The sequence below is a fragment of the Cryptomeria japonica genome, chromosome 4 (genome assembly GCF_030272615.1).
Source record: "Cryptomeria japonica chromosome 4, Sugi_1.0, whole genome shotgun sequence".
NCBI classification, from domain to species: Eukaryota; Viridiplantae; Streptophyta; class Pinopsida; order Cupressales; family Cupressaceae; genus Cryptomeria; species Cryptomeria japonica.
In genome coordinates, this window is record NC_081408.1 from 685,491,320 (window position 1) to 685,563,408 (window position 72,089).

The following is a 72,089-nucleotide window of genomic DNA, read 5'->3' on the forward strand; positions in this document are numbered from 1 at the left end:
CTAGGCTACAACCACAATATATCTAGATTATAATGATCCATATAGATTTTGCCCTTCTAGACTCAATCAAAAGGCCAAATTTGGACCAAGGTGTACCTTTAAAAAGAGGATGAAATAATCTCTCTAAAATCAAGAAGGAGCTTGCAATAATTATAGCTTTGACACCCTCTTGAAGTCACACAAAGGACTCACAAGAGTAGGGATCTATCTGCAACACCAAATAACCTTCCGCACACAAGAGAGATACAAAAAATAATGTTATATTACCGATAATAATACAAGATGCGAGATATAAGATATAAGATGTCTAATATATACAATAGAAAACTTGTTTATAAAGGCAAGGTGAGAGCTACGATAATATAAGATTATGATAACTATCATAACCACGTGACTTGAGACATGAAGAGATAAGTATCCTAAGTATACCCTAAAAATTTCCTAAGTAAACTTAACAACCTAGGTGTGTATGGGTCCTAAAAGAGAATTGATTAGGAAAATAGCCTTGTTCACACCAACATAATAATGTATGTTATTATTTATAGGAGAAATTTGAATGGATTACCATCACACAAAAATTTACTTGGCAAGTAAGGTTGTTGACTATATTTGAGTCTCATTATATCATTTTAAAATTTTGAGTTAACTTATCATTTTCGTAATTTCATGTTGTTTTCCATTTCAAAATCCAATTCCTTCTATTTAAAACTCATATATATACTAAAGAATTAGTAAAGTAACTATGATGATGAGTTAATTTGGAATCTAGAAATTATTCTATAATAAATTTAAATAAAAATTTAATTTGAGACGTGTCATTGTATGTGATGACACCATCTTTCATAAGTATTACATTATTTTACAAGAAATATCACATATTTTAAGGATCTAATAAAGTGATATTTCGATGTTTGGATTTCCCTTAATGAGCCTCAATATTCAATTGCATGTCCCTCCTTCTTACTTCTTCTTGGAATGGTGATGTTGTTACATTCTAAAAATTCATAAAGGCTTGAGTGCTAAGAGTTACTACCAATCCTTAAAAGGATTATCGAAAGCTCCCAATAAGTGTTGTCATTGTATCTACTTCTAAAATTATTGATTCACATGGTTCCACCTATTTTTTGAGAGACTTAAATTGATTCATGTGGTCTACAATACTTTGTAATTCTTAAATTTTTAATTTAAATAATATTTTGAAGATACAATCTAGTATAGACTTCTTTTGATTCATACATTTTAGTCAACTAATATCAAGCTTCCTAAGTTATATTTAATTGTCACTTTAATTTTAAAGTATCCCAAAGTGATTCTTGCCATACGTTGTCTCTCACTTGTTAATAACATTCACCCCTTGTGTATAATTGACCTCTATTCCAATAACTAACCCATGTAGGTTTTTTTTAACAAAAACATCCTCATTTTAGGCTTCCAAATGTTAAACCCTCCACTATTGAATTGATTTACAAGCCTTTGTGATTATCTTGTGTTATCTACAATAACCACAAACATATAATCTCAACAATAACCAATCATGAAAGTATGAACCACAACAAACATATGAACACCAAATTTACATGGAAATCCAATCAGGGAAAAACCACGATGAGAATCAAATTCATAATATAAATATAATCTGTTACAATGTTGCTTCTGGAACAGCCTACTCTTAAGAGGATTTCCAAAACTAAGGTGCACAACCTCGGGGCAAGATACAACTGACTTGCAAGGCTGAAACTCATTGTTTCAAGGAAAGATACAAAAATCTACCAAGAGACTGACTATCTTTTGATAGTAAAAGGAAAAGTTGAATTAGAATGAAGAAGATCTCCTAATCATGAGATTAACCTTCAACCACTGTGTCAAGTCATCAATATCATAACAAATTCTTCTGATTCCAAAAAACAATCTTTGAACACCATCACATCAAGAATATCATCATCAAAGCTTTTCACAACAATCTTTCGAACATCTCCAATACCAAATTTGCTTGTAGGTATTTCACACCTTCGACAAATAAATCCACACCCCTTCCACACACTCACTATTACATCTACACTCCTTTATATACAAGATTAATCATCAACACCCTTAACTAGGTCGACCATAAATAAAATATACATTATTACATAAATTTGACCACTCGAACCTAAAATATCAAATGCAATCCACTCCAAGAGATAAAGAGGACCCAAAAATATTACAATACAATATTTCCAAATGATTCTAATGAACCGCACGCACTAGCACAAGGTCCAAGGTCAACATCAAATGAAGCGTGTATATGAACAATGAAGCATGCCAACCAACTGACCTAAAAACATTATCTAATGCATGAAACTCAATGCAGAACTACACACTCCATAGTGAGACCCATATCAACATCCAAACTCAACCACCAAGGCATATCTAGACCAAAAGAATGTGATCCAAGTAGAATGCAATATCACAGTCAACATGAGACCAAAATAGTTGACAAGCGCAATTTAGATTATTATAACTCTACTTACTGATCAAGTTGCCTCCTAAAAACAAAATTGGAACACTACATAGATCACATGAACAAATCCTCCAAACCACAACACCTGAAACTACATATTTGGAAGCCACTCTATTCCAATAACTAACCCATGTATAGGTTTTTTAAAACAAAACATCTTCATTTTGGGCTTCTAAATGTTAAACCCTTCACTATTGAATTGATTTACAATCCTTTGTGATTATCTCGTGTCATCTACTTCCAATATATTTATACCCGTAGCTTCAAAATCTATGTAATAATGCTTGCTAATAAAAATGAAACCTAAAACTTTGATACAATATAAAAATATGTTGCAGAGTTAGTTTATGTAATGTAAAATAAATTCACATAAAATAAATAATAATAAAACACTTTGCTCAAACTTGCAAGTGTATTATATCTTGATTTTTTATTCGATATATATAATATATTTGTACAAGAATTGGATGAGTTGTGACTTCATATACAACATGAAAAAATGACAAAACTTAACTCTAACAACATATCCATGCATTCATGCATATTTTATTCTTATTCAAACAATAGTAATTGCATGTGATTTGTGCAACTTCTTGGAAATTGATTACATGTTTTATTTCTATGTTTGGATTTATTGGAACGAATAAGAGAACATTGGCTAATTGACATTTTTCATAATTGGTACAAACAAGAAATAAAATTATATGGAAACTTTAAAAAAAGTATTTCTAGATATGCAGTAAATCAACCTGCCAATGGTTCAACTACATTATCATAATTTATGCTTTGTAAAAAATGGTTCTACTTATGAAAGTTAAGTTTGTTGTTTGCATTTATTTGTAGGTCTTGGTTGTTTTAATATTGTCTTGAATTGAGTAAAATTGTGAGAAACACTAGAGATCATCATATCACATTTTTTTATTTTTTTATTTTTTATGGTTTGGTACATACCTCTAGACATGTTTGTGTATTTCTTATAAAAATAAAGAATATTGTTTGCATTTGGATATCAAGGTGCCCAACCTTCCATTCAACTCCTATTGTTGTGCAAATTGTATATTTGGTGTGATTTATAATATTAAATTATTTGACTTGTTCGATGTAAGTGCCTTAGAAAAAAATTCTAGATGAATTTGGTTTCAAAAGTTTAAAAAATTGCCTTCATTTACAAAATATTCTATTACAAAAAAAAGAGGGTATTTTTTGTTGTGTCCTCCCTCTAAAAACAAGGAAGGCACAACACCCCATGAGGGACTTGACCAACCTTATACTAGAGGGAACTTCACTAAATCATAAGAGTAGAAAAACACTCCCACAAAAAAAAACATAAGTGTTGATTAGCAACATAGTCATTTTCATATTAAAAAAACTAAGATTAAGGTATAATGATAAGAATGAGTTTCAACAAGGTGTTGACCCCATAGTGCAATGACAAGTTGCAAGCAATGTTAATGCTATGGTATTGGTTCGAATCTCACCCAGTTGAGCTTGGTGGAGGCAAGTAGGATGGAGGCACTATGATGCATGAGTTGGAGAGCCCACACATGACGAAGGGAAGGGCGTGATGTCAAAACAAAGATCAGAAGATAGAAGGCAGTCGGGTGGAACTTAGAAGCCAAATAGACAAATTAGAGTAGGTGACATGCTAAGGAGGTGTTAAGGCCTCAATTCTATCAACATGGCTAGCATGGCAAGCAGAGGATAATGCCATCACTGATAGTGTACAAAGATCCATACGAGGGGTATTTAGAGTAGGTTGCCTAGGAGAGATAAGGAGGTTGGAGTAATAAGGAGGATAGGAGTGACAAGGAGGTTGGAGAGATAAGGAGGAGAGGAGAAATTAGGAGAAGGAGTGATAAAGAGGAGAAGGAGTGATAAGGAGGAGAAGGAGTAATAAGGAGGAAGGATTGATAAGGAGAGGAGAAATAAGGAGGAAAGGAGTGATAAGGAGAGGAGGAATAAGGAGGAAGGAGTGATAAGGAGAGGAGGAAATTAAGGAGAAGGAAAATAGTCAAAAGAATTGGCTTGGGGTTAATCTCGACACTTGAGAATGAGGTCCCTCAAAATTGTAGCCTCACTGGTTCATAGCTCTAGTCAAAAGTGTCCACTGATAAAAAAATAACGAGTTTCAACAAACTAGCCCCATTGAATGAGCAACTAATTGCCATAGACACAACAAAAAATAACAAATATCAAGCTAACGACTAGCTAATACATAAAACTACTAGTCACAAACATAACAACTAGACAATTTGGCAAAGTATTAACTATCCTCGTGAGTGAAAAAAAACATTAAAAAAAAGGATTCTTGGCACTTCTCCATTAAATATAGTGGAGAAGAGTGCTATTGAATTCATCGAGAGATTTTCTCTTGAGTTGGTTACACCTCAAAATATGTGTATTAAAATTATTTCTATAACTACTTATAAGGGAATAAATATGCTTACACAAATATCTCAGGGAAAATAATTAAACAAAATGAAAACCATAGGATTTAGAACTAAGTTTTATTACATGTATATTAATGTTAATAGACTATCATGATCTCCTGTCGATCCTAATTGGATATCATCTACTTGTTAGTGAATCATTAGTGTGAATTTTCCTTCATGGTTTTTATTTTGTCATCAAGAACAACTTTGTTCTTTGATTCTCTATTTTTGCAACCCTTGTCACTTATTTTCATTCTTTATTACTTCACTTTGTATTAATAAAATAAAATTAATTTTCTTCATTTTTTATTTTATTTTTCTAAAATAATAATACTAGTACAGATATCTTATTTAAAGTTATTTTATGAATATTATTTTATTTTATTATGTACATAAATACATAAATTTTATTGTATCTACATTGTTTAATTATATAATTATTTAAAATTTCTATCTTTTTTTTAAGACTACAAGAATCAGGTATAACACCCCCCCTATAAATTGCAGTGCACCAGGTAAAATTTTTAACATGACTGATGACGTTGGTGTGACACATCCTCCGATAGCATGTGGACTTAGCGAGACTAGACCTCGTGACCTCATGCTTCACCATTGGAATCTCTCACCAATTGAGCTAGGCCCCCAACCCTTAAAAATTATATCTTCACTCAACTTGAGACCATCTAATTTTTTACTACAGAATGGGACCTCAAAACCTTCATGGTCGATTCACAACATAATCACTTCTGCTATTGATATTATTAGAACCTTTAAAAAATGCCATATCTCCCATATCTATCGAGAGGCCAACTATTCTGCTGATTGGGCTGCCAATGTGGCGGTTAAAAGTGAGACAATTACCACGTGGATGGGTGAGAGAAGACTCCCCGAAGATGTCAGACAAATCATAAGTGATGAGCGATGTAGGAGTACCCCAAAGACTCTTGATTGACAGGGTAATAATGAAAAGTATTGATGTGAGCACTTCAAGTTACTTCTATAATGAGAAAATCACTCATTATAACATCAATGCCATCGACTCCCACGCTTGCTAGGTAATTGTTTTAGCTCTGAAATGCTCTTTGTTTAACCAGCTCTACAAGTTTCAAAATTTGGTTGTGAAAAGCGACATCATGGGCAGAAATAGGAGACGTTATGAGCCAAGTAGTTGCAAAGAGTGGAAACAGAAGGAAGAGGTGTGGGGTATTTTGCAGAAGGGCGATCTCTCGAACTTCATAGAGAGACTCCACGGCCGTGATGGAATGGTAACTAGCCTTTTCTGCAAAAACTAGAAGAAGGGCATGTTAAAAATGGGTGACTAGATGGTGGAAATTGATGAAGATTTAATTGCTAAAGCTACAGGTCTCAACAGGGAAGGCTGCAACTTCTACAGAGACAGGAAGGTCAGCAGGGAAGCCATTGAAAGGTACTCAGTTACTGAGAAAGAGAAAAAATGACTGGTAAAGTTGAGCAAAACCTACTACCTGCCCAGGGCTTTTGCCAGACCCTGGCGGGAAATTCTTTTTGTTTTAATGCGGTATATAACTCTAGATGGTAGGTTTACGAAAGTCTATGGGTATCATTTTGTTTTGTTAAACCATTTTAGGCATAATGATAAGGTGAATTTTCCTTATTTCTTGCTTTGCTCAATGAATGCTTCCCTTAAAGCCTACAAAGAGAATCCTCTGGGCGATACAACAATGCACCAAGGCCTAATGGTCTTAATTTATGATCATTTAAAGGCCGGTCAAATTAACCGGATGCAGCCCTCTGTGGAATCTGAGGAAGAGATGTCTGATTCTACTTTTTCGGAGGAGGAATCCGACAATAATTCCTCGTCTGATACTGAGGATAGCTCTGATGATTCAGAGTATGAGAGTAGTAAGAAGAGGAAAACAAGACCCTCATCTTCCAAGGGCAAAAAACTTCAAACCAAACCCTTGATCAACATCTCTTCGGAAGAAGAGGATTCATATTATTCTGAGGAGAAGAAGAACCCTAAAGGGTTGTTGAAGAAGAAAATCAAAAACCAAGCCCAGACCTGGAAAAAGCATAAGAAAAAAGAGGAGACTGGCAAGGAACCAGAAGCAAAAAAGCAAGCTAGGACCCTAGAAGCCAAGCACAGCCTAGAAAAGGAGGCAATGGAAGAGACTCTTAGGGCTGCCGACACTATCTCTGCCCTCCATATCCCTAAAGATGAACAGGTAACCCCTGGAAAAGTGACTCCCCCTGAAGGCCCCCCTCCCGAGGGTTTGCATGGTTTTAAGAAAACTATGGAATGGCTCATTAATGGTTACAAGAAAGCTGTGGATGAGTATTAAAAACTATGCAACAGAGTCCTGATTCTGGAGACCATTAATATAGGGGAGGGGAATACAATGGCTGACTACATTGAGGATCTGAAAAACACTATTGCTAAAGCGAAAGACATCAGAGATGCTTTCAACCCCAGGTTTGAGAAGATTGAAAAGGAGATGCTGGACAGAAAAATCCTTGTGGAAACTAGTGAAAAAACACTCTCGGATACTGTCACTAGAGTGGGAAAAGTTGAGGAGTGCCTTAAGAATATCACGGAGCAGAGCCTTAGTATCCTAAAAGTCTCGACCAATAATACTCATACCCTCATCAGTAAGCTTGATGATGACAAGGAAATCCAGGAAATTGACCTGGATGCTGAAGGTACAGGGGAAGCTCAAGGTCCCAGAACCCGCACCAGAAGCAAGAGGAAGGAAAAGAAAATGAACAAGGACCTGGAAGAGCTGAAAGCTGTAGGGGCTACCTATGATGAGTTGGTGATAAAGGCAGAGGACCTGCTAAAGAAAATTGCTGAGTAGCGTTTCCTCGGTTTCTTTGCTGTGTTTTGTTGTTTTGTTGCTTTGTTGTTCTTTCTATTCGCTGGTCTTCTGGCCAGTCATTATGTATGTGGACTTTTAATCCTTTTGTTGCTCTTTATCTTCCTATGATGTAAAGGTTTCGGGTCCTTAAAACCTGTTTTTTAATCAATCAGAACAAATCAAAATACTTTCTCTCTTGATTTAATTTTTAAAAATGATTAATGTAGACACTTAAATTTGTCTAATCAATTTAGTCAAATTTATTTCCTCTAGTCATTTAACTAATTAAATATCTTAATTAATTATCCCATTCCTTGAATTAATTAATCTAATTAATTAATTCTCCTCTTCCGATCCCTTTGAATTAATTAATCCCCCTTTCATCATATCCCATTAGTTAATTTCTAATTAATTAATGATCTCTTTTCCATCCCCTTAATTAATTAATTTCCCTCAACTCATTTAAATTATTAAATAATTATTAAATATGTCACATGTCTCCTAACTTCTAACTACCTAACTAACCCCTCTTCTAACCTAACCTCTAATCTAACCCATGGGTTCTAACCAACTGTATCCCCCCAAACTTCGTCAGGGCTATGATTGTTATTGCCACATCAAAGGGATGGAAGATTCACCAAATGGATGTGAAGACTACTTTTTTTAATGGCATAATAGAAGAGGAAGTGTACTTAGAGAAACCTAAGGAATTTGTGGTACATGAAAATGGTTCTCATGTTTGCAAATTAAAGAAGGCTATATATGGTCTTAAACAAGCTCCTCGAGCTTGCTATGAGAGGATATGCAACTATCTTTCAGGATTAGGTTTCTCCAAGAATGATGCAAATCTGAACCTTTACTTCAAGGTAATAAATGGTGACATGTTGATTCTCATTCTTTATGTTGATGACTTGTTGATTATAGGAGAAGACCATCTCATCACCAAGTGTAAACAAGACCTAGCATCTAAATTTGACATGAAGGACTTGGGTCTTCTACACTATTTTCTTGGTTTAGAAGTATGGCAACAGGCTGATGGTATTATCCAAAATCAAGGAAAATACACTATTGACATTTTGAAAAGGTTCAAAATGATGGGTTGTAAACCAATGTATACACCCATGGAGACAAATCTACATAAGTTAAAAGAAGCAACAACAAACTCTGAATTAGCAGATTCCACTCTCTACAGGTAGATGATTGGGTCCTTGATGTACTTGGTCAACACCAGACCAGATATTTGTTATGCAAGAAATGCACTCAGTCAGTTTATGTGTGAACCAAGACAGTTACACTTAGTTGCAACAAAACATATTTTGAGAAACCTGCATGGCACGATTGAATATGGATTAAGATATAATAATGTAGATCTAAATCTGCATGGATATACTGACTCAGATTGAGCTGGAAGTGTAGTTGATCATAAGAGTACTTCAGGCTGTTGCTTCAACTGAGGATCAACCATGATTTCTTGGTTTAGCAGGAAGCAATCTTCAGTTGCATAGAGTTCCGCCAAATCCGAGTACATTGCAACATCTATGGGAGCTCGAGAAGTTGTGTGGTTAAGAAAACTTCTTGTAGGATTGTTTGGACAATACTTGGATCCCACGATAATCCACTGTGATAACCAGAGTTGTATAAAGCTTTCAGTGAATCCAGTGTTCCATGACAGATCAAAGCACATTGAGATCCCTTACCATTATGTTAGAAACATGGTGGAGAGAAACGTTATTTAGTTGAGATATATTAGTACAAATGAATAAACAACAGACATTCTCACCAAACCTCTCTCCAAAACTAAGGTGGAATACTTTAGAGGTAAGCTTGGTATGGTCGAAATGTAAACTTATCTGAGATTGAGTCTCAACCATATAAATTTATTGTGCTAACATATTTGAAAGATGTTTAATGTGTAAACTCTTTTGTCATGTGTGTGATTACATGACTTCACGGGCCCTTGTGAACATCTTGAAAGGTGACGATCTTTCAATGATGTACACTTGTTCTTATGGTTACTGTTGTAAGGTGACGACTTTATAATAGTTAAACCTTACTATCATGATGGATATCATGTGACTTGATATCCGTGGACATGTCATGATATTTCATATCTCTTAAGTGATATTAACTGAGTAGTGAGTAACTACAATGAGTTATATTACTGAGATATTTCATGGTGGATATTATGTTACGTAATATCTGTGGATATGCCATGAGAAGATATTCTTTTGGTAGGCATCATGTGACTTGATGCTAGTGCACATACCAGAAAGGATATTGTGAGTGTGGTGAATATCACGTGACTTGATATTCGTGGACATGTCATTACTCCTGATGTCACCATGCAGTGACATCATTTATGGTGGATATCATTAGACTTGATATTTGTGGATGCCATAACTCTTGATATCACATTGAGGTGATATCCCTCCCACACAATATATGGATCTATTGTGTTTACACGAGGATAGTAATCATCCTCCCTAGCTAAGAGGGAGTGTTAATTAATTGTAGCTTCGATCAGATTATTCCTATCGATGAAATCAAATGCATAAGTGGCCTACTGACCTTGAGCATTTGATCTCTATCCTTCTTTTGTATTCTTCTATGATTATTGGTTATCATATACATGATTGAAATATAACTATTATTAATCGTGCTAATGATATTAATCATGTTGTTAATACTAATCACATTGTTGATATTAATTTAGACATACACACTCAATATCCACATTGTTGATGTCGATGTCATGCTATGATATCAATGATAGCATACTATGATACCGATATCATATATATTAATGTTGCATTGATGTCATTACGGTTCGATAATGAGTATCGACCTTGGTTAAAATTACAATATGAATCGATATTAGTATAGATGATAATTAACAACCAACACACGTTGATTAACATTAGTTTGTGTTCAGTGGACAGACATGTCCCTACAAAGACATGTCTCCACTCATTAATATTTATATTTGATTCAATATGAATTGGGAGGTACTGAAATCTATAAGTGCCAAACAAGTCTCAACAATATATATAAATTTTGGAATAGTTGGATCAAGGATATATCAACAACATTATATACAATTTTGATCTGCATTGCAATCTCATTGTATTGAAGCATCTCTTTATTAATATTGATATTAAGAATTTTGCAGATTGATATATATTCATATTAGATTGATATTAATACATATCCAAGAAGAAATTATAGAGACATTATGATCAACATATTATATAGAAAAAATTAAAAATACTATAACCTCTAAATCTGATCAAACTTTAACAATATCATCATTCAAACTCAATCCAATTCACCCCCCATCCTTCCATCCACTTCATCTACCCTAGTCGATGAACTTTCCATCCCTCCATCCACTTCATCTATCCTAGTTGAAAAAAATCTCACCCTTACATCCACTTCATCTATCCCAACTGAAAAACCTCTCATCCCTCCATCTACTCCATCTATCCCAGGTGTAGAACTTCTCATCCCTCCATCTATCCCAGTTGAGGAACTCCCCATCCTTCCATCCAATCAATCTATCCCGATTGAAGAATCTCTCATCCTTCCATGCTATTCCTTCTACCCTATTAGATGAGCCTCCTCATGCCAAACTCTTGTTCCAAAGCATGTTGAAAGAATTATTGATCCAAATCAAGATCCTATCATTCCATCTCCTCCATCTCAAGATCCTTTATCATCCCCTCTTCCAAGTCAAGATCCTACCATTCCATCTCCTCCATCTCAAGATTCCCTATCATTTCCTCTACTGAGTCCACATCCTCCCATCCCATATACTCCACCTCTTGATCCTCCATCTCCTCCTATTCAAACCATCTCGCCACCTTCACTCTATCCCCTTGGTTCACTTACATTCATCCATGGCAGTTCACTTGCAACAAACACACATCTCATATAAACCACCCATTCTCCTCCATCCAACAATGGACTCACATCTTGTTATCCAGAGAACAAGTATCCTACTTTAAAAAAAATGCTCAAAAAAATGAACTATAAAGGTAAAGGCTTAGGCCTACACGAGCAAGGTATTTTGGAGCCCATCCATGTCAAAGCACATCCAGGATCTCATGGTCTCAGTTACATATCCCAAGGTGGTTTGAATAAAAATGTTGGTACAACTAATTCAAAATCCAAGTATGCTTCCAAGCCTACTATCCCATCTTCCCATTGTTCCTCCAAATCATTTATTGCCATTCCCCCTCCTTCATCATATAAAGCTAAAACAACCATCCATCTTCCTCCCTCATCCTTTAAATCCATTTTGGGTTCCTATATCCCAAAGTCTACCTTCATATATCCCCCACATGCTAAATCCATTTTGGGCCCTTATATCCAAAATCCCATCCTCCATCTTTTCCTACTCGTCCTTCCATATGCAGATCCCATATCCCTGTTACCCACCATAAACCTTCTTCTCCTTTCATTCCTAATTAGGATCAACAAAGGCACATATCCTCACATTCCATCCACCATCCTACATCCATCATTTCATCTGTATTTCCTCCATCTCCTACGCCTTCGCACACTCCTCCCAAAGCTACTAGCAAAAATTTGGATGCCAAGTCAAAAATTCATAAAGCTACATATCCACGACAATATAAAAATGACCATGTCCACTCAAAAAGACATGTTCCAACAATGAAAAATCTGATACAAAAATGTAATGAATCCCAAATACCACGAAGGCCCACTAAAGCAAAAGCAAAAATAATGTGGATCCCAAAGCAAAAAGAAGAAGTGGATCCAAAAGAAGAACTTGCAATGGCATCCAAAACTGCTAGTCCACCAGCTACAAATTCTCCCCCTCAATCTCCTAAGTCTAATTTGGGTACCTATGTCCCAAATCTCCCTATCATAATTCCTCCATCATATCCACATGCTACATCCATCTCCACTCCCCTCATCCTACATCCCTGCTACAACACGTGCCAATGTTGGTCTTGACAACATCCCTCAATCATGCTCACTTTCCCTCATTCTATCCAAACACTTTCCACTACCATACCCCTTCCACCACATGCATTCCCCATCAAAACCATCTAATCCAAGTCTTTGCATAATCCACTAATTCCTAATAAAGTTGTACCAAAATCTAGTGATCACTCCAAATGGGCTTCTATTACCTTGATATGGAACTTGATGCTTGAGTCCTCCATCCATCTCCCTTGTCACCTATCCTCCAAATCCATTTTTCCTCGTCCACCTCCATCCATAAATTTCCTCCCCAAAAAACAAAAAAAAAAATCCCCCAAAAAAAGGAGTAAAGAGATTTTTTTTTATCCAATGGTGAAAACTTAGCAAACAGGCGCCTTGGACAAGTACCATGATGAAAACTTGGTAAATAGGCGTCATGCGTAATTCCTCTCATCCTTTCATTGTTTGCACCTGGGGGCAATTTCTTCTGGCCATCTAGCCATTTCCTCCTCCATTCCATCTACCTATCATATTCATCATATCCAATCCATTTCACTTCCTCCATCCTCCCATGGATCTTGATAAAAATAAAAGGTCACTGTGTATACATGCTTTGGACACCTCTTGGCTTCCACTTCCCTATCACACTTTTCCTTCATAGTCCTTATCCACTTATCACCCTATCTTCCATCCACTTCCCTCAACTTCCTATCCTCATGTCAGTCATCTTATCCTATCATCCCCCAATCCTTATCTCCTAGTTCCTCCATCCCTTCATCCATTATCGGTTCCTCCATCCCTTCATCCATTATTGGTTCCTCTCCCAATCCTCATCTACGTCCATCCAGTTATCCTTCATCCTTTTATCTCCAACCCACATCCATAATGCTTCCGTCTCCAAATCCTTTTCAACCTATCCTCCATCCTTTCATTCCTCCCATCATATCATTTCACCGCCTCTTTCATCCCTTGTCATTGGTATCTAGCTCTATGCTACCCCCACGCAATCCAATGCCATTCTATCCTATCAATCCATCTACTCCTCCCAATCCACCATCACATGCAAATCTTATCCATCTTCCTCAACTATCCAAGGTCAAACACTAATTAAATAATCCAATTGTATCCTTGGTCTTGTTCCCAGCCTTACTGCAAGACTTGATCCTGTCAATCAATCAATCATCACTCTCTTATGGCTTTTCATCTTGACTGGGGCAACCTCATGCCTGTCCTTAGGTCTTCTTCCATCATCCATTTCTCTTGTACATCTTGTAAATAGGTGTCATTGTACATAGCTGTGCGTGTCGGTCTGGTCCTTTGAGATCATATCCTATCAACTGGTTCTTCAACAATCATCCTTAAGCATCTTGGTCATCATGATCCTATCAGATCATTTTGTCGATCATCATTAATCTTTTATCCTGGTGTTGTTTCGAGATGTATCCTTCTCGCCAACACCCATCATTTATCTTATACAGGATGTATCCTTCCCGAAACCAGACGTTTTGATCTATCTTAGTCTTATACAAGATGCATCCTTCCTGAAACCAGACATCTTGATCATTTTTGTCTTATACATGATGTATCCTTCCTGAAACCAGACATCATCAAATCCTTTGACAAAATATATTTGAGGCCCTTGTGTTGGCTTTGATTCCTTTTTATCTTTTCTTAACTTTTAAGCTCCTCGGGTCATGTTTCCTCTTGGTCGCCATGATCCTTTATATTCTGGTGTGCTAGGAATAACATGGCTCGGGATGTGATCTTGTTGCTTTTGGTTTTTGCTGGGCATGTCTTTTGGATGTGTTCCTTGTTGTACCCTCATGAGGTCTTTGTTATCTCATGTTACATTGGGGCATATCTTCTACTTGGGGTTATTCTAGCACCGTTGCCTATAGGGTCTCTGTAACTCTATCTAGTGCTAGATTAGCCTATGTGTTTTATTGAGTCAGTCCATGCATTTGCTGTGAAATTCCACCCTGGTTCCTCATACCTTGGTGACTCACATACATTGCTAAATCGAAATAATTGCTACACGACATCCTGTTTTGTAGGTGCTCGCGCTCCATGATGTTTTCGTCTTCATCTCCGCTGGGGCAATGTGTCTTTCGAGATGCCGCCCGGTCCTTTCTCCCCATGCATCCTCTTGAGGGGGCATCCCTACCCATTCCTTCGTCTGCCTGGGGCATCTTTTCGCTCTCCTTTTTTCTTCCCTAGCAAGTGTCTTATTGTCTTCACACCAACACTATTCTAGCGCCATCGTGAAGAGGGGCAAAATGTAGACACTTAAATTTGGCTAATCAATTTCGTCAAATTTATTTCCTTTAGCCATTTTAATTAATTAAATATCTTAATTAATTAGCCCATTCCTTGAATTAATCAATCTAATTAATTAATTCTCCTCTTCTAACCCCTTTGAATTAATTAATTTCTAATTAATTAATCCCCTTTTCATCTTATCCCATTAGTTAATTTCTAATTAATTAATGATCCCTTTTCCATCCCCTTAATTAATTAATCCTAAATTAATTAATTTTCCTCACCTCATTTAAATAATTAAATAATTATTTAAATATGTCACATGTCTCCTAACTTCTAACTACCTAACTAACCCTCCTTCTAACCTAACCTCCAATCTAACCCATGGGTTCTAACCAACCCTATCCCCCCAAATTAACCTTATCCTAAATTCCCCTCAGATGTGTGTGCACACACATATTCCCTAATATTAGGAAATTGATCCTATTTTGGGTGACTTCCTCCCTAAAGAGACATGTGTCCTCAAGGACACATGTCATTCCTCCCCAAGACATGTGTCCCTTTTTTGGACAGTTGTCTTTCCCTCTTGAGCCACTTTTCATCTTTGAGGACAAGTGTAGAATCTTGTTCCACTTGTCATTTCTAGGATTACCAGTTGTCCTCCTTGACAAGTGTTGCATTTTCCAATCTCTTCCTCTCCTCCCTTCTTCTATTTAATCCCCCTTCATTTTCAATCAAATCATCTACTTTCTCACTACCATATCGTTATCATGAAAATTTTTATCCACTTTCATTAAAAACACCACACGTTCTTTTTTTGATTGGTAAGGAGCTGAAGTTGTTAATGCTTTTGACTAGAGCTAGGAACTAGCGAGGCCACATTTTTGAGGGACCTCATCCTTAGAGATGTTTTTGCCATTGCATGTGCATGCCATCACCACCTTATCACTATATTGCATGTGCATGTCAGCTCACCCTTATATGTCCTCTACCTCACACAAGTAAAACTATATCTCTTCATCACCGAGCGTAGGTGTCACCTTATCTCTCTATCGCCCACGTGCGGGTATCTCCTTATCTCTCTATGGTGCTGCCTACGACTCCTTCCACGTCAACAACTCCTTATCTCTCCATTGTGCTAGGCATCCCCATTATGCCCAACATCACCTTATCTCTTCGTTGGGCACACTCACCCTTATCACTCCATTGCACCAACCTTCTGCTCCATCGCACGCTTGCTTACTATCCTTGGTTGCAATTTCCTTATCACTCCAACATGCGTCTTCTCATAGCTCTGCCAAACTCCCTATCACTCCAATTCAACTCTTTTGCCTGCCCTCTTCTATCTTATGCTACAGTGAGTAATGCTTCCCTGCCACTTGACCATGTCAAGGGAATTGCTAGGCATCCTGTCCACCATGGCAACCAGTATGGACATCATCCGCCTTGTAGCAGCCACTCCGACCTCGCCTTTCGGGCATTGTGCTTCCTTTTACGAGATGAGAGGTATGAGTTTCAAAACTCATGATTTTCTTATCAATAGGACTCGTGACATATCGTCATGTTGCGAGGTCATCCCCACAATCACCACACAAATATTATGTTTATCATTAAATAATTATATTTTGACAAATAAATAACTATCAATTTAAAAATAAAAAATAAAATTTTTGATTAACACATTAAAACTATTACACTCCACTTAATGATTCTACACAATAACAAATGCTTCTCCAATATATTATTATCTTCAACTATAGTCTATATGTATTTTGTTGTAGTTTTCTTATTTTTACAGTCTTTGTCAGTAGTTCATGTTTTAGCTGTTATAATTTTTTTATCTTAATGATTCTTCTGTTATGTAATTTTTTAATTTACTTCCTTGAATTAAAAAAATAAATAAATTAAATTTCATATAAAAATATATTACATATAAATATATAAACTTTTACTTTAATCAAAGTAAGCCTAGGGAGGTGTCAACCTTTCACCATTAATAAGAAAAATCCTCATATTTCTCTCAAAAGAAAAAAAGAAAACTATAAAAATAATAATAAAGTCGGCATTGTGGTCCAAAGCAATTTACTTTTGCCGACTAAGGACAAACTATAGTGTAGAATTTAAACAAACAATAAAATAAATGCAATGACGTCCCGTCAATGATGACATGGCAAAGCGCCAGCACATTGTCTACCAATAATTAGTGCGATTCCACACGTGTCAACCTCTCACCACACTGACGTGTACGGCCGATTAAAAGTATTAAAAAATAGAAAAACCAGAGCTCATTTGATTTAAAGCCCTCCAAAAAAAGATTCCACAAATAGACCCGAATCCCGGGGCTAAGGGCTCCAGCCACCGGCTATAGCCGGTCTCCTCAAATACCGCGAATTTTTAAATTGAAATAGAAAAAAAAAAAATCTTTAATTTCACAGCTTTGTTCTTATTCTTATTTATCTGCATCATGCTTCTCAGCCCTGGGGAATGGGGACCCAATTTTTTAAAAGAATAATATTTATATCAATATCATTAGTAATATCAATATTTAACATTCCCCGCAATGATTCGTTTTGTTATTTAATAAATTTTAAACTAGTGTCAAATTTATTACCCACAAACACTCTGCTGGAATATATTTTTTTTCTTAGCAGTGGGGAAAGATCTGCACACAAGTTTTTGAGCAGGGGACACGTCGCGGGGTCGACCTCCGATCCGTTTTGCAGGCATTTATACATTACTTTCAATACTTATTTATATTTGTTTGCTTCAAATTGTGTTTTTTTTCTTCCCTTTAACCAGGAATGCTTTCTTGCCGTTCATATTTTTAAATGCATTTTGTTTTGAGACAGCAATGCCCTTTTCTCGTTCGTGTAGATTTAACATTCGAGATTGTTTTCACCATTTCTATTACGATGTGCTATTTATTTGTTTTTTTTCCCAAACCCTGCTATAATTTTGTAGTGCTGCAGGTCCGTTGGATGATTTGCTTTTAAAATTTGCTGGCATTTTTATTATATTGAATGTTTTCCTAAAATTTCTTAGTGGTTGAATGTGTAGGATAGATCACTGAATTTATGATGTCCTTTTTATGTGTTTTTTCATAACCCTACAAGAAATTGTCCATGCTATGCAGTAAACCCTCTTCACTGTAAAAAAGTTTAAGAATGAACGCGATTTATATAGTCTTTGATGTCGGCAAGGCATACTTTTTTCAGTGTTAAATTTTAAACTACAGCCATCCATTAGTAAGCGTGTTTGGTTGAGCTGAGATTAGTTTGAGAATTCTGGAATTTGTTTTTTATTTATATTTTAATTTTGTTTATATTTGGCGGAGCCCTTTGTATTTTAATTTATCAGAGAACAACAAAGACCGATTTCACCTTAGCAAGAAATAGCAACAAATAAGAGAAAGAAGCATAAACGTGAAAGTTGAACACAGATATGCCTTCAAGAAACTCACTCATGGGTGAAATCTCTAGCAAATTCTGAGCATACTCACACTTAAATCTTCTCCAAAATGGCAAGTTTGTGGTGAGAGTTGAACCTAACCTGATTTGTTCTTTTCGGCCGGTCGCTCTTCGGAATTGGGTGCGAAATTAGTTGGGGTAAGATACACCTAAAATTGAATGTTTGAACTAGACCAAGGGGTTGTATGTCAGTTTCACCCAAATCTGAGTGTTAGATTGCAAATTCATTCAGATGTAAACTTACACACGCCTTTGGTTGGAATACATTCCACTCAAATGCAATGGAATAAATCAATCAATTTAAAAATTTAAATTTTTTATATATTACATTTAATTTTTTCAAATTAGAACATAACACGCTGATCGGGAAATTGATAATTAATTTTAGAGCAGAACAATTTGTATTTCATTTTAGTTTTATATAATTAATGCATAAAGTTATACGATATATTTTTTGGCGTATAGAATGCACGTTTCTTTGAACTACTTCAAAACTAAAGTTATACTCTGGGTACATGCAACAATTCCTCCCGAATATTGTGCAGTTTATCAAACTATGCAACAATTCTTCCTGAATATGGTGCAGTTTATCCTAATTTGAGGATCAAATCCACTAATATCTCCGATTATCTAGCGTATGCTAAATTTGAAGTCAGGGTAATTCTCTTAAAAATTTTCCTTTGCAATTTTATTAAACGTTGTTCAAGGATTCTACTACAGCTTAAGCTGATTCAATAACAGAAGTAATTGCACTATATATTTTGCCCGTGAAATTGTTTTGAGCTATAAAATTTGGAGTCAGAACGATGGATCTGTAAATTGTGGAGAAATGCATAGGTAACTTTGGCTTTTATTTTATTAATATTTTTCTATTTTATTTTGTGCTTGCGTTTTCAAGACATTTGGCGAGGTTAGTTGCTCCAAATAGCTGTATGCTATGTATCTGTATTTGTTCCAAATTCATTTCCCTCGTTCACCCTTTTTTTTTAATGAAAACTAACACTAAATGCTTTTGTGATTCTGTAAGAGATATGCTTTTGGCAATAGTTATATTGAGAAAAACTGTTCTCTATTGGTGTCTGAGTCATTTACAGCGTTATTGTCAGGAATTGAAAGTTTTTACTCTTTGCCCGTGCATTTTAAATATATATTGAAGATAATTATGAAGAAGAAATTCAGAAAAAAATTATCATGTTAATTACAATTGACCAAATCATAACTAAATTTTTTGCTTAAATTATGAATAAATTTAATCCTACTCCAGTATAACACTATTTTTAAAATTCTGATATATGCAAAATGCAAATATTTTTTTATAATCGAATTTCATGTGGGTATAGGGTTAGTTCAAGGAGCATAGGAATGTGGAGTTTGGGGATGGACTGGTCCATATATTCCCGGTTCAATTGAGTCTCAAAATCTTTATCTTCACATTTGAAGTAGGATGTTAATGCTTAAATTTGAAATAATGAAATAATTAATTTAATCTTTTATTTATATACAATACTTCAGTAAATATTATTTGAATCATTCTAATTTATTAAAAAGTAACTGTTAGATAATTACTTTTCATAAATGATGATTCGTCAAAAGTGACTTAATGTGAACAAGAAATGTAGAGGCTACCAAATAAGGAAGGAAAGGCGATCTGAATTGGAAAAGATAGAATTGCCTTGTTTGGAATGTGCTTCTGGCTGCTGTAGACTATAGTTCTCTTCTCTAAAACGGCCATAACAATGATATTAAAGATTTCAACTTTTACTGGTTTGTAATATTCTAATTTCATACGATTTTGTAATCAGGGGCATGATGGAAGATTTAAGCATTTGAGACAGTTCCAAATTGAGCAAATAATAAGATATTACGGTGGAAGGTAATTGGTAATATATTGCATTTTTTAAAGCGCCCACGATAAAGATTAGGCAAAAAAGTAAGGAACCCATAAAACTCACCGGGATCCAAAAATAGAGAAACAGCGGGCTTCTCTTTGGCTGAAAATTTTCAGTTGATATGGATGTCGACAATTACGATAATACCTGCAATAAATTATGAATATATTTTCAATTGATAGTGCAATATGAATGTGACTTGAAGTTTATATTTTATTATTTCTTAAGCTTAAATACTTATATATTTTTTCAGTCAGTCCGAAAGATTAATTCCTACATAAAAAACAAAAGTAAAATACATTCGTAAATCTTTAATCTCCTATTTTAAATAAGCCAGACAAAATGGGACCGGCAATCCCTTTCATAGGACCAAGTCTTTGTGAGAAGATATCTTTTCTTAAGTCACTTCAGCTCTGCTTTGATTACTTAATTGGAATTTAATTTTTACCATTTTTAATCTCCTATTTTACGGGTTAAATATTTTTGGTGCCAAAATCATGTAGGTTTATTTATGTGTTTTTAGCTGTAAAATATCATAAATAAAATGCTATGCTGTGGGGGTTATAGAAAATTTGGTCTGCCCTGTTACTCTTCTGAGCGGATTTGAAGCGTGTCAGTTTGTGTTAAAATATTGACCTGTCTGATCGATAGCTAATTCTTGCATGATTCTATTTTTAGATCATCCATCTTTTCCGTTTGTTTTCTTTTGTGTGCAAGGGTATCAATGGAAGGGATATACGTAAAGAACAAAAATCTTATCAACGGCAGCGACTATTCATGAAGAATAATAAGATTAACATATCTATTATTCACCCGATATTTCAGAGATGGGATTTATTTACACGTCATGGAATTAATGTTTTAAACAAAAAACTCATCTGATAAAGACTGTTTGAGGGAATCACTCTACTTTAAAGTTAAAGCAGAAAGTAATAGCATATGCGCTTACTTTCTAAATTCTACTTTATCTTTGGCTCATATCTATGAGCGCCTGATTCTGTTATATCAATATGCTAAAAACTTTTGAGTCAAAACGGTTAAGTTTTTTTTTCTCATCTATAATTGGGCTTCGTGTTGTTTTTGAATCTGTTAATCTTCAGTTTTACGCTCTCCAACACTACATGATTCAGTTAACTTTTTTACTTGAATAATTGGGCTTTTTGTTATCTTTGAATCTGTTAAATCTGTGGTTTGTGCTTTCCAAATCTATGTATTGCTTTGGAATTCTATTCATATGTAAGCTTGCCCTGATATCGATTTTTTATGTTAAACTTCTCCGTAAACAGGTTAAAGTGGTGGGGATTAAGAACTTGAGCTGCAAGAAGGTTTATTGATGGAATAGTTGGTTTAATTAGATGATTGAGATTTGAGTTTGGACTGGAATTTTTCTGCCGGAAATTTAAGGCTCACGATGTACAGTTTATTGGCCTTCCCAAAATCTACAATTGAATAGAAGCGTTCAGGAAGAAAATTTGAAGGGGAGACAAAAGAGAGACGAGAAAAGGAGAGTTGGGTAAATGGGGGCTTGCTGTTGTTCCTTGAAAGGAGATAATCAGATCGATTATAGCTCTGGGGTGATCTCTCATGGACGCTATTGTATTCCTGGTTGCGCCACATGTTCCAATGGAGTGGCTGTATGACTCTTCTAATCCACTCTATGAAAATATTATATTGGTAGTGTGATTGATGCTTAATCTTCTAGCTAGCTATTTTTCATGTTCATATATTGTAGGTGAACACTTTTTGTGCTTTTCATTTTCTGTATTGTTCATTAGAAATGTGTGTTGAACGTTCTTTTGTCTACTTTAAGTTGCCTGTTCCTAAAATAGTCCCCATTGACCTATTTGGTTTATCTGTGAACATTTAAATATTCCTTTTTCTGAAATGATCAAATTTTGTTTCTCTTTGAGAGGTTCATAATTTGTTTAACATCATTCTTTGTATCAGCTACAGTCATTCTTTGTGAGAAGCTCGAGTTCATCATTAGAGTTTGCATTATTGTTCATTACATCTAGCGTTAGAAGGTTTCCACCCAACAGTTTTATTCTTTATGCAAAAAGATTCAATAGAGTAAATTATTCAGACAGTCGTCAATATAACTTTAACATAATTAAATATTGATTTTTTTTCTAATAATGATAGGACAGTAACATAGTTGCTATGATTTCTCCTTCAAGCTTGGAATCAAGATCAGAATTTGGGTAGGAGACCGATGGTTCCCTTTCCTGCAAAGGGTAAATTGGTTTCGAAATTGTACAAGAAGCCTAAACAGGGAAATTGCAAGAGGTCTGAGTTTATGATGTTTAGGAGTTTCCATATCCTTTGTTCTGAAAAGCAGGTCAGAAAATATGACCTTTCTGCTTCCTTTCTATTCCTGTGCGAACTGATGTTTTTTAAAAACATTTTTGATGTCATTTATCTTGTCAGAATCATGTGTAGACATTTGAATGTCTAAGATAGTCTCCTCCTTCTATCTATTATGAGAGATATGTAAGCAAACTAGATGTATATAAGGAATTCTCCTATAGATTTTGTTACCCTAAATCTGACTTCTGTCAGGCCAGGAAATGAACTGCAAAACAAATTGTAAATGGAAGAGTGAAATCCAATTCTCATTCATTGAAAATGTGATACGAAGTACATATTTATTAACAATAAAATGACCGTTCAGTTGCCAGCTTCTAATTTATCTAGGTAATGTGAAATATAAAATATTATCATAACTATTATTGTCTCCACCTAAGATTCATGTAGAATAGTTACATCCCCCTCTAATTCGTAGGGGTAGTTGTGGAACTAATATCTGTGTTGCTTATTTGACAACTTTTTCTGTGTATTATGCACCTTATCTCTTGATATAAAGCTCCTGTCCTTTGCAAAAGATTTTTCCTACGCGATAGTTTGTTCCCTTCTGCAGTTTTAGAATTTTCAACAACCGAGATATTGATTTGGTGAGACTTGAGTTTGCTTTAGAAATTTCTTAAGTTGAGTCAGCTATTGGTGAAACTTAAGTTTGTTTTTAGAAATTTCTTAAATTGGTAAATACTGCATAGCAGCAAAATCTTTTGAGAAAAGTATTGGCAAATGAAAAGTTAAGATTTTTCTGAAAAATGGGATTTGATCTGGGAAAAACTAGATTTTCAAAAGACAGAAAAACAAAAAAGAGAGAGAGAGAAAAGCTTGTTTTTAAAATTTAAAGTCATTTTAATAGCGCAGAGATATATAGCAAATCAAAATGGAAGTTTAGCCCATGAATTGTGGAATATTGCTTTTCTTATTTATCTTCGTACCCTTGATTACATTTTAGATGCTAATAGTTTTCAAATTTTCAATTACAATCTACTTTGTACAAAGTTAACTTACAATCTGAGTACAAAGTTCCAAAAAATCAGACCTAGCCAATCACTCTTGCTGCTATGAAGAGAGCTATAGTAGAGGGCTGTAGGTCTTGATGATGAAGCTTTTGGGTTAGAGTCTCTCTTGTGTTGTTCAACCACAAGTTTGTGTTCAAGTTTAGTGAAGAAAAGATTGGGGTGCAAGTTCGACAACTAATAAAATTCGGAATTTCTTTTTGATTAAAATTGAATGATATATGCAATTTGTATTTTTATTTAATATATTATATTGATAGTAAAAGAATATTTAAATATATATAATTAAAAAAATATGAAACTAAATCTAACTTAAATATTATATATTATCATAGTCGTAAAACTCAAACTTGTAAATTACTTGACATACTCACAAATTTTAAAAACTCGGGACTCGCAAAAACCTGGGGGAAAGCTTGGCAATAACTCTACAATTTTATCAAACATTTTAAAATACATATTTTTTAAGAAATATTCTTAAAAAAACACATTACTAAATTTGTAGAACATATTATTGATTTCTATTGCATGTAAATCAAAATTAGAGTTTAATATATCTCATAGACCAAAAAATGGGTTCAACCTATAAATGAGTTATAATACCACTTCCACTAGCCATGTCATATGTAGAAGTTGCCTCATCTAAAGAGATTTTTGGCAAGTTGTGTGATAATAATGTCTAAGCACATTGAAGAGTTATATCTCAGTTCCTCGTACCCCCTCATTGTAATCAAGTTTATGGGACAATGATCCCAATAATTAGTGGGGATTTGGGAGTGGAGACCCTAATGGGTTTGAAAGATAGTGCCCCTTATGGGGGTTTGGGGGCAACGCCCCTAGCAGGGTTGAGGGGCAACACCCTTGATGCATTCCTCACTGTGATATAGGGTAGGGTTGAGGGGCAGAGCTCCCTCTCCAAGCCCAAATTAAATTTTTTGAAGCCACACAAACCTTCATGGCAAACGACATTTTCACAATATTATCACTTAAGGGTGAAATTATGTGTTTGGTGCTTTTTGTTTAAAAAAATGTTTTAAAAAACATATAAAATTTCCAACATTAGGTGAAAAAAGAAGTTCTACTCATTCAAGTGAGTTTTTCATGAAAAGTCGTGAGTGGTTGGCAAGATTTTCAAAAATCGTTGTTGAGTAATTCGCCAAGGCATTTGGCTCATGAGTACTTTGTGAGTTTCTACGAATATTATATTTGTTTATCAAATTATAAATATTAATAAATATTTTTAATTTAAAAATCAAAACCTAAAACTACCATCTAAAATTTTCCTCATCTTTGCTTTGACCCTTTTTGCCACCAACGTAGACACTATTCAAAACACCATGAAACAAATATCTATGGTTGAAAAGAGTAGAAATATATCTTAGATCCTTTCACTATAGTTCCTATTATCATTAGCAGGAGAGAAAAGTGGTGAGATCCATGCGATCCATATGCAAAACATCTCTTTATGGAAATGACTTTGAACAAACAAAAATAACATAGGTGTAGTGTCGTAAATTGTACACCCTTGCTAGGGTGGTACAATTCCATGCTTAGTTTAGCAGCCGCCTTAGTGTGTTTGCATCTTGCATTGTAATTTCCCTTTAAGCAAATAATTAGTTAATTTAATTAAATCTAAAGTCATATTTCATCACTCCCCACATCATAAAATTGGGGCCCTTTACCCTAAGTGTGCCCCTTTTTATTTTATTTCTCCAATAAATCATTAAATCATAAACCCTAAGTATGTCCTATTTTGACCTTTAAGGCCTGATTTCGCATATCAAAACATCTCAAAATCAGCTGTAACTTTGGGATTCGCTCTAATATCGTCATATCTAACAGCCTTGAAAATTTGGTGGAAAGCTGGTCGGCACTTGGTCCCCGACATTTTTTTCGAAATTTTGGGAGCATAATTCTATAATATTATAATGCTTAACCCCAAGAAATTGGTGGGAAATTCAATCTCTATGTCGGCCTAAAGTCGAAATTAAGATCTAGGGTTCATACATAAGAGCTCTCTTTTTTCATTTGAAGGAATCTAATCTACCTAATCTAATCTAAGATCTAGGAAAAAGCTTTTGGAGCGATCACAAGGAGCCTTCTATGCAGCAAAAGAGCAGATCTTTTGGAGTCTTCAACAACATTCAACAACATCTATCAAGCATTCATCAAGCTTTATTTCATCAATTGGGGGCTTTTGAAGATGTAGGAAAGCAATAGGAGATCATCGACTGACGATTGGCTTGTACCCCTCCTTTAGGGTTGGGTATGGTTTCATGTTGTTTTCATGTCTTTGTATGAGCTTCCTTATACTCATTTTCACATTTACATTCATGCTTTAGATCATTTAGCACATTTGATTTAGGGCATTCACATTTACATTTATATTTACATGCATTTAGGGTTTACTCTCCAAAGCGTAGGGTAGCTCTAGTTTCTTATATTTCTCATTTAGTATCTTGCATACACACAAGGTTCTAGCACACACATTTTCAATACATTATCGGCTATTTGTGGAGGTGGAAATCACCAACATGGGGTTTTGACCAAGGCAAAGCCCTATAGCCACCCAAACCCCTTCTTTTTCAGCTACAAGTGCAAGTATAGGTACCCGAGAGACTATCAGGATCAGTAGAAGACACAGGGATTGTCTCAACCCTCAGATTTGCCCAAATCCATCAAGGACAGGGGCGTGGCGCCTTGGTCCCCTTCAATTTTAGTGATTTTCAGTAAGGTGGTGTCTCAGTGTAATGTCCCTGCTAGTTAGAGATCATTGTCCTGCAAAACAGATTGTTAGAACGCAACAAAAATATATACGTAACTAATCTAATTTGCAATTAAAGTTCAATTACTTAATTAACACTAATTTCAATTCTTAAAAATAAAAAGGATACGAATGCCATACGGATATATGTCCTTAGGCAGCTGTGAAGCTCGCTTTCTTGGAACCCATCTTGGTTCCAAGCCATCGAGGAAATCGAACGTGAATTCGATTCCTGTCTTGGATGTAATTTCTTACACCCAAGCCATCTAGGAAATCGAAGGTTAATTCGATTCCTGTCTTGGATGTAACTTCTTACACCCAAGCCATCTAGGAAATCGAAGGTTAATTCGATTCCTGTCTTGGATGTAACTTCTTACACCCAAGCCATCTAGGAAATCGAAGGTTAATTCAATTCGTGTCTTGGGTGTAATTTCTTACACCCAAGCCATCCAAGGAAGACCATATGTCAATTCCTTGCCTTGGATGATGTATCTCATCATCCAAGTCCATCAGAGGGGACCGGCCAAATCCGTATCTTCTTGGATGAACTTAGTCAACCAAGCCATATATATGCATATAGATATTCAATATATACTGCCTACTAGGGATTATCATAATCCCTCCATTAGGCTAAGGGAATTTCTTCCCTATAGCCTCCATCATATAATCACATTAATATTACATTTTATAATTCATTATTGTTTTCCATTCCATAATTTACGTCTTCATTTACATATTCTTTAATCTTTCTAATGATCCTAAATATACATACATATTCTACATAGATTCCTATCTTTATTGCTACATTCATATAAGTAATCATTAGAGATATATGTATTCATAAAAATGCATTAATATATATGTGTGTGTGTGGCACACACGTCCACACACATATATACCTTAAGACTTCTTAACCCCTCTTACTTGTACACAGATTGTAGCTTGTGGTTGGAGTTCGCACTGTAGATGTCGCCTGCAGATTGGGAGGCATATCGCAAAGAACACAAATGTTACTTCCTGTAACTTGATAACAATTCTGATCTGATCTTATCAATGGTGATGTCACTAGATGCTTTTGATTCCTTCCCTTTATATCTCTCAATTTGAGGGAGAGGTCACACCTCTTCATCATGTATGCCCTTTGGCAAGAGACATACCCTTTCACCATTAGCACCCTTTGAAAGAGTGCAACTCTTCATTATTTCTACCATTTGAAAGGGACACAACCTTTCATAATCAGATCTGCACTTATTATTTAAATCAGATCTGCACTTCTCATTACCAAATTATCCCACCTCTCAAATGCGGTTTTCTTCTCCCTTTTATATATCATTGTTGAGGGAGTCACAACTTTTCCTTTCATGTCTTTTGACTTTTCATTAACTTAATTAATTTTTAAATTAATTATTTTTAATTATATCATTTTATATTTCAAAGTGGGGATATTATTATCATTTATTATTAAATTCTATTTCAAAGTGGGGATATTATTATCATTTATTATTAAATTCTATTTCAAAGTGGGGATATTACAGTCTACCCCTCTCAAATCTGCTTGTCCTCAAGCAATGTAGATTTTAACTTTCTCAAACTAAGTCATCTACGAATATGAATAAAAAACAAAGTGCATACACATGAAAAACACGAAGCATACACATGGATAATTACAAACACAAAGCATACACATGAATACACGTATTGTCAGATTTCTTCTTATTGACTAGAATGATTCAATGATTCATCTTTACCCTGCAGGATGGCCGGATCATAGCTCTGATACCACTGTAATATCCCTACTAGTTAGAGATCATTGTCCTGCAAAACAGATTGTTAGAACGCAACAAAAATATATACATAACTAATCTAATTTACAATTAAAGTTCAATTACTTAATTAACACTAATTTCAATTCTTAAAAATAAAAAGGATACGAATGCCATACGGATATATGTCCTTAGGTAGCTGCGAAGTTCGCCTTCTTGGAACCCATCTTGGTTCCAAGCCATCCGGGAAATCGAACGTGAATTCGATTCCTGTCTTGGATGTAATTTCTTACACCCAAGCCATCCAGGAAATCAAAGGTTAATTTGATTCTTGTCTTGGATGTAACTTCTTACACCCAAGCCATCTAGAAAATCGAAGGTTAATTCGATTCCTGTCTTGGATGTAACTTCTTACACCCAAGCCATCCAGGAAATCGAAGGTTAATTCAATTCCCGTCTTGGGTGTAATTTCTTACACCCAAGCCATCCAGGAAATTGAAGGTTAATTCGATTCTTGTCTTGGGTGTAATTTCTTACACCCAAGCCATCCAAGGAAGACCATATGTCAATTCCTTGCCTTGGATGATGCATCTCATCATCCAAGTCCATCAGAGGGGACCGGCCAGATCCGTCTCTTCTTGGATGAACTCAGTCAACCAAGCCATATATATGCATATAGATATTCAGTATATACTGCCTACTAGGGATTATCATAATCCCTCCATTAGGCTAAGGGAATTTCTTCCCTATAGCCTCCATCATATAATCACATTAATATTACATTTTATAATTCATTATTGTTTTCCATTCCATAATTTACGTCTTCATTTACATATTCTTTAATCTTTCTAATGATCCTAAATATACATACATATTCTACATAGATTCCTATCTTTATTGCTACATTCATATAAGTAATCATTAGAGATATATGTATTCATAAAAATGCATTAATATATATTTGTTTGTGTGGCACACACGTCCACACACATATATACGTTAAGACTTCTTAACCCCTCTTACCTGTACGCAGATTGTAGCCTGTGCTTGGAGTTCGCACTGTAGATGTCGCCTGTAGATTGGGAGGCATACCGCAAAGAACACAAATGTTACTTCCTGTAACTTGATAACAATTCTGATCTGATCTTATCAATGGTGATGTCACTAGATGCTTTTGATTCCTTCCCTTCATATCTCTCAATTTGAGGGAGAGGTCACACCTCTTCATCATGTATGCCCTTTGGCAAGAGACATACCCTTTCACCATTAGCACCCTTTGAAAGAGTGCAACTCTTCATTATTTCTACCATTTGAAAGGGACACAACCTTTCATAATCAGATCTGCACTTGTCATTACCAAATTATCCCACCTCTCAAATGAGGTTTTCTTCTCCCTTTTATATATCATTGTTGACGGAGTCACAACTTTTCTTTTCATGTCTTTTGACTTTTCATTAACTTAATTAATTTTTAATTAATTATATTTAATTATATCATTTTATATTTTAATTTTATTATTATCATTTATTGTTAAATTCTATTTCAAAGTGGGGATATTACACTCAGGACCTTCAGATTGTAGTCCTTTAGTTGCAGCTCTTTGTCAAATCATCAGGGACAGGGACGTGGTGCCCTAGTCCTGGTCAATTTGACTCAGTTTTCAACACCAGGTACACATTCAAATTCCTACCCCTTCTCTGCTTTCAGTATCTCAGTTTCAGATCTGCAAGTTTGTGCAATTTCAATTCATATATGCTTCACTATTCATCTCCTAGTCTAGTTGATCAATCATACCCTATCTTTCACATCATATACAACAAGAGGAATAGAAACCCTAAGAGATAATCCTTGGCTCTCTCTTTCTCACAAGAAGTAGCCAAAGTGAGCTATCTCCCTAGGCTCTTTCGTATTCCCAATGTGTTGGCAAAAGTGAGATTAGGTCCTAGTCACGCGGTCTTGCTTCCCCCCCTACACAACAGGAAAATCCTAGCTAGATGAAAAAAATTTAGCTTAAAGTCAAAAATAGGAAACAAGGTAAAAAATCCTCAAACTTGGTGATTGCGTGCAATTTCAATGATTTTTTTGGTAATTATGCAAGAACAAATGATTCAAAAGATGTTGATTGTGATTTAATAAAAAATTGCAATTTGTGGATGAAAAATGAAGGGTTCTAGTGATTCATGATTAATTGCAATTTTTTTTGTGATTATTGCTTCTATGGAATATCACATCCCTTTGTTGTGAAAATTTTATTTTATTTTGTTTAATCTCCATGCCTTATCCCATTCTTATTTTGTGCATTGGCCACCTTTTTATGTTTGTGATAAATGAATTTTTAGAAGAATATTCGAATTCCACGCGTTGGTTCGACTTCTATCTCCAAATTTTATGATTTCTGGAAATAGAAAATTGAAATAAAATTAATAATTCACCTTTAAGGATTCAACCACCAGGTCAGATGCATGCTTATGTTTGTGAACCAAACAAGTGTAGAGAAATTGCCATCAAGGTCACTCTTAGAAGATTGAGATATCTTTGTCGCATCCTTGCCATTGTTAAGAGTAGCAAGTTGTTTTTCATGCTTCCTTGTTTAGGAGCTGCTGAGATCATTGTGACGATTGACATATGAAGGTGTTCTTTGAGTATAGCAGGGATCCTAAAGTCAAGAGGGGTTGTGTAGTTTGAAGACTTGCTTTTTGGCCTTTTTCTTTGCACCATCTGGGTTGGATCTGGCCCTCCAAACAAATAATGGAAGCCGCCCAACACCAGGTCAAGCTTCAACTTGGTTGATGTCGTTTACTCCATGGAAAACATGTTGAAGATTATAAGAGAGTGACAAGAGACAACTACCCTACCAATGTTGATGATTCTCATTTTGGCTCCCAACTTTGCCAATTTGTACTAGATATGCACCGCTTGTTGAGCATGACCATGGATGAGATTTGAAACTCAATGCGAAAGTGATGCTGAAGGCAATCCAACATACTTGTGTCATATAATTTTCTTACAATGTTCAAATTCTTCATGGTGGTTAGCCCATACTTGCCCTTCTTGCAGACTTGCTATCAAAGTGATTGATGTGCTTTGGAAATGGCAGAATATAGAGATTTCTAGAAAATCTTTACCATGATAGTTAAATATGAAACACAAAATAACATTGGTTGAAATGTTGAAGTTTTCTCCTTTGTTTTACAATATGGCTTTAATAAAGCCTTTCTTAGATAACTTCTCAAACTACCAACCTATGATAAAACAACTCATAATTTTAACAACAATAATAAACCACAGGTCACTAAAGTGACTTTATTACAATGCAAACCATTATTTGGACATCCCCCCATTAAGATTTACATTACACACAACAATACAAGCTCAACAAAATAAACACAAATACATATTCTTTAGATTCTTTTAATTGAAAAATACTTCTTGGACCAAGTAGAACTCCATCAAGCTGCCTTGCAACCCTCATAAAGGTGTAACTTCCAAGTTGAATTCTTGAGTCCTTGGATTACCACCTCTTCAAATTCTCGAATCACAAATCCACTGAATTATTGGACAACAATCCATGCTGAGATACATCCATAGTGCTCCATCAAGTTGTCTCATGAACCTTGTAAGGATATAATTCCCAAGGTCCATAGACTCCCAAACTATCTAGGCAACAATCCATGTTGAGTTTACACCAGATCCCTTCCAGTCTGCAAAACACAAACCTCACAATATATGCATCCTTCAATACTGCCAGCATCAAGAAAGGAAACAAAACCACATGCTTCTTATACAAAGCATTATCTTTGAGCCAGAAGTTGGCTTCGACACGATGAAATTCTTCTAGCCTTAATCCTTCAAATGTTTGATAAAAGATAACTTTGGGTTTATCACCAAATCTGTCACTTGTAGATGGCATTTAACATTCGAGATCAGGGCTCATTTTTTACGGTTTATACATATCAATGGGTGTAGTGGACGACATTGATGGTGGCAAACCATAGAGAGAATTATACCATATTGGAAATGGCAGAATATAGAGACTTCCGGAAAATCTACACCGTGATAGTAACTAATAAACACAAAAAATAATATTTGGTTAAACTTAAAATATAAAAGTTGTACTCTTCGGATTATAATATGGCTTTTTAAAGCCTTTCCAAGATAACTTCCTGAACTACCAACCTATGGGAAAGCAACTAATCATAATAACAATAATAAAAAACCACAAGCCATTCAAACACAGAGCTTGACATGTCATTCCAACACAACAGAGCTTGACATGGACTGCTATCATGGGCCTAACAGCCAGCTTATGGCTCACAATGAGCATCACATCGAGCTCCTTCACTTGTTCCTGAACAATAACTTGGTTGAAATTTAGGTGCATGGCCACCAGAGCTAGGGATGGATATTCCTCATCCTTGTAGCCATTGCAAATGAGCAATGCCTTAGGGTTTCCTTGACAAAGACTAGCCATGGTAAGCAGAAACTCAGGCTTAGGCCACCTTCCTTTTTGTACACCACCTTCCTGTTGGAAACTAAATGCAATTTGTATATAACTATATTGTTAACTTGGTTTGAATTACAGAGTGTTTAAACGATTTGCAGGCTGTGACAAATAACACCATAGAGATGGTGGGATGTGTTTGACAGATTTTTCAGGGGTTTGGAAGGGAGTTATAAATGGAATGAGAATTTCAAATAAAACTGAAGAATTGAAAAATTTTGCAAATAAATTTTCTCTGAATTTATTTTTTGTGCATTTCTGGTAATAGCTGCGTGAGCTTATTTCCTTGATGTTTCGGATCAAACTACATGATCCATTATCAGGAAGAAAAGAGCAAGACAAGAGAACAAAATGTGAATTTATTTGCTTGTAAAGGAAATTATCCTAAGCCATGAATGGAGGATTGGAAAACTTTGCAAATAAATTTTACTGTGAATGAAAATTTACCCTAGCACTTGGTACCAATGTTAGGAAATGGATGGTAAAATGAATTGTAAATGGACGAGTGAAACCCGCTTTTCTTTCACTGAACAATAAAATGTCTGTTCAGCTTCTAATGTATCTAGGTAATATAAAAGATAAAATATTAAATATTAAACTATTATTCTGTATGTCTAGGATTTATGTACAATAGTGTTACAATTTCCTTCAACCATTTTTATCCTGCTGTTACATGTCTTGTTTTTTTCATAACATTTTGTATAGAGACTTGGGCCATTTCTGTGCCTCTAATTGCCGTTTCCCATGCCATTTCCTTAACTATTTCGCCTTTCTGATAATATAGTTTGTACATATGTCCTTCAATGGTCAATGAGATGTGTGTGAGAATTTATAGGTACAGTGCATAGCAAGTTATTAACTTGTTAGATCATGTACCTAATTGTGCATTTGGTTGGATTTGAACTAGATAATTTTTGAACTTCAAAGAATCTAGCCATTCTTGTTATATATCAGTGTTCCACGGGGACACGTCCCCCCCCCTTTTTGGCCGCGTCTCAGAGATGGGGACGCGACGTCCCTCGCCGTCTCGCCACCGCCACCCAAGGGCTGCCGAAGACGGGGAGACGTCTCCGCGTCGCCTCCACGTCTCCTTGGGAGACGTCTGGGCGTCTCCCATTGTCCCCACGTATATGCAATGTTTAAAAATTAAAATTAAAATTAAAAAAAAAAGTGACTTTTTTGGGGGTTAAGGGGCAACCCTAATTGGATGTGGGCCAATAGAAAAATAACCCCCCAAAAATATAGGGGGAAACCGCGCCGATAGAAGTAGGGAAAATTTAACCTCCAAGTCTGATTAGGTTCCATATAACAACACAATTAGCATTGAAAAAATCTTGGTATTTAGATTTAGTATTTCAAATTTCCTATAGTCTCATTTGAAATGTAATTCTTATACTGTAATACTGTCATACAGATTTTCAAAACTAGTTTTTCAAGTACTATATGTATATGTATATGTATAACTATAACTATATGTATATGTATAATTCTTATACTGTAATACTGTCATACATCTTTTCAAGACTAGTTTTTCAAGTACTATATGTATATGTATAACTATATCAGCACCACCACCCTGCCACCCCCCCCGCCGCCGTCCCCCCGTCCCCCCGTCCTCAACGCCTGTGGAACACTGTTATATATTAATAAAGGGAACGTGTACCAAGAACTGATACACATTAAGATCCATTAAAGAAGGCTAATGGTCCAATAAGTATTTGTTTGACCACAGAGTGAAAGTACTGATTCAGAATAAGGGAATTTGTTTTGAGAATAGAGTTAAAACGTTGATTCAGAAATAGGTGAATATGTTTCAAGGACAGACTTGAAGGAATTGTTGTTTTTCATGTCCATGGCAAGTCTATAACATTTTTCTATATACCGCATTCATATCAAACTATGCAAATGAATAGTAGCAGTTCAAGAAAGGATACTTGTTCAAGATTACAGAGAAAGTTGAGTAACATTTATTATTTGAAAATTAACTATAAACCTGAAGCTTGACCATGGGGAAAGGAATTACAAGATTATTTTACTTCATTTGAGAGCATTGTTGATTGAAAGGTCTCTTAATTGATGTTTGTATATTACAGATGAAATGCTGTATATCCATTTCAGCATTTGACTTGTTCATGTGTTGGTAACCTTCTGTCTATGTAGATAAATTATGCTTTCAATGCAAATTATAGCCTTGTCAGTAGAGACATATTCATCAAAACTCTTTTCTTAAAGATCCCAATCTAAAATTTATGTGTGAAACATTAGTAAGATTAAAAAAAATTCGACAAATGTTGACCGTGGCACATCTCTCTCCTTTCTTATTTGCATCCTTGAAGACTGTGATGTATTATTTTATCAGATAGTTTCTCTTTTATTTGTTTTCTGTTGTATGCAAACTCCACAGATCAACTTTGCCCACATTATAAGTACATGTAACTGCAAGTGCTATTTAGTATTTAATTAACTGGATATTGACATATGAACTATTAATTCTACTCCTTTTGCAGTTTACTTCAAGGACAGAAAATCAGGACTCTTCTTCTGTGCTAGGTCTGTCCCTTCTGATTCTGCATGAGCTTTTTATTGAGATAACGGTGATAACCTTAGATCAACATGCATTTAAGATTTATTTCCTTACCTGATCATGCAGAGAGAAGACATTTGCAGACAGAACAAAGTAGAGCAGTAATTAGACAGAATAAAAGCGGTCCTGTTCAGGGTGAGGAATCTCAACTTTCAAGAGTAAGCATTAGTGAACCTCAAAGTGAAGATGTGACATCACTGCAAAATTTGAAAACTGCAGAGGACAAGAGCCAATTAGCAGATAGCATGCCAGGGTCTCCAGAGAAATTGAGTGATTCTACTTTACCATTGGCAGATGAGGAGGATGTCTGTCCTACTTGTCTGGAAGGTAACTACATTCTTTATTACTTTGTTTTATCGTTTACTAGATCCAATGATATGCCATTCATAGATGAATATATGTCCATTCTACTTCCCTGGAAGGGATTCATCAATCTCCTATGCATGATTTTCCTTTTTTATTAGATCCAAATGCTGTTGATTATCTAGCGTATTATGTTTAATCTAAAAGTCTTTATGTACTGCCAATGTCTCTGCATCATTTAAGGGCTGTTCAGTAATCATTGCGTTGATTGGTACACAGTCTGTAGCCTCTTCTTATGGTATTATTATATGGATGATTTGCAATTTTCTGATTTTCTTGATAGCTGAGAAATGACACCAATTTCATTATTTATAGTGTTGTGTTTAGGATGATTTGGAGTTTATGTGCTTTCTTGGATAGCTGATATTTATTTTCATTATTTATTGTGTTGTTTTTAGGAAGGTTTGAAATTTTATGTGATTTCTTGGAAAGCTGAGATCTGCTTTCATTATTTATTTTCAGGAATTTATTGGATTGCATTTTTGTTATAACTTATAAGTCAGGTCACTCAATTAAATTTCCAATTCCAGGACAAAAAACAAAACTCATGTGAAAAGAAAACAAGTTTGTTGCATTAGGTTAGACAAGTAGAATTATGTGGTTTTTTAATTATAATTTATGTATTTCCAACAGAAACATTTTCTATAATGCACTTAGTTCCAAGAACATCTACCCCTTTTTAAGTGTTGAATTTTGGGATTTCAACTTTTATTTTGTTTGGTATCACTGTAACAGTATACATTAGCTGAAGCCTAAACCTATATAAGTACCAATGAATTGCTTTACTTTGGTATCACTATAACAATATACATTAACTGAAGCATAGACCTACTATCGCATTAATGAATTATTTGTTATAAGTCTCAAGATACTAAAGTAGTAGATAATGGTTATGACAACTTTTAATGTTTTTTATACCATAGAAGCAATAGTCTGCAAAAATTGCGATTATACCCTATTAATCTTGAATCTTGGAGATAGCCGATTTTTTCCCCTAAAATATCCCAATTCATGAAAAAATCGTTGACCCAATTTTCAATGATTTTTTGCATTTAAATCACATTAAAATCATGTTAAAAGCCCCAAAAAATGGCAAAAAAAAGGGAAAAAAATTGCGGTAAAAACTCACAAAACGCTAGAAAAACTCATGAAATTACTGAATTGCTCACAAATAGGGTTGATCCGAGACGGAATCAGAGTCAATGTGGAATCAACGTTGAAAAAGTTTGTTATATTATAGACTATGAATATATATTAATAGTTATATAATGAACCGTAAATTAAAAATAATGTAAAATTTGTAATGTACATATTTAATTTTTAATATAATATATAATATACATTTTTTGATGGAGGAAACTCATGTTCTAGCTTAGTTTGATCCTAGAGAGACCACTTATAGAGGATCTCTTCCCATGAGGCCATTTTTGAGGGCTCATCATTTCCCACACTTCGCTTGTTCAAACCCACGAGCTCAACGGCCCAACAAAGGAAAATTGCTTGTGAGCTCAATAGCCCAGCAGGGGTTTAAACCTTGGTGGCTGCCTCAACAATGGAGTGTTTCTACCACAACACTAAATGTCCAAAGACATATATCATATATAGATATAGATATATGATTTATAATTTATAATTGATATAGTTAATTTTTGTTAAAATGAAGACATACATTCATCATGTGAGCAATATATCCAAAGTGCTCTGTGAAATAAATCTGAATGACAACAAACAAGCTTACATACTTGTGATAAAACAATCTCCAACACATAATCATTAAAATTTATCTCTACCTGAAATAGTAGTTGCAAGCTAAGTATTTGCAAAACCAGTGGCTTGTTAATCTTTTACTTTAGCTAAACAAATGCCTTTTGTTGAATTCTACCCCATATAAAAGACTTACCAATTGCAATCAGGGAATATAAAGCATTGCAACTATGGAATATGATTTGATAAGTTTTCTCAAATATTGAACTACCCCAAGAAAACTCCTTGCCTCAATCACAGTGAAAGTTTTGGATCACTTCAAAATGGCTTCCACTTTTACTAAATTCCTAACAATAGCTAACAATAGCTGGATTGCTGTCTGATAAATTTTGATCTCAGCTACTTCATAGACTTAGCTAATCTTTGGTCTCAGACTTAGACAACTATTTGGTGTATTTGGTGATTGCCCTTTTAAAAAGTTAACTGAATACTTGCCTATGTAATCAGCAAGATGAGTATAAACAACAAAATTCTATTTTCTACAATTCATGGGTTAAACTCTATTTTATTTACTCTCTATATCTCTATGCTATGGAAATGCCCTTAAGTTAAAAAAAAGTAGTTTGTCTATTTTTCTACAATTTTATTATGATTTTTTAAAATCCAAATTTTTACCCATTTTTTCAAAAAATTGTATACTTTTGGTTTACTGATTTTTACCCCAATTGATTTTTGCTGCTATGATATAAAGCATTGCAAATGTGGGAATATGATCTGATAAAGCTTTCTAAAATATTGAATTAACCCTACAAAACTCCTTACCTCAATCACAATGAAATTCTTGGATCACTTCAAAATGGCTTCCACTTTTACTAAATTCCGAACAGTAGCTGGATTGTTGTCTGTTAGGTTTTGATCTCAGTTACTTCATAGACTTAGCCAATATTTGATCTCAGACTTAGACAACTATTTGGTGTATTTGGTGACTTCCCCTCTAAAAAGTTAATTGAATATTTGCCTATGTAATCAGCAATATGAATATAAACAACAAAAATATATTTTCTACAATTCATGGGTTAAACTCTATTTTATTTGCTCTCTATATCCCTATGCTATGGAAATTGCCCTTAAGTTTTTTAAAAAGGTAGTTTTTTTCTCTTTTTCTACAATTTTTATTTTATTTTTTAAATCTGATTTTTTCTCATTTTTTTAAAAAAATCTTATACTTTTGGTTTGCCGATTTTTCCCCAAACAATTTTTGCTGCTATGTAGTTTATACCATCATTGGTCTTTAGGACCTTTGAAATGTATCATTCGGTTATACAATTTAACATTTCTTCTGATTTCCCTGTACAAAGAGTCATCAGAGTTGTTATTCCCATGCCTCCAATTATCCATGTCAAGAATTTTTCCATAGGTGGAGTGCCATCCTGGTGATTGGTCTTGATAATTCAAGATCTATCTTTCTCCTTGTATCTCTGCTCCATCATATGTCTGAAATGCATCATAGAGGACATGGAGATATAAGATGGTATCCCTTCATATGTGGATGAAGTAAAAATAAATGTAAATAGAAATAGTACTGGAAGAACTTAGCATAAAGTGAATACGATTTTGTCTTATATTTATTTAATTTAACAAAAGACTATAAGTCAATAGAGATTTGTTGGCATTTGCATAAAGCTGAGTATCTCTATCTAGTGTCAACCAAATGGGGTAGTGCACCTTTTTGTGCTGTTTGCTTTTCTGATGATTAGTCATTCAACTATACTGATTATTATTCATCAATGTTGGCCGAAATCCTCAGAGGCAGAGTTGTTTTCCCTTTCTTCTGTTCATTCTCTTTGCTATATGCATCAACTAGGTGATGCAAGATACTGCTATCATTATGCTTCATATGATCAATATTCTTGTTTTAACTTAGTCCACATCAAATTTGTTTTTGAAAAAGAAAATGAATGTTTAAGTTTTGCAATCATCGAAGATGGCTCTAGGACAAGAGAAGGTTAACGCAAGTGGAAATTTTTCTAATAAATTTGGCCTAGAGCAAGATTACACCTTGAAAACTCTTAGTTGCTCTGACTCTGAGTACTTTCGCAGTTTTGTACAATCCACTGCTTCAACGCATGCCACTTGTGGGATTGATCAAAACTGCAATTTAGAAGAGTTAATTTCGTGGAAATCTTTTCTTTTGTGAAAATAGTAGAATGCGTGCTTCAAAATTTTAGAATGTGAAGTTTGTGGAAAAATAGTTATGTGCTATTATCAGATGATTAATGTTCTGAGTTAAAGTATTACTGGATATTTCCATAGTGTTTAAGAAGTCCATGGAAGATTTTGATAGATTTATTTTAGCACCACAAGATTGCATTTATAATCATGTTTGGTGTTAGAATGGGGTGCAATGAAAACTAATTCAGCTACAAGGAACTGTAGTAATTATTTCAATACTTTTGGCCTGTGACATTCCACTTGTATCTACCACGGAATTGTCTACAAGTCTATACTTAGTTATATAATTGCTTGTTCAAGTCGTATATTTCATTTTCCCATTATTTAATGATTATCCTTATTTGTTAGCACAAATATCAGCATATGGAATTTAGTGATTGTTCAGGTTATTTCTTTTAGAAAAAAATAAACTATTAACATTTTTATATATTCAGGATTTGATGCTTTATTTCTTGGACAGAATATGATGAGGAAAATCCCCAAATAACCACAAAATGCGATCACCATTATCATCTTTCATGCATACTTGAGTGGATGGAAAGAAGTGATACATGCCCCATTTGTGATCAGGTATTTTACTATTTTACCCTATAGCTTACATGGCTCAATTGGATTTGGATGTTCTGCATGGATCATATGCATTTATTTCAACAAAACTTTGTTGTATCAATGGTCAAGTCTTTGAATTCAGTTATACTTCTTATTTTTATTTTCATTAAATTTTAATCTTTTCCGAATTCTTGTAGTTGGGTATGGCTTAAAACAAACTTTGATCTTTTTTGGGGGGCAAATAAAGAGGAATCTATTTAAGACACCCTCACCCAGAAAAACAGAGTGCAGGATAACTATCACCATGCAGTTTGCAGTTCTTGAAAAAATACAAACTTTTATTTATATAATTAGCGGTGGGATTTTTTTTCCAACAGTTAAGTTGTTCCTTGACCAAAATATGCAGAAAACAAAATATTCAAATGCCTATATGAGGCCACTATCTTAGCGGAGGTAAACACAATAATCCTGTAGACATTGTAGCAGATAATAATATAGATGACTGAAGCAGAAGTAGAATCATATGCTATTTCAGAGAGATGGCAACTGTGAGATAAGTGAATGTCACAAAAGACTACAGTAACATTGGATCTGAAACAGAGTTAGTTCTTACTCTGTTCTGTACAAATTCTCTCCACTGCTGGCAGTAGATGGGACAATCCAGCAAAGTAACACCCATCTAAGTACTCTCTGCAACTTGCATATGTTGCAAAATGGTCTGGGCAAAGATTGCTGGATACATGGTTGAGGTCACGAAGAGCTTCATTTAAATCATAAGATTTGGCTCCCTCAAAGGCAAGATGTTCTATGACAACATCAATGCTACCATCTGCACATTATGCCAAGTCTAGATGTTTACAGAATCAGAGCATAAATTCCTGTAGTGATTATATAGTATTATTATTGGCTAGAATATTGAACTGATTCTCCAATTCTCAAGTCCAAAATCCAGTCCTACATAGCAGGATCCTTAACAAAATATTAATGTAATGAACCAAGGAGGGGAGAGCCTAGAAAAGCTTCATAGATAAGGGCCCAAAGTCAATGAAAGCTTGACTGCGCTTCTGTCACTGATAACCTGAACTGGATATCACATCCCCTGAGGGCACCCATTTGTAATGTGTTGTGGTGAGTGCACTTTGCTGATGGCAAGGTGCAAGATGATGCAGGCTATGTAGTTTGATTGGGGGAATATACCAATGGCCACTTCAAGTCTAAAGACAATTGCGTTTATCAATGCCATTTCTCAATGGTAGTTTAAGTGATATTGCCTTTGAGTGTGTTCTAGCCTTTTTATTTTAGATTTGAGTTTTAGTCTAGATCCCTTTCTGAAAGGATATCTTTGATAGAATTAGTAATATACATAATATGGGATAATATGGGAGTAGTATAATTATAAATTATTATTTTTATGATCCAAGCCCAATATAATGCTCTCAGTAAACTAATTAGTAAATATTTTTACAAGTCTAATAAAAAAAAATATTAGAGGAAAACACAATAAAATATATAGAACTACCTAAAGTGGTCAAATTTCCCTATCAAACATATTGTATGGGACTGTGCATGGCGCTCCAAGCTCTCTAGAATGAATCTGCACCCTACTTTTTTGGAGATCTGAGTACTTTAGGGAACACTAAGGCAGAGAGTAGTAAATGAATAAATGAGAATTAAAATGATTTGACACAATTTTAGTGGTGGCAGAGTGGGTGATGTTGAATGCTGCTGAAATATCTTGGAAGCCACTGTTGCTGGTTGTTTTACCGTGCCTTAGCCACCATTTTTGAGTCTTATTTGTCTCGCTTTTTATGCCATGATGCCATTTTTTTGGGAGAGTAGGATTACTGCTTTGTTTTGAGGGTAGACATAAAGAGCTGGATGAGGCAACAAAGAGCTGCGGGAAAAGAATAAAAAGATTAGTAAAGAGCTTGTTGTTGGCAGTTTTGTTCATTCACTTGTTTTTTCCTTCCTTCTCTGCAAGTTTCCAGCCATGAACTATGCAGGCAGATGGAACTCCAGTCTTAAAAAGGATTGTGGGACAATTCATCCATTCGCAAATTATGAACCTTCTCTAGGACCTAATAGTGACATTAAGTATCCAAAATGCCTAACAGTTCATCTTTTATTTCCTCCATGTATTCTTTACTAAGATTGGCCTTTTGCTCTTCCTTATCTTCAACAAGTATGGTTGCTTTTATTACCCATCTATCTTAGAAAAGTGTTCTATTTCATCAAAAGGATAACGAGACGTAAACAGTGGTCTATGCCATCTTCTAACCTCCCCTTTAAAGCAATCAAGAGATATATCCCAAAATTTAAATTTATTATGTCTCTGTGAATTTGAGCCACCGTTCTATAGCATCCCCATTTCTGTTAAATGTGGGATACTTCATTGAACTATAGATCTGAAAAGAAAATAATGTAGAAGAGTAGATTTAAATATTTTTAACCCTTTACAAAAAATAGAATGTGATTCTCTCATCTGATTTGCAAAATATCATTTTTTACTAAAAGTCGTGTCTCAAAAATTTCAACAAAATCTGACTTGCAGGATATCAACTTTAGATTGACATATCTCCCTTGATGCTGATCCCGATATTTAGTATGTCCACTTTTCAGTAATCTCTGAAAGCTCTCTTTCTAATGAATCTAGATTCACCTATTTTGAAGCCTTGGGTGGCACTACCCTTTGCAAGAAATTTGGCCCAAAATAGAAAAATAAGTGAAAATTCTTCCCAGTATACCCTGAAAAAAGATCTAATACCATTTGTTAAGAACCTGCATACAAATATAGAGATAAACAAATAATACAAGAGAGATCTCACAACACAATAGTAGAAATTCTCTGATTTATTTAGAAAATAGATCAAACCCTTGAGGTAGGGAACCGCCATACAATGTTCCTTATTTGGAAGGAAGCAACTTCACACTATATCTCAATATGAGATCCAAATACACAATATTCTTGACCTGTCTCATGAGCCCCATCTTTATTACAGACTACTCAACTACTTACCACTACCACTTAGCTATACACATGGGATCATTGCTTCTATTCAAATAACTAGTGGGATGACTTACAAAGCATATGCACTTAAATCCTTATTCTATTAGCATAATACTTTATCTCTAGGTACATTGCACAGATAGTATGCATATGACATGACCATAAATTTGGTGGAATTGCTTGCATTTAGCTGCTAGATGAAATAAAAATTCTGAATGGTATTTTTTTTCTAATGAAAGGCTACATTGTAATAGCCTGAATTTTGATTCGAAATTGTTTGACTTTCAACTTTCTTGTTGGAGTTTTTCAATGATGTTATCACTAGTGTATCCAAGGATTTATAGACTGTATTATGGTTGCCATTTTACATCGTTTTGAAGCTTTATGAAGGATTGTCTTTGGATATTTGGTGTAGATGTGTCAATGTCTTAGCCTATTCACTGTTAATAGTTTTGTTTTGATTGAAGCTCTCAAAGGGTTTAAAATTATAAGTTTTGGCATTGTGAATAATGTAAAGCCTCTTCATGTTTGTTTGAAGCCTTGCAGTGATGGTGTCGAGTGGTATAACCTTGTAAATGCTTGTTCCATTTAGCTAATTGTAACCCACGTATGACCTAGATTTGCAAAAGAAATACTCTTGGAATCAACATACATTTCAATATTAAATTACAGATGATACTGACAAACAGTTAAAACAATATAAAATTAAAGTTATAAATTAGTGTTTATTAAAAAAAGGGTAAATATAACTGCTTATAATATGTAATTAAAGTTTTAAGATTAGAATGTTTAAAATGGTATGATTATAAAGTCAGTAAAATGTAGCAGTAGAAGTTTGATTTATGTATTGTTAGAGATGATCGATTAGAATGATTAAGGCAGGAAATGGCAAAGGGGATGGGTATATATAAATTAAAAATGTAGCGAAATTTCAGATATTCATATGATAACATTGATAAAGTTGCAAATGTAATCATATTGACATATACATTATAGAATCAAAAGTACTTAGTAAAACACAACAATAGAGTTCACATGAGTGATGAGAGTGAAATAAATTAATAGTAATACTTAATTGCTTCCACAATTCATGTCAAACAGTCAATGTCTATATGATATAAAATTGAAAAATAGTAATACTGCATATACCAGAATGCCCTAAGGCTACAAGTTTGCACTACAAATGTCAAAATTACAATGTCACAAATGTCAAAAACATAGTAATAGAAAGTATGATGGCTGCCTCCAATCAGCATCTGTGAACATTGCATCAAAATCAGAGTTGAGTCATTGCCACTATGAGTATGAGAGGCTAGCTCATCTAATGGAACTCCAACCAATCCCTCCTATGTCTGTTCGTCATCAATTTGGGCAGCATACTCTGGATCAACATCCCATCATAATGCTAGAGTCTGTCGATACCCTAGAGTTTGATGATCTTGGAGTTTCAAAGCACTATGCACGGCTACTAATTTCTTTGCCCCTCTAGAGGTCGCCTATTCCTCTTGACAAAGTGAATAAAGCTGTATGTAGACCAATTTCTCTTTGTAGTAGAGGAACTAGCAACCTATGAAGGGAGGCAAAAAATAAATTACCAATTAGGACATTTAATTTTTATGATTATATCAATGTTCAACACTAATCAAATGAATAATTTATGTTAATGTATTACCAGTGAAAGTAGGCAAACAAGCAGCGTCCTCAATTGTGGTGTATCATTAAAATGCCATGACCACCATGCAATAGGATCATTTTGAGCTAGTGTAGCTCTATCTACGTTGGCCTCTAGTTTGCCGAATGTTGGACCACGAAGATTATAAAAGTCAGTCCATTGTCTATGTAGTAGGCATACATCCTCAACTGAATACATTTTTGCAAGGGCTTTTATAAACCCTTCTTTTCACCTCTTTGTCATCACATGAAGTCACCCTACCAAGTCTTGGTACATACCATTTGAGATGGAGAGCAAAGATTGCCATATGAAGTGGGGTGTTCATAGTGTTCCACTGCCACATCACAATGGGCTTAATTTTTTGCTCATATAATCCCAAATTAGGATCCCTATTAGAAATTGCTTGCTTCTTTTTTCCAAGCATGCTATCAAATGTTTCATAAATCTCCCCAAGACTTGAAGAGTTTGTATCAGCATATCTAATGACATCCACAACTGGTAAAATGAAGAGCAAATATATTTGCAAACAAAAATTTTAAAAAAGACAAGTTAGAATTTAGAAAATTAAAATATATATTTTTTAATAAAATCAGCAATCAAATTATAAATTTAAAATTTATTAATAAAATTTAAATCAGTAGTTTATTAAAAAATGTTAATAACAATTTTTTTACCTCACATTGGACCACCAATTATCATCATGAATTTTTTGTTTGATGCTTCTCCCTTCTGCATGTTTCCCAGAGACCATCTATTCCACTTTGAATTAACCATCATCAATTGTAGAGCCTCTTGCACCTCAAGCATCCTCTCTAACAAAATAAAATAGTTGGCACCATAGAAGCATTAATTGTTTGGGGAATTAATCAGCAAACCAAAAGTATAAGATTTTTTGAAAAAATCAGCAAAAAATGGAGAAAAATCGAATCTACAAAAAAATGTTAAAAATTTGAAGAAAAACAATAAAAAACTACTTTCTTTTGTTTTTAAGGGCATTTCCATAGTATAGATTAAGGGCATTTCCACAGTATAGAGATATCATAAGCAAATAAAACTAAGTTGCCACTTCGGTTGGGTACGTTTGGGTACATCTGTACAAAAAACATATAAAAATAATAAATATATACATTTGTACAACCTAAAAACAAGAAGTATAAAAGTGTAATTATAATATAATTATTTTGTATACGATTTAATAAATTAATAATATAATAGGAAATAATAAATATTAGTTAAAAGATTATAGAATATATAATATTAATATATGTAAATTTGAATTAACAATATAATATTAAAAATTAGTTATTATACGATAAATCATAGAGCAAAAATCGTTTGGGGAATAAATGGTAAATCAAAAGTATAAGATTTTATGAAATTGGAGAAAAAATCATATTTAAAAAAAAAAAAAAAATTCTAGAAAAAGAGATAAAAACTATTAAAAAAAAAAGAATTATGATTTCCATAGTATAGATATATAACTATGTTGCCAAATCAGAATCATGTAGATGGGTACGATCAAATTTTTTTGAGGGACTGGACAAGTAGTCCAATCAAAAAACATATAAAAATCATAAATATATATTAATTATATGTTAAAAACTAAATAATATACATTAAAATTCAATATTAATGGATTATAAGGATAAATTTTTTTTAATTTATAATTTTTAAATTATTTTTATTCTTAATTTATAATTTTATTAAATTATATAATTAACGACACACTAATATAATATATAATAATTTAAACTTTAAAATTAATTTATTATTTTAAATTATATATTAAAAATATTTGTAAGAATTGTGGCTGATAAAGTTTTCTATAAATATTAGAAGTTTATAATCCGGCAATTATATGTCATAGTTTAAAATTTAAACTTTGGATGATATGGAACGACACGTTAATCGAAGAGTGACTTGGATGAGTGGAACTTGAAATGTTTAAGGTTTTAATTTTTTTAATTTTCAGGAATATGGAATGTCATTTAGGGTTTCGCAGAAGTTAACAACATAGTAATGGCGTCAGAATTTAAAAAAAAAAAATGAGTGAAACATTCAATGTTTTAATTTTATTAACAAGCCAAAAATACAGGCTAAGTCGGGAAGCCAATTTATTCCTGCAAGTAAGAACACGACGTCTCGAGGTTGACATTATCATCGACCCAATTGGAATATTTATTGGCATATCCTTTTTATTCTATGACTTGGCTGGTTTATTATGAGTCTTCAATCACGGCACCGGTTTATTAGAACCCTAACCCTACTCGAAATTGGCCTATTTTTTGCAGGTTGCTTTAGGATTTACATCAGTTTTTTCGCTGGCAGATTTTTGTGATTTTTAGATGCAATTTAAATGCGATTTTACAGTGTTTTAGTCGTGATTAATTGGCCAAAATCATTGACTATCAGTCAACGACTTCTCACGATTTAATTGGGGAAAAGTTGGCAAACTTGGCGATCCACGATTATTCGCGATTAATCGTGACTCAATGCGGACTTTTGTTTCTTTGGTTGGCACTACCTTGTCTCTATGGGCTTTTAGAGCAGCCCGTCCTAATGCAACACTATCTCATGTCCTCCATCACCACGCTCACCTTGTAATATTCTTTGTCAAGGAGTGTAGTGTGTAATTTACTAATTTATGTTCTCTAGGGGGGGTGATTGAGGTAGCAACAACTGCCACATCTCTAGACATTTGTTTGAAGCAGGGAGAATGTGCTACATGGAATGGGATGGCATGGGCAAAGAAAAATTTGGCTATGGAGGACTCTGCCACATCTCATGCATGCACATTGAGCAAACTTGCAACTATATTTAACTGCTCACTAGAAGTACTAATAGCCTTCCTCTTCCCTCTTGTGGAAACATGAATATCACTACTAGTACTAACACTAGGACTACCAAACATAGAGGGCATAGGCATAGCTGAATGTGCAGATTGTGTTTACATTGGCTGCCCCATAGACTGATTCTGCCTCCATGTGCAATCCATATCACTCTACCCTCTCATTGTCTTTTATGTTTTTACAAACCTTGACCCCATGGCTTGTAAAACCCAATAGATGAGAATAGGCTCTTGTGTAGCTCCCATTAAATTTTTCTTTACAAATGTGACAACCACAATCTAGTATCCCCAGTGTTTTTCCTTTTGTCTTTGTCTAGGCTTGTTGCCAATTGAAGAAGAGGTTTTTAAGGATTAAAGGGGCCTTTTGCATATGTTTTTAAAACTTCGGAAGGGCATTCAAATGGATTTCTTTGAGGCTGTGCCCCTTCAACTAATTGGCTTTCATTTTGTTCTTCCCTCTCAACATGCCCACTACTTTCACTACTGCTGCTCATTTTGTTTTGTTTTTTGCAAACTGAAAATTAAAAACACACAAAAAATCATACATTTCATCTTTTAAACTTTGAAAAAACTGGGAAAAAAAAGAAATGGAAGAATAACTAACCTCTTTCACTTCTCTTCCTGGTTGCTGCCTTAATGCTCTCCTTTTTTGCTAGTGAATGCTGGTTTTTGTTCTCTAACAACACCTTCTAAAATGAACTCCAATGGCTTAGAAACCAAGTTTTTTATGTTTCATTTAGGGTTGGGATGGTGTGGGGTCCACTAAGGCTTAATAAAAAACAGTCTTTAAAATTTTTGGAGTGTTTTTTTTCCTTTTTATAAAAAAATGTTGCTGTGAATTAGGGGACAGCCAGCCATCCCTGGGATGGTCAACCATCCCAATGCCATTTTTGGGACGTCCCTGTTACAACTTTTTTTTGGGGACAATGGGGAACATACCCAAGGTGTCCCCAAAAACCCCAAGGGACACGTTCCCATGTACCCCTGATTGCAAGCTGTCTTGAAGGACATTTCGACTAGGAGAACAAGGCCTCATCTCTAGTTAACACAAGACTTCATATGCTACCTAGTAGAATAATTGTGAAAGCAAAACACTGTGAATCAAAATTTGTAAACCAAGAACTCACCATAATCAAGGTGTGACCATAATGAAGAAGACGTTGTAACTACATGGAAAGAGTTTCCCCTATAATATGTACAATTGCAAGTGGATGAAGTGTATCATTGAGATAATTTAATTAATAGGTTTGTATTGGCATATGTATATGTGTTCAGTAATAAGCTAGTTCATTCCGGCTTAATGCATTATTTTCTTTTTGGTAAACCAAACTCCTAAAACCTACAGGTCCATGTGCACGGGTTAATGAATCACCCTACGTGATAATGTAACAAGATCAACCAGTTTAAGGTGTGAACCTTTAGGACAGAATGTGTTAGATCAATTGTCATGTACCTTTTGAATACTAGAATGCCATAACCTAGATAGATATCAGAGCTGATTTCTATGACACCACTAGGGTTTAGAGAGACACTATGAGGGCATGGATAGAAGACAATTGTTTCTTTAAAACCTAGTTTTTCCTATTCTTCCCTACGTGCACTGAAATTGAAATCCTATGATCCACTTAAGAGCTAAGCTTGGTAACAACTTTTAGGAGTGGCAGTAGTTAGGAAGCGTGCTCTGCCAACGTAAGTAACTGGCCGTATGATAGGGTTGCCAACTTTCATTAGTAACATGTAGGTGATATATGCTAGGGGCTACCCCCTTTTATAAGGCTTAGACAAGTTTTTGCTAGCAATATGCATGTGATAGATGCCTGATCTACCCATGTTAAGAGTTTAATATAGCATTTGTGTATCAGAAGGAATGTGTGTATTGCCAATCTTGTGTCTTGCTTGACGTATGGTTTTCAATGTGTCAGTTGTTAAACTTGTTTAGGTGATTGCGAACATAGCCACTAGTTCTAGGTGAAGTAAAACCATAAGACATGTTGCTTATGTTTATTTGGCTATAAGATAACTCTACATGTTAGAACTGAGTTTGATACAGGTGCAATCTAGCTAGCTGATTTTCAGTAGTACTGTGTAGGGATTGCAGGTGCTAACTGTTGTATCCTAGGGTTTAGTCAGCTTTTACTACTAGCATGTAGGTGTTAGATGCTAGGGGCTATCCATGGTATAATAGGACTTAATCAATTTTCACTACTAGCATGTAGGTGATAGATGTTAGGATCTATCCCATACCAAGTTGAACTGATTTTGCTAGTGGCATGCAATCAATAGATATGGCTGCGAGAATATTAGTAATGGCTGCATGTGTAATGTGTCATATTTATGTCCTTATCAGTGATGACAAGTAGTAAGTGTCATTACAATTGGTAGTGAACTAGAAAAAGGGAAAGAGAGATGGTGTTGTATGGGATGCAGTAGCTTTCTGTTTTCCAGCTGGTCACATATATGAGAAAAAGAGCATATGGGTTAGCGAACTAGGTGATGTGAAGATACATTTGGTCAGGTTGAATCCACTTCCCATTGCACTATATGCATGTGATGTATGTATAGGTTGGTTGTTATGTGGTTTTGTGCTCATACTTTGTTGTTGACATCATACCAAAGTCTGTTTGGGACATGCTTGTCATCGTACTGTTGTATATGGATTGTATTGTAAGTGTAAGCTTATTTAATGGTTGTGGTTCAAAAGAGTTTAGAGATCTCATCCTGGATTTTAAGGATGAACTCTTTCTATTTTTGGTGTGTGAACTATTGCAAATTCTCTGAATCCTAGAAGTCAGGATACATAGGCAGGCCATGAGGAGTAGGATTGGTTTTTGGATTGGTGTTTGTATTATGTGTTTACCTCGATAGATTAGTACTACTAAGTAAAGTTGCTTGGCTGATTTTGATTTTGTGTTTGAGGGGCAATTGAAATGATAGAATTAAAAGAAAAATTAATAATAATCTCAAGACCAAAATCTGGTACCTCTATTTTTTTGGCATTATGTGACTTGAGATGAATCTATTGGTCAACTCTGTAAGCCAACTGCCCTATCCCATCAGTCAATAGCTTGGAAAGTGGTGACTGAAATTTAATATAATAAATGAGGGGAAATTAAACTAGTACTCAGCGATAGCACGTATCTAACAAATTTATTAATTGTTGACCCTCAATGTTATTTATATCATCCTAGTTCCGTAGATCAAATTATAAATACCAGGAAAGCCCCATTATTGCTAAAAGTTTCCCACAACATTAGACTCTATAAATCTGCTTAAAAAGTTAAAAGTAATGTATGAAGGCCATTTTGACTCCATTAAAGATAACCGTGAAGATTCCTTAAGATTCACTATTGAATAGTCATTCTTTAATATGAAATCTAACCTTATAATTTGTTGCATGTTTATTGTCTTTTGTTTTCACCTTGATAATTATCTTGTGAATGACAGTCCAAGCAATTGGCTTTGAGATGCTTTCTAATGTTTTTGTAAGCATACTTTACGAGTTTACAAAATTAATGTTTTTATGTAAAAGTTTAACCTATCGTCTAATTCCGCATCAGTAGACTTCAACTTTTGATGATCTTATTTGTGCAGGAAATGATATTCAGTGAAACAAACTAAAGTTATCATTTGATGAGAGCTGTTAAAGGTTGGAAAATCAACTTTGTATTACTACTGATAAGAGTTTAAGATTCTCGCTGCATTAAGGAAGAGAAGAGGTGGTAGAGGGGTTCTCTTCATTTCCTTTTCACCTGTAACATGTAATAGCAATCCTATATTGAATTGACGTATAATATCAAATTCCTTGTTCAAAATGAAAATATTTGTCATTGAAATTTTGTTAGTTGTCCTTATCTTTTGCAAGAACTTTGGACTTATTTCAGTCCCTGCTTTATATTTATACAGTTGGTAGTTTATCCCGAAAAAGTCTTTTAAGTCGGTCATTTATCTGTGAAGATAATGCGGATGGTTTTGAAGGCATTTTATTTTGAAGCTAATACGACATCCATTAAATTGGATTTCAATACAACATAACAATTTAGGATCAGTTTGTAGTCCATCATGACAGGATAATGGCAAATCTTTTATTTGCTCCAGTGAACTAGAGTACTCACTGGTGTGATTTATGACAAAGTTCTGAAAATAGCTATGGGAGTTGCTTGTCATGTTCTGTGTTAAGCCTTCCTCAAGGACTATCAGGCCTTTAAAGCATGAGTTGCATGGCAGAGAATAATGTAAGTCAATTATGCTCCTGGCAGCTTGCAGGTCAGATGCAAAACATACTGGGAGGCTGTTATATCATTAATTAACTCCATTGGTATTTGTCACTAATCATGTGGATTACCACTCCAGTATTGGGGAAGGATGGGATACTTCGGTAAGGTTTTTGCATATATCGATTGTTGAGCTTAGAAATACCGATTTCTTGTCACTGCTAAATCATTGTTAATTGAAGTAAAATATCGTTGGTATTTGTTTTTTCCAGTATCAGATGTGTTCATAATTCATTAATTATGTTCCATACATGAAATTGTGTTCGAAACCGAAAGAGTTAAAAAAACCCAACTTGCCAAAATCTCGATGACTGATTGAAGTTACTATAAATTCATACAGTGAAGTTAATTATGATTGCTGCAGAATTATGTTTCAACTTTGAGGGGTTAGACAAAATAAAGGGTATCTTTAATTCGTTGTAGGTCTGGACTGACGGGAAAATATTTCTTTTCAGTTATATACAGTTGACCCTTTGTATTTGGGCCATTTGGGAATAGATGGGTTTCTATAAGAAAGGAATATATATTTTAAAATCATGGAGGGCTCCACCAGGCTGGAATGATTAGGTGAAATGATGTCTTTGACACGGCCGAAACCCTATATTCAAGCCTATGCAGATAGAGACTCAACAAACCATGTACATTTAATTATCTTTAATGTTTAAGGTCTATTATAAGCTTTTGTAACTGTTCTTTTGTTGTACATAGGTTTAGTATTCCGTTGTACACATATTTGGTTTTCGAAAGGAAAATAGTTAATTTTATTTTTAAAATAAAAATAAAAATTAAAAATAATGAAAGAAGGTAATCAATTAATTTTTATTTTTATTTTTTTGATTTGTTATATTATTAAAATAAATGTTAAGAAATCAATATTTGGTAATAAGTATATTTATATGATAGATTTAGTTTATTATTTTGACATTTTGTTAGAGGTTTGGGAGATGTTAAGTGATTGTTTTGATTAAGGTAAGCACTTTTGATCGAAGCTATGAATTGAAAATGGGTTTTGAAAGGCCCATATAACTTTTACATTGACAACCATAAGAAATGTTAGACAACAACCAACAAAGCATTGGGTCAAAGTAGACCTTAACAAGCTATCAATGAATCATTCAAGGAGGTTTAAATTCAAACCTTGCCAAAAGACTTTGAAGACACGTTAGGCCAAAAAAATCAAGATTTGTTTTTTGATTCCCCACAATGGTATAAAACATCATCCCTTTGTTCAAAGATAATGATATGCCACATCAGACAACTTGTCCAAAATAAAAATAAAAAACCTTTAATTGAAGCCTCCTCTTCGAAGGCTCTTTTTCACAATGATGGTCTTGAACTAGTGAGGACTCAACAAATTTCTTGGTCCCAAATACCAAACATCTAATACAATTTATTATTGTTTGGTAACTCATTAGTTTCAATTGTAACACAAAATCTAGGATAAAAGAACCTTCTCTTAGCTTTCATAATATTTTTAATGGCCACAAATTGACCAGTAGCATTAGTAATTTCTTGAATGGTACATTCATCACAGAATTCCTAAGAGCTTTGGGAGTTTGAACCTAAATATAAACCAAGTTAACCTTGTAGGCATAAAAACTTGTAGCCAATCATTTTAAACGATGTGCCTTACTAAAAAACTAGGGACCTCCTAGTATTGTATTCTCCAATGGATTGAAAAGAGAAAAGGAGATCATTGAACAAGATCGCCACACTAAGCAGACTTGAAATGTTCCAATTGTTGAGTGCTAAGCTATGAATTATATCGATGTTCGACCTAAACCTGAAAATCTCCCAAAAGGGTAGACTATAGGCTAGTTAGAAGCTTTGTCCACTAACGCATCCAAAATCCTTAGAGAAGGAACCTCCAAAGTATTGGACGCACCACCCAGAAAGGAACATGACCAAAAGAACCATCATATACAACATAAGAAATGCCAACGAACAAACTACTTTCAAAAGAAACATCCCTTATTTCTAGATCCAAAGAAAACAAATAAGAAAAGAACCCTTAAAGGTTCATTGAAATCACAAAGAGTCCTCTTGACGAGGAGGGGAAGGCAAACATGCCTCTTTCCTAGTAAAATCCTTGCAAACCAAGGATCTATCACCAACAAAATCCTGTGCGACAAAACGAATAAGGAGGGGAAGTAGGGGTCATTGCCAAGGGAAGAAACCCCTTATTTGGGCCAAAGTCAAAAGGATTCTCAACCTCTTTGAAAAGCTTAGAAACCATGAGGGAAATAGGACTAGTGCCAAGCAATCGAGACTCAAACAAAAGGTCCAACAACAACTTGTCTCCATTGACATCATCCCAAGCGTTGAAAACATCTTTAACCTCTAAGATGATGACACCATAACTAGCATCGAGCACAATTTCATCCTTTGTGTCTGCTTCTCCATTGCCATCAAATCTCTTATGTCAAGAACATTTGGGAATCTTGGAAGAGGTTGTAGAACCCATGCTTCTGCAAGCTTCCAACCATAGGTTGAGGAGACAAAAACCCTCACAATCAGTGAGAGGATCATTGTCTATGTATCCATCCTCATCCCTATCTTATGAGCTCCTGTCATAGTTGCATTTTATCTTGTTGATCCCTCTCACAACCTTATTGCACGTTGCCCACTCGTTCTCGCTCATTGCCTTGCCACTCCCTCTCTCCATTTATGTAATGTTAGGTGATTGTTTTTGTATCCATATGTTTTTTGTTTGTTGCTTTAATTCGTCTTTGTATTTAAATTTTTCAATGTTGAAGTTATATGTTCAACCCCACATGCCCATGAATCACCTACAAACAAAACATTTGTTACAAATGAAGATCAAACAAGATAGATTTTCTCAACAACTTGAGAATTGTATTAATGCACACAAGATTTTGTTACAAAAAGAATGAATCAATCCTTATAGAAAGAATGTATGCAACCTTAGACTAAGCCCTAGAGGAAGATTAAATTAGCTAGTGCCAAGTGTCTCTCTCGTATTGAAAGAGACAACATAAGCTATTATTAGCCTAATCTAAGAAAAGAAAAAACACCTAACTTTAGTTAAGTGAATAAAGAAATAAGGACCTAATTAGATAATTAACTAGGTGATTATTCTAATTAATCTAACACCTCCCTTAAGATTAATTTAGGGATAAGCCAAAAAGCTAATGATGCATGCATGAATGGGTCCCGACAGCAAGGCTTGATTAGGTACCTATGTACATGTTAATGTTATTAGCAGCAAGAGATTTCATTTTGCTTGCAATGCTTTTTCCTACACTTCTAAGAGAAGCTAGTGTGTAAAGGCTTCCCTGATAACTGTCACCGACCTGCATGTATGACTTGCAACTTTGTGGGAGCCTCGTGCATGCTAGCAGTGGTTTCTTTCCTCTTCGTATTCCATCCAGAAAGAGGTTCGCTTGTGTCTACATCTTATGGCTCTTGTTGGTGCCGAAGTTTGTAACAACAAGTATTGTAACTGCTGTCCAACATATTGCATGATCTGGATGTTGGCTTTTCATCTCCTTCATCTCAGATTTTTCAAGCCTTGTTTCTTTAAAGGAGGTTATCAATTCATATTTCGGAGTAATGGAAAAGTCCTTAAAGAGAGACTATTATATATTTGTATGGGTGATCATCCAGGGAGGGAGTTTTTTTCGACAATATTTTCTGTAGCATCTTTGTATCTTCTTCAGTGTATATATCTTCTATGTCTTCTTGTGTACGATTGAGGGATGATTATTATATGTCTTAGAAAGCTTTGTGCTTGCCGTATTGTAGAAGCCTTTAGTTTCATATATTATTGGCTTCATCTTCTGATTGTTAAGGATTAACAATTGTGTCTAGATCATTTAGTTTGGGAGCTTTTGTATTCAAGTTTGTGACTTCAATAGAGTTTGATTTTTTGGTGTGGCCGGGTTTTTCACCCTCAGGGGGAGGGTTTTTCGAGGATAAATACTTGTATATCTTGTTCTTGTGAAATTTTATTGTTTCAGATTTTTGTGTCTTATGTTTTTGGTTCTAACATTAACAGTACAAACCAACAAAACCTCTCACAACCAGAAAAAAGGAGAAAGTCTCGTGAAAAAAAAAACCCCTTTAAAAGAGAGAAAAAGAAATATAAAAGAGTACATGTGACTAAGCATGAAGAACTCAATATGTACCCCCAAGTATTGAATCAATCACATAATTATAAACAAAATCCCTTTCATAGGAGAGAAACGAAGAGATGATGTATCCCCTCATGATGACGAAGCTCCAATGCCAAAGGTGAATGCTTGAAGACGAACAAGAGTGGCAAACTACTTTCTTCCTGTTAGGAAGTTCAACAAACCCAATGACCAAGGTAGAAACAAATTTATGAAAGGAGATGGGAGGAAGGGCCTCATGATGTGTGCCATGGAAGATTTCTCAATTGTCCACATGTCTGTATCAAGATATGCCAAATGAAATGAAGCAAGATCAAACAACTGTTAAGTTTCCCGACGAACAACCTCAGAAGGCGTTGATGAAGATGAGATGACGCAAATGTTGAAGTTGCCATCAAGGAGGAATGAAACATCCTCAAACATGTTCTTAATGTTTGGAGTGTGTGATGTAACAAATATCCCTACAATATTTGGCAAGTACTCATTACACAATGCTAAAACTAGAAGGGAGCAATCAACCTACTAAATTTAATTTTTCTCTAAAGAAGAATGAAGTGGAGGGGGCACAATAGAAGTCTCTGAAACCAAGGTGGATGATGGAAGCACACACAGGTTTAAGTGCCAAACCTCTCCTTAGATATTTGATCCACTCTAGATGCATGAGTGAGGAATAGTCAGTGGAACTACATGCTCAATGGGAGAAAAATGTGAGAACTCGTATAGACGAGATGCATGATCGAAATTGCCAACTACAATAAGCTCTCTACTATGCAGGTATCTGATAAGCATTAAATTAGGTTTGAACTCTATTGTCTTACCCTGCCCACTATGAGTAACAAATATATGGAAAGGAGATTAGAGGATAATGAAGGGATACAAAGGACATCATGAAAGTGTCATCATCAACCTCTATAGAACCCCTCCTAGTAACACTCATATACGTTCTATTACTCATCAAAATATGTGGTAAAGTGTAAGGCTCAAATGAAGAGAACATACCCATAGTTGAAGCCATGTGATGAAAGATTCCTGAATCAAGAAGCCAATGATTAGACTAAAGATGTGTGTATGGAAACTAAGCACGTCCCTCCATCTTGTGTTTGCCACATGCCATGGAAGTGGACCCATAATGCGCAGGTTGTGAAGTGGCAAAAGAGAATGAAGTAGATGAAGGTGGCTCAATATTATGGCTATGGAGAAGGTTTTGCAACTCATTAATCTTCTTTGCATAACACTGATGCTCATCATGTCTTGTCATAGTACAATATGCATACTTCAGTTTATCCTTATTTGATGAAGACCTCTTAGAAGATGAAGAAGAATTCGAAGAATCCTATGATTGTGATTCCTTGGGCTGCTCATATGACTTAAAATCCTTGTGTTGTTGTTCCTTGCTTTTGCCATGTGAAGCATTATAATCTTTGGCGCCCTATGATGCAAGAAGAGCTTGTGATTTTGAAGACTACAATCTACCTATTTGAATTGACTTTGCTTGCTCTCGAGTGAGGGATGAGGAAAAAACATCAAGTGAATGCATGGTGAACTAAGTACCAAGTGCACCTCTAGTAGCATAAAAGGCTGACACAAAAACTGAATAATCAAGACCATGTTTGGCAAGGTTGGATAGAATCAACGAAATGCCACACTACTATAACTGCAATTTGAGAGACTTGATTTTGGTGAGGTAGTCATGGATGTTGTCAAAATATGTAGGACTCAAGCCAATATGCTTATTCTCCAACTAAGTCTAGATCTAATTAGGTGTGGTCTATTGGAGCAATACTCCCAAGTCAGGATCAACAACTGCTACAACTTCCTCAAATAGAGAGAAGATATAAATCACCAAGAAAGATAAATGTATTGAGATATTTTACAATGTGTACAAAGCCTTGCTTAAATAAGGATGAGCGAGAAAGAGGGCATCAATGAGGTGCAAGGGTAGGTAGGAGTAGGTACAACTACCCTGATGCAAATACGAATGTAACATAGGAAATATAATATGACAACTAATATCTGACTAAGTGAAACTTAAGCAAGAGTAAATAAATAATATTTACTCCAACACCCCACCTTAAGTGCAACTTAGGAAGAAAAATACAATATGCAATTTGCAGTATGATATGATGACAGGTCTGGACAACTAGGCCATGTTAAATATCGATATACAAATGCAAATGCATCTAATCTCTTACAAATAGAGAAAAGGAGAAAACCTTATGAAACAAAACTCCTGTCCAAATGAAAATCAGTAATATAATGAGTGATGAATGGAGGTCTCAACACACAGTAATTGGGCACAAATTCAAACAGCTATGACAATAAGGAAAGCGTCGAAACATAGTAAAATGTTGCAACCAAGGATCGTTCAATCTGCTGGTCTGCAATATACAAGGTGATATCCGCCTCAATGAATACAGGGACGGGCCGGTTGAATAATGCTTTCACATCACTGGAAATATAACCAATCAAGGCTTAATGATCCTAGACCAAGAAGTGATATGGATCCACACAAATTTAGTACGAAGTGCCCAATGCAATGTGCGGATTGTGGGTAGAGATCTGACGCTACCGAAGGATTAACTGCCAACCGCAGATCTGATGCTAGCCAAAAGTCCAAAACTCAAATATGCTAATCCATAAATTAAGATCTGTCAACTCAGGTGATCCAATCACAGCAAATTTCGATCAAAGGAAGAGAACTTGATAAAGATCACTCGGTCTTATCGCTGATCTTCGTCTGATGAAAGCAAGGCAGTGCAGGGCCTACCAAATTACGGCCTATGCAGAAATGCAGACAAAAGTCTGATAGTTATGGTCCAATCTTAATGAAATTTGTTGCAACCAAATAGATTGTTCTGATGAAGAAATTTAATCACAGATACGAAAACTAGCATAAAAATCTCCACCAAAACTTGATAACAAAGGTGAAATATTTCCTAAAAAAAAATCCAAACACCAAAAATCGATCTGCGAATCTGCAGCAATAAGGCTCTAATAGAGCTGAAACAATTACACAGCTGCAATAGCTGGGATCTCAACGGTTGGTCACGGGTCTCAATGGGAAGAGCTACAGATTGAACGACTCTGATATCATTTTGGAGCAATGCTCCCAAGCCAGGATCAATGACTGTTAGAACTTCCACAAACAGAGAGAAGATATAAATCACCTGGAAAAATCTATTAAGATATTTTACAATGTACACAAAGATTTTGCTTAAATAGGCATGAGTGAGAAAGAGAGCACCAATGAGGTGTGAGGGTAGGTAGGAGTCCGTACAACTATCCTGATGTAAATAGCAATGCAACACAGGAAATATAATATGACAACTAATGTCTGCCTATGTCTGCCTAAGTGGAACTTAAGCAAGAGTAAATAAATAATATTTATTTCAATATGGTGCAATACTATATGCATAATATCCCAAAAACCTCATCACACCTAATTAGAACACTCTCTTTTCTCGGTGCACCTATAGTCTCAAGTTTTGTATCCATGATCACTTTGTATAACTCTGTTTCTTTAGATGAATCTTCATTTATTTTTTCCAACTATAGAAGTTGAATGGAGTGAGGGGAGTAACATGATTTGGAACCATGTTTAATGAATAAAAAAAGTAAAGAAATAAATTGATACAACAATATAGACCTTTTGCCAAAACTTTCCCCTTCATCTCACAAAAACAACTAATTTGCATGTATTCCAAGAAAGGAGCCCAAAAAACAAGACCTGAGATCCCTACCAAAGATTGAAGATCACTGCACAAATTGCACAAATGATTATGATGTAAGAGTTAAGGACTTTTCAAATTGGACCTAAAAATAACTCACTTAGCTATACAGATATGGATTTTAGACAATTTGAAATAAGATGGCAAGAGACTCCATCCTTCTTACGAGACCATGAAATTATACAATCTAGTTATTTGTAATGTTGATCCTAACATGGACGAGCTAGAAGATCTAGATGCCAGAGAACAAGAAGTCCTCTAGATGACAAAAGAGTGGATAACTCAACCATATGCAATGCTAGATTTGCTAGGAGAAAGTGCTAAAACTTCTAAAAAGGGAGAATCCAGTTCCAAGAAAGGAGGAACTAGTGCTGAGAAAGATAAACCTCCTTGTGTAATGGTGATTGAGATAGGTGTGGCACATGGTACTCATGGTACGCCAATCACTATGAGGATCCTTGGAAAGTTGGAAAGAACAACCAGATTACGAGAGACTACTAAATATGCAACTCCAAGCCAACAAAGGACACAAATTGTTGCTACTCCCACAATAGAAGCAAAATCTTCTAGGAGCAAAGATTAAAAAAAAAGATTAGTAGAGCGACAACCTCAAACCTACAAGAGGAAAAAAACATATCAAAGGATGGTGATACAACAATCTTTAGATGAAGAATTGGAAGAAGCACCATTGCAAAGGAGAACAAGGATAAGAACACTAGGTCAGGCCAAAAAAAAACAATTCTTCCTTCTCCTTTTCCTTCTCCCATTGAAACACAACTACGACCTTAGCAAAAAAACAACCTTTTGAACCTCCTACACAACCTTCTCCACCACATAGAATACCTACACATCTTTCTATTAAGTCACTTTCACCACCTAAGAGCACTACTCCACTTCCATCCACTCAAGCAGAACAAGAGAAGACCACTAATGAAAAACAAGAGCTTGAAGAAGGTGGGGTTTTTGATAAAAAAAAATACAGAGGTTGGGACTGATAGAAAGAAAGAGGAAAAGGAGAAGGATGATGAGCTTGAGGAACATATATTAAAACAAGAGGAAAAAACAATGGAAAATGTAGAGGATAAAGAGGAGGAACACGGAGTGGAAGAAGATCACAACGAGGAAGAGAAAGAGCAAAAGATAGGCGAGGATGTACCACAGTGATGTCCAACTAAATCAAAAGGAAGAATTTGATGAGGAATGTGTTTTTGAAGATAGAGAAGAAGATTCCCTAGAAACACCAAATCCTTCATTTAGTGATGCATTAGAACCAGTCCTAGTTTGCTTGACTTAAACTATTGAGAAAATACAAAGGAGACATAAATAAATTGGAGAAGAGGACTAAGTTGTTTTAGAGAAAACATTCAAGACTCTTGAGCTAAAGCAAAAGAAGAAGGCTAACAAAATATCTGTAGTAAGAATTGATGCTCATGGCCACCAAAGAGCCAAATTGTAGCATCGTAAATTGTACACTTTTATTAGTGCGTTCAATTTCACACTCTCCTAGCATTTATTTTTGTATTTCTCATTCCTCTATGCATTATGAAACCTTTATTGAAATTAATTAATATATAATTTAATATTATGTGTCTTATTCCACTTTATTAGCTCATCACATTATCATTTGGGTTTTTGATTTTAGGTGTGCCCTTTATCCTTATTCATTATGGAACCTTTATTGTAATTAATTAATATATAACCTTTATTAGATCATCACACTATCATTTGTATTTCTCATTCCTCTATGCATTATGAAACCTTTATTGTAATTAATTAATATATAATTTAATATTATGTGTCTTATTCCACTTTATTAGATCATCACACTATCATTTGGGTCTTTGATTTTAGGTGTGCCCTTGATCCTTATTATCCTGATTTATCCTTAATCCTACTCCAATTTCAACTTCCAAAACATATTTCACATAGCTATACATCATGTTTTGAGCCATCGAGATGGAGTTAGCATTATAACCCCATTATTTGGCATCCTTAAAAATTCGTAATAAAGTTATCAGGACTAGGATGGTCACATCCCCTTGGTCCCACACTATTTGCCTCGAATTTCGAGAGGATAATAAGGCAGCCCCCCCCCACTCAAATCTAGCCTCGTGCAAAAATACACTAAATCCAAGTTGACCTAAAGGTGGATTTAATTATGAAATTCTTATATAATACATCCCTCTCAATTCATTTCAACATTTAACACATCTATCACTATTGCATTCCATCACTCCAATTCAAGAGCAATTCTTCTTCCTCTAGAGCAGATCCAATTCAAGGAGCATCAAATTACTTCAAAAAATCTTCATATTATGTTTCAATTATGATTTCATTATGGATTTTATGTGATTTATCATGTTATTGCATCAACACATGGAGGACTTATCTTATGAGCACTGCATCTCTTATTGAAGGTATAATCATTTACATTCAAGCATTTTAATTTTAGATCTAGCATTGCCCTCAAAATGAAAGATTTTCCAATTCAATTCTTCAATTTCTATTTCAATTAGGGTTAATTCCAAATTTGGGGTTTGATCTAGACAAACCCCTATCCACAACACCTTTTCTCTCCTCTTGTGTGCAACTACAAGTACCTAGTGGAGCCATGAATATCCAAAAGTGACTAAGACCCAAAAGTGAAACACCTGGTCAAATTTCATTAGAACATGGCGCTCAGGGTGCCATGGTCCTGGATTAGGGTGATTTGGGTGCCATGGTTTTAGATTAGGGTGATTTGGGTGCCACGGTCCTGCCATAATAGGTCTAGATTTGACTGGGAGTGTTAACAATGTCTTAGAGGCCCAGTTTCAGATCTGTGTTCAAAAATTGTATTATTTGGACAAGGATATGCATTAGGCACCATCATTACATCAATTTCAACTCAATTATTAGACAAAGGTGCACTTTTTGATTTTCTTTTCATTCTCATACATGTTTGGAAGCTTCCATTTCAGTTGTAGGTAGCATAATCAGTCCAAGTTGCTAGTTGATGTATGTAGCTTCTTACCCTAGATTTGACATTCAATTTACATTCTTTGAATTGCATTTTCAACTTAAACAAAAAGAATAGAATCCAATTAGTATTCAACCCTCTTCCTAATAGAATTAAGTTTGGATCTATTGAGTTCACTTTCCTTTTAATGTGATGTATGTGAAAGTTAGGTCATTTCCTAGTTTACATAGTTTAACTTGTAAAACCCTAAATTTCCCTAGTGAATTCGACTCTTCTTACACTTGCATATATATTGGTTTTAAAACCAATATTTAATAATTTCATTGAATACATTGAGTGAACATTGCTTTGGTTGCATCTTTTATGGCTTATGAGTATTTTGTTTGATCATACTTGCAAATGGAGTTGTTATATTCTTTTGCTAGTTCAATTTCAAGTTTTATTCAAGATGTTCATGATGTTCCCTTTTATGTATATGATGGTAATTTAGTTATTTCGTTCATTCATAGTTATGATTTACCCTCTCCTAATGATCCTCCTACCCATGAGGATACTTTAGTGCAAGAAGAGATTATCAACACTTCTTGCAAAACTCTCTCCTAAGAATGAAGTTTTGATGAATGATGCTGATCTTTCTCCTAAATTGCTCCTCTCCCATAGGGATATCGTACAGGAAGAGGATGATATCATAAACACCTTCTTTAATGTCACCTTACCTTCCATACATGGTATTTTTCCTAGAAATATAGCATTGCTGGATAGTGTTAATCCTTCTTCGAAGGTTTGTCTTACCCATAAAGTTACCTTGGAGCAAAAGGATGAAATTATTAGCACTTCATGATTTCCCTTCTATAGATGAATCCTTGCAGAACAACAAACATAATTAAGTCAATACCATTTATGTTTCTAGTTATGATAATCCCAAGCCCAAAATACCTCTCTGAAAAGTTACAAAAAACACATGAAAGAAGTGATATGGAAAGACAATTGGAGCAAAAATATGGTCCCTAAATACATCACAAATTTGATGCTATTATCAAAAAGAGAGATCCCAATATTCTCCTCAATTTCCTCCCACCCCACCCCCCACCACCCTCATCTTAAGAAAAATGTTAATAAGGAACCTAATCTTGTTGAGAAACTCCATAAAATCTTAGCTAAGATCTCCCTTTATGATCACTCCTCACATTTATGAACAAAACAGAAGAGGTACTTTAATTGATAATGGGTCAACACTTAACATATGTCGCATTGAATTATAAGATAAGATAAATTGGGATTATTCTTCTATTCAATCCTATCCTCTTTGTGTTCATGGCTTTGATAATGTTCGTAGAGAGTCACTTGGTATAGTCATATTACCTATCAAAGTAGGACTTGTGATTTTACCTAGTCCTATTCATGTCATGCCCAACAATCTTAGTTATAACCTTCTTCTAGGTGGATCGTGGGTTCATGCTATGAAAGCAGTCCCTTCTACTCTTCATTGCATAATCAAATTCATATATGACAATGAGATTCACACAATCAAGGTTGATCATAATCCTTATGATTTTTTTCATGATGAAGTAGGATGTATTTACCCCTTTAATACTATGATTCCTTCAACAACACAATTTCCTACCAATGATGCTTCTTTAGCAAAGAATTGGGGTACATTAGACTTTGCACATTCTTTTAATGGGTATAAGATCCCTCAATCTAAGAATGAAGCCTTGAAGGAGCTTTATGTGTTATCCAAGCTTCTTCTAAATCAATTCCCACATCTTCTTCCATCACATGTCTTGATGATGGGAGCTCTTTAGACTTTCACACTAAGAATGAAAACTCTCCTATAGACATTTCAAAACCTATATTTGATTCTAAATATGGATGCAATGGACATGATTTAGCCAACTTTTCTAATGCATCTCTTACAACATCCTCCTTTGTCTACATGCCCTCCCCCATTGTCTAATGCATCTCTTACAACTTCTAATCACAACAATAGAGTATTTTGTATGAGTATCTTTTTTGCAAGTATCACCAAATCCATGGCCATTCCATCAATGAATGCCTTGATTTAGGGGATAAAATTTAACAACTTATTTGTAATGTGGTGAAATGTGAATGAGAGATCAAGAGAAAACTACTCTTTCCCTCCAAGGAGAGATGAGAGTTTCACTACAGATTTACCTTCAAACACTTTTCACCTAATTACATTGGAAGAGGAGAGGAGAATTCACTAGATCCAACCTCCAAAGATGAAGATAGAATTCTGAGTGAAATGGGAATGATAAGTTAATCCCCTCTTTCTATTTGAAATGGAAAGGAATTGATTGAATTATGTGGTGCAAAAGTGACAAAGAATTGATTATATCTTAAGATCGGAATATGGGATGAAGTTGTGCACCTGGATCTGGCATTAATATGTCGAGACGAAGTCGCCCTGCGAATTTGAGGAAAAGTTGCTCGCACCGTGGCGGGAATGTACATGGTCCTCCGAAAAATCCATGAAACGAGAAGGGTTTTTCCGGCTCTGCAAATGGAGCTCGAATCCAAAAGTACAACTGTGCACCTGCAACCTACACACAGAAAAGAGAGGAAAATGGGTTGGGATTGGGGGTTTGCCTTTAGGTCAAACCTCAATTTTGGAATTAACCAAGTAATGGAAGAAAGTACTTGCAAGTAGATGTAAATGAAAGACTGAATTGTAAATCACCTCAAGGGAGGCTGTGGTAGTAATGTTGATAGAAATGCTTGTGTGAAATTGAATGTTAGAATCAATCTCCTCTTCAATGGTTGAATCCTTGACTTGAATGCAACACCTAGCCTTGAAGGGAGACTTGAGATGCTCAATGCTTGGAAGGAATGCTTGAATGCTTGAATACTCTTGAACACTTGATCGCTTATGCAACTTGACCAACTCATGCAACTTTTTCCCACTTCTTCCACCTATGCAAATGAGAGGACAAATGCCCCTTAAATACATGTCAATGAATTTGATTTTCATCATAGGTCGACATCGGGGGAGTTTTCCCACTCACTGCAGAACCTTCTATGCAACCCTAGGAAGGGTCTTTCCCCAAAATAGGGCAGGGATAGGAGTGCCACACCCTTGTCCAAGGGGCGACAGGGGCGCTACCCACACCCTACCCATTTCTCCAGGGCAGAGTGCAGACAGGGTGGTGCGAAGGCCAAGGAAGAAGCTGATTTTGAGGGTTGAGCAGTCTCTGGTCTTCAATTAGGCTGGAGGATTCTATCTCGCGTGCGTGAGGACCATAATGCAGTAAAAAATCGCTAGGGTCACAATTTTATGACACTACATTTAGCCCCCACTTTAGTGGGAGTATGAGCGTGCACCAATACTGTTGGTAAACTTCAAGGAAACAAGATTGAAAGACTTTTACCACGTCAAGGAGGCAAGATTCGCCAAGCCCCTAGTGGACTTAGGATCTTACAACTTCGATTGACAAAGTAAAAGGGAAGATCCAGATCAAGGGGAGAACCCTGACTGCAAGTAGAAAAGTTCCCTTCACTATGAGTCATGAAAGCAAGGATACCAAAGATTACAAAGCAAAACAAAGTTCACTAAGTAATTCTAAGTATCAAGAAGGAAACTATGAGTGGAGTGTATGGCCCCACGTTAAAGCAATCACACATGCCTTATCCGGAGCGATTTCTTTAAGGTAGGATACAACCAAGAGAAAGAGAAAGGAGGGAGCACGTTATCGCAAGGATTTAGTCCCCAATCGAGGAATAAACCCAAGGATAATGAACACAAAACATGAGGTAGTGTCGCTTTCCTCAAGGTCAGTATGCTGTATGATAACTCATGTATATTATGTATGTATGTGCATATAATAATCCTCATTCCCCAAAGAAGGACACTACCTTAGAAGAAAGAGAAGAGAGGATGTCTTTTGAGTCAACATGAAAGAGACCAAGAAAAGATCTCAATGCTTTGCATTGTCCCCAAGTAGACATTAAGGGTACAATAGAAGAACAGGGATACACATAGAAGAATGGTCACAAAAGAGAAAGAAAGAAGAGAGAGAGAGAGAAGATCTACAATGCTAATATTTCTAATCTAGCACAACATCCTCCTCCTGATCTTGCTGATCACTATTTCGGGAAGGCAAGAAACATGCTAGAGGAGCGACACCGAGCACAACAAATGGAGCTATCACAAGATCTAAATAAGGACTATTCTCATGTTGTAAGTCACTTTGTTCGATTCTAGGAGCTAGGATTAGGGTTTGTGAAAACTCATCTGATAAATGCTTGTCCACATCAACATACTCATACTCACTATCTGAAGCATTAGGAGTTTTATTGCCATTATGAATAACATGTTCACCCATTTCTTCGTCAAAGTTTAGAGAAAGAGGAGCAAGAACATGAATAGCAGTAGAATCATCACATGTTTTGTGCAACTTATGATTTGGAGATGTAGGTTGAACATCTTTCTTGGGAGAAAAGGGAATCATGTCAACTGTCGGAGTCTGAGGAGATTGAGTATTTTGAGGGATAGCTTCATGAGATCAAACATGACATCTTCATCGGCGTTCTCTCACACAACAATTCCATCAAGTCTTAGTGGAAGGTTGAGAAGGAGGAGAAACACTTCAAAAAGTAGGAATGTTTTTCTCCTTGATAGTTGAAGGTTTAGGTTGAGGTCTTTTTGGTTGAACAAGAGGAAAAGCATGCCTCTTCTCTTAATAAGAGGAAGGAGGTGGAACTGCGCCATAAAAAGCAGGAATATTAGGTGTAGGAAGGAGACCAGGTCCATCATGAGGAGGAGGTATAGATTTGACCTTAGGAAGAATATTATTGTTCTCCTTAAGAGAAGGTATAGTCACATCCATAGGAATAGGTTGATGATCTTCCTTAGGAGGGAGATTAGTTCTATCCGTGAGGGGAAGAACCTCATCTTGAAGAATAATAGGAATTCCACGTGTTGGAGATCTAGGTTGACTTAAGGATAAGATCATATCTTTCTTCCATTTTTGATAAGATTGAAAAAGAGCATCACTCCTTGATGGAAGGGATTGAAATTGTTTAGGCCGAAAGAAATCAATAGGAACACCGGGGCTTCTTTCGGATGGACGAAATAAGCTATGGTTCACGGTTATGACTTCTCCATTGTGAGGAAATTTCAGACACTTTTGGATTGGAGAAGCAATAGCCTTCATGGAAGATAGCCAAGGATAACCCAACTTCACATAGAATCGCTCAAGGAGGGTATGATAACAAAGTCAACATCCATGGATTTAGTATGAACTTCAATAGGAAGGGTGATAGATCCAATGGTAGGACAATAGAATCCATCAAATAACTTAACAACCACATTAGAATCATCATATATTGGTTTATGCAATTGTAAAGTGAAAAGATACTCCTCAGTGATGACATTAACCATGCAAGAGGGATCAATAAGGGCACCACGACAAGGTATATCCTTAACCTTCACAACTATGTAAAAAGGGCCATTAGGTGCTCTAATGGTCTCACTAGGGTCAAATGTAATACAAAGATCCTTAGGTGTATCTTGTTTTTCTACCATATTTACCAAGTTCGAAGCCATAGAGGTGAATTCCTCAGAAGAGAAAGAATTAGGCACAATCCCAATAACATTAGAGGTATGTGAAGGCAAGGGATCAGTGAAAACCTAAAGATTTTGATTAGGAGGAGCTATTGATTTATTCCCTTTATCATTCACACTTGCCAGAGATATAGTATTATTATCAATCAAGTCTTGAATCTTATTCTTCAATGCGAAACATTTCTTAGTATCACAACCAAGATGACGATGAAATTGACAAAAGGAATTGTTATCAAAATAAGGGGATGCAAGTTTAGAAGGATCAACTGGTTTTATAGGAGGAAGTTTGATAATATTTCTATGCAACAATTGGGACATAATACTATGTAAAGATTCATTCAAAGAAGTAAACTGCCTTTCTCTTTGGAAAAATTTAGAAATAGAAGGCACACCTGTTGCAACATTGACATTGTGGTTGTTGATTGTTTCATTGAACTTGATGAAGCTTTTTGTTGGTTTGATCTTCACAAACGGTTGTTGAACACTCTCCCCCTTACACTCAGAGCCATAGGAGTGGATTGCTCCATTTGACTCACAACCATTTGATAATTGTGGAGTGTTGCGCACAATTGCGGAAAGGAAGTGAACTCAGACAAAAGAAGCTTTTCCCTGATATCTTTTTGTAAATTAGAAATGAAAATTCTTTGAATATAATTATCAGGTACATGAAAAGAAATTTGAGCACACAAATTCTTATATCTACCAATGAAATCAATCACTTTTTCTTTAACACCTTGTTTACAATGCATTAAATCAGTCAAAGTGATTTTAGGACCAATGTTGTTTTAAAATTGTTGGATGAAAGCATTTGCCAGTTGTTGAAAGGAGGTGATAGAATATGAAGGCAAAGAGAAATACCATTGTAAAGGCTTATCTTTTAGTGTTCTTGTAAACAATTTTGCAAGCAATCTTTGATCATATGCAAAATCAGTACACAAGGTTTGAAATGTTTTGACATGCGTAAGAGGATCACCTTTTCCATTATAGAGTTCCAATTGAGGGATCTTAACATGTTTAGGTGGAATGAATTTAATAATATCAAGAGAAAGTGGACTCGCAACATCAAAGGTGGGCATACTAAACTTGGATTGAATCATAGACACAATTTGTTGTTGTAAGGAAGACACGGTTTGAGCAAGATTGTTAATTGTCATTTCGGTAGAAGAATTGATGTTAGACATAGTTGATTGAGAAGGTGGTGTGATGTTATTGAAAGAAGGCATGGATTAAGAATAAGGTGGTGGGACATTATGATAAGTAGGCATATGTGATGATTGGGTAGGAAAAGGGACACTTAAAGGAGGAATAAAGTTGTTGAAGGAATTTACCCCTTGTGTCACATTGATTGGTTAAGGAATAGTAGGAATAGTTATGGAAGACATAGGTAAAGATGGAGGATTAAATGAAGAAGATGGATTGCCCCCATGACCAATGGTTGTAAGAATGGGACTTTGAGTTGAAGTAGCCATGATATTGGAGGTAAAAGTAGGAATACTAGTCATAAGAGTAGTCAAAGGAATAAAAGGATTGTCTTGTGTTGGAGGTTGTGAGTAACCTAGGGTTTTAACACAACTCTTGATAGGAATGACATTAGAATCAACAATATGTGCAATACTACACAATATATCAATTCCATTTTTATCACTTTGAGTCATGCACTTAAGGCCTTGAATTAATGGAAGAGCTTCACTATTAGGGTATTCTTGGGACATCCATTGTTGAAAGTTATCAAATTGATTGTCCAATGTGGAAAGTTGATCTATAGAAACCCTAGTTAAAGCTTCTTCTTCATTATGGGATTCATCAATGGGGTGAATAGATACATGATTAGGATGAGAAGAATTAGCATGATCCTCATTAAAGAAGTCACCCAAATTAGGCTCCATCTCCTCAGTAATTAAACCTTTAGAGGCCTTAATTCTAATGCTTTGTCTAATGGGAATAGGATAGGTAGGACTAATAGTGGAAAAAATCATGCACTAGAGGGAAAAACTGAATTTTGAATTTGGAACAAAGCTTACAAAATTGAGTAATGCAAAATTTAAGAAAATAATGGTTAAACAATTTGAACTTTATTGGAGGAAGAGGATGACACAATTTCCAAAGATGAAAGAAAAATGAAATTTTAAAATTGGGCCCAAGGGGATACCACTTAATTTTAGAATTGGGGCCAAGGGGATACCACTTAATTTTAAAATCAAGGTAGACTATAATTAACCTCTTAATTTAAATTTTTTCTTGAAATTTGAAGTGTTGAATTTTGGAGGTATTTCCGATTCTAGAGGGATAAAAAATCGACAAAATCGGCCAATCTTCTGGATTTAGGATAGTAAATACAGTCATAATAGTCTCCTGAAATTTCAAGAAAAAAGTCGAGGACCATGGCGGGAACGCACATGGTTTGACCAACTTTTTTCAAAATTTTTAGGAATGAATATTATGATGATTTCAAAGATAATCCCCCCAAAATGGTGAATTTTACGATTTCTAGATGGGTGAAATGAAGGTTCAAAGGTAAAAATAGGACCCTATTAGGGTTTTGAAGAAAAGGAGGAATTGAATTGCAATTTTGAAAAAGGTCAAACCTAATGGATAGGGACACCTTGGAAAATGTTTAGAAATCTGAATTTGACTAAAATTGATTGAAATTTGCACAAAAATCAATTAAATATAAAAATTAGGGTTTTATGACCTAACCATTTAATTTTGAAATTTGAATTTTGGGAAAAAGGAGGGAAATTGAAAATTTGAATTGTAGGAGTGAAGACAAGTATGATAACAATAAAAAATCTGAAAATTAAATGAAAATCCAATTTTTGCACAAGTCCAAGATAATTTTTGAAAATTAGGGTTTTAACAAGTAACCTCTTAATTTTGTAAATTTAATTTGCAAATTGAACAAGACAATGAGGAAATTGAATTTGAGAAGAAACACAATTTTTAGATCTAAGATAACCGCAAGCAATTTTTACAAATTACAAGCTCAATTTTAATTTTAAAAACTAGGGTTTTTAATGATTTAACCATTAAGTTTGCAGAAAATTTCAACTTGCAAATGAAAAATATGCAATTTTGTTCAAAGGAAAGAATGCAAGAGTCGGGTTCACCAAAATGTAATGTGGTGAAATGTGAATGAGAGATCAAGAGCAAACTACCCTTTCCCTCCAATGAGAGATGAGAGTTTCACTATGGATTTTCCTTCAAACACTTTTCACCTAGTTACATTAGAAGAGGAGAGGAGAATTCAGTAGATCCAACCTCCAAAGATGAAGATATAACTCTGAGTGAAATGGGAATGATAAGTTAATCCCCTCTTCCTATTTGAAATGAAAAGGAATTGATTGAATTATGCAGTGCAAAATTGACAAAGAGCTAATTATATCTTAAGATCAGAATATGGGATGAAGCTGTGCACCTCGATCTGGCAGTAATATGTCCAGACGAAGTCACCCTACAAATTTGAGGAAAATTTGCCTGGACTGTGGAGGGAATGTACATAGTTCGAAAAATCTGCGTAACGAAAAGTATTTTTTCGCCTCTACAAATGGAGCTTGAATTTGAAAGTACAACTGAACACTTGCAACCTACACACAAAAAAGAGAGGAAAATGGGTTGAGATTGGGGGTTTGCCTTTAGGCCAAACTCTAGTTTTGGAATTAACCAAGTAATGAAAGAAAGTACTTGCAAGTAGATGTAAATGAAAGACTGAATTATAAATTACCTCA

At 35.0% G+C, this 72,089-nt stretch overlaps 1 protein-coding gene across 7 annotated transcripts; it reads left to right on the plus strand.

Moving 5' to 3' along the window:
- Positions 1-17,445: 17,445 nt before the first annotated feature.
- On the plus strand, positions 17,446-51,525 carry LOC131028629 (probable E3 ubiquitin-protein ligase RHB1A). Of its 7 annotated transcripts, none has more exons than XM_057958944.2 (7): positions 20,890-21,367; positions 21,618-22,005; positions 35,238-35,280; positions 35,381-35,449; positions 35,534-35,641; positions 40,074-40,183; positions 51,281-51,525. In XM_057958944.2, the coding sequence occupies exons 2-7, from the start codon at positions 21,916-21,918 to the stop codon at positions 51,305-51,307; spliced, it is 447 nt and encodes a 148-aa protein (XP_057814927.1). In that variant the 5' UTR covers positions 20,890-21,367; positions 21,618-21,915; the 3' UTR covers positions 51,308-51,525. The 7 variants fall into 7 exon arrangements, with proteins under 7 accessions (XP_057814920.1, XP_057814924.1, XP_057814927.1 ...); XM_057958943.2 differs by having other exon boundaries at positions 20,904-21,367; positions 21,618-21,965; XM_057958937.2 differs by lacking the exon at positions 20,890-21,367 and adding an exon at positions 17,446-17,698 and having other exon boundaries at positions 21,618-21,965; positions 35,381-35,641.
- Positions 51,526-72,089: the final 20,564 nt, after the last annotated feature.

Bases quoted from the DNA above. Each gene is read 5' to 3' on its own strand.
- LOC131028629 (XM_057958937.2), top strand. From the start codon at position 21,849: ATGGGGGCTTGCTGTTGTTCCTTGAAAGGAGATAATCAGATCGATTAT. The intron at 21,966-35,237 runs GTATGACTCTTC...CTCCTTTTGCAG, and splicing joins CATGTTCCAATGGAGTGGCT to TTTACTTCAAGGACAGAAAA. The intron at 40,184-51,280 runs GTATTTTACTAT...TTATTTGTGCAG, and splicing joins CATGCCCCATTTGTGATCAG to GAAATGATATTCAGTGAAAC.